The sequence below is a fragment of the Choloepus didactylus genome, chromosome 6 (genome assembly GCF_015220235.1).
Source record: "Choloepus didactylus isolate mChoDid1 chromosome 6, mChoDid1.pri, whole genome shotgun sequence".
Lineage (NCBI taxonomy): Eukaryota > Metazoa > Chordata > Mammalia > Pilosa > Megalonychidae > Choloepus > Choloepus didactylus.
In genome coordinates this window covers 144298351-144369507 of record NC_051312.1, presented here as the reverse complement: position 1 = coordinate 144369507, position 71157 = coordinate 144298351, and the positions used below count along the sequence as shown (strand labels likewise).

Below are 71157 nucleotides of genomic sequence, written 5' to 3'. Positions count from 1 at the left end.
ATTGTCTTATTTGCTTGAGTTATATTTTTTAAAGGAATAAAACATTACATATACACTTGAGATCTTTTGGACCTTCCTCCACAATCCTATTCTCCCTTATTTCCCAACCGTGGTCACTATCATGAATTTAGTTTTTATACTGAGTAGGCATTTATATTCTGGATGCTAATCCTTTGTTAGTTTTATGCATTTTGAATTGCAAATGTCTCCTCTCATTCTGTGCTGTGTTTTTCACTTTGCTTATGGTGTTTTCGATATATGAAAGTTTTACATTTTAATGTGATCATATTTATCAGGCTTTTCTTTTCTGGTTTGTGCTTACTGTGTTGTATTTTTAAAAATCCTTTTCTTATCTATCCTGTACTCTTTGTGACTGTATGTCTTATCTCCTTGGTGAATGTCTATGTTCCTTGAGGAAATGACCATTTATATACTTCTTTCATCCTCTTACAGTATTATTTATAACGACCCTCAACTATCATGTCAAAAAGACCTAATTGTGAACAAACTGTGGCATATCCATACAATGGGATATTATTCCATGATGAAAAGAAATCAAGCCCTGAAAAAACATGGAGGAAACTTAAGAGCATATTGCTAAGTGAAAGAAGCCAGTCTGAAAAGATGACATACTGTATGATTCCAACTAAAAGGCATTGTGGAAAAGGTAGAACTACAGAGACAGAAAAAGATCAATGGTTGCAACAGGCTTGAGGGAAATTGGGTAGAGAGAAAGCATTGAAACTATTCTGTATAATATTGTGTTGGCAGATACATGAATTACACATTTGTCAAAATCCATAGAACTGGGCACACAGTGAACCCCAGTGTAAACTGTGGACTTTTGTTACTAAAAATGTATCAAGATTGATTCATCAGTTGTAACAAACATACCACACTAATGTGTGTGTGTGTGTGTGGGGGGGTGTATAGGAACTCTGACCTTTCTGTGCAATTTTTATGTAAATCTCAAACTGTTCTGAAATAAAGTTTATTGTTAAAAAAACGTAACTGGTGACTGGCAGGGTTTCTTAACCTTAACACTAGTGACATTTGGGTTGGATATTCTTTATGGTGGAGGGCTGTCTTGTGCCTTGTAGGATGTTTAGCAGCATCCCTGGCCCTGCCCATTAGATTCCAGTAGCACTCCTCCCTCCCATCCCGAGTTGTGACAACTAAAACTGTCTCCAATCATCTCTAAATGTTCCCTGGGGGAGCGGGCAAAATCACCCCTGATTGAGAGCTACTGCTCTGATTCAATGGGCTGTAATCACGTGTCTAGTCCTGAAACAGTGAGAGCTGACTGGGACATGGAAGATGCTCATTGGCTTAAGCCTATCTGGAATCATCTCTGGAGCTGAGGGTAGGATAAACTGGTTTGACTTTTGGTGTTAAGGAAGGTTGGAATCTTAAAAGAAAGGCTAGCTAGGTACCAGTAGAAAGGGGTGAGGTATAAGTGATGCTGGAGAGTCAAGAAATGGCCACACCCAGAAGCATCTGATAGGAGAGCTAAAGTGGCAGCTACATGACCATTGTCACTCTCTCCTCTTCAGATATCCAACAATCAATCCTAAGCCCTCACCATCAGCTCTTCCATTTTAATTTTCTCCCTCTTTCTTGATTCAGGAATGGAGATTGTAGCAAAATTAGAAATATGTAACTATGTCAATGACTGAGCAAAGATGACAAACTCTGGCATGGCACTAAGTCCTGCATATATCAGACACTCAGTAATTGTTACTATTTGAGATTTTGCTAATTATAACTCATTCAGGGGCAGAACTGTGTGTTTCTCTGTTATAGATTAGTCCCTGATCAGCAGTATGCCCATTGAGTTCTTATACAAATGACATTAGAGGAGTGAAGGGCTTTTAAAATATACTGGCATGTCAGAGATTTGCAACTTTCCTGCTCTAGGTCAGGTTCCCTGAGAATGGTTTCTGAGACAGAGTCTGAGTACAGGCAGTTCAGTGGAGAGTGCACTCAGGATCAATGCCTGTGAGGATGGGAGGGAAGCAGGACTGGGTAGAGGATGATGTTGAACAGTGATAAAGTTGCAATAGAAGATCAGCCAATGCCATGGCTGGGATGGCCCTACAGAGTTGTCTTAGTTTGAGGCGAGGGGCCAAACTCTTGTACCACTACACTGACTACTCAGCCTACGTGGGATGCACCTAAGGGAAGGTACAACCTGAGGTGAAGGAGCTCTGTAATGCCTAGGGCAATCCCTAAAAAGGGAAGCAGCTGTGAGCCATCAGCTGTCAACACTCCCAAAGGCTGGGGGAATGCATACCTTAGTCCTGAAAGGAGGTGGTGGGGGGTTTGGGCAGCATCCACATTACCCAAGCAATCTAAAAGCAAGTGAACTTGAAACTCATTATTAGGATAGCACTGCAGTGATCATATTTCCCTACCAATTGTTGTTAAGTCTCCAGGCAAGTGAGAAACCTACTGTTTCAGGGATTTCTAAAACAGGCTCTCATATCTTCCAAAATTGGGCTTAATGCCTGGGTTATCAAACTAGGCCCTGCTTCTGAGTAATATAATTTCAATGGAGTAAGACGCTGTGCTGGTTTGGATCTGTTATGTACCCCAGAAAAGGCTATGTTATTTAAGTTCAAACTTGTGGGAGGCAGACCTGTTGTGAGGGGACCTTTTGATTAGGTTGTTTCCTTGGATATATGACCCTGCCCTTTCAAGGCGGGTCTTAATCCCCTTGCTTGAGTCCTCTATGAGAGGATAAAAGGCAGAGCTCCGAGAAGCTAAGAGAGACAGAAGCCCAGAGATATTTTGGAGAAAGCCACTGAAACCAGAAGCTAAACCCAGGAGAGAAGGACCAGCAGAGCCAGCCACATGCCTTCACATGTGACAGAGGAACCCCAGATGCCATCGGCCTTTCTTCAGAGAAGGTATCGCCCTGCTGATGCCTTAACTGGGACATTTTCACGGCCTGTACTGTAAATTTGTGATCTAATAAACCCCCATTGTAAAAACCAATCCATTTCTGGTATATTGAATTCTAGTAGCTTTAGCAAACCGAAATAGATGCCTTCTTAATTCCAGGTAACAAGACTTCTGAGATAGGAGATTGTCTTCAGGGATAGAATGATGGCAGCTTTTCACACGTTCCCCTTTATATCTGACCCTTTTGGGATAGGATATTTATACCCATCCTTTGGTGATCTACTGGTCTTGGAGGGTTGGCAATCCTTTGGCAAGGTGTGTGGTAATAAATGTGGTGGCTCTTGAGATTTTAGTTACAGTAAATCATTATCCAGCACGCTTTTATTTTTTTGGCTCTAGGCAACAGAGGCTGCTTACACCTAAGGACATTTCATTCACAAAAATAATCTCACATTCTGAAGCACTGTAATCTGCATTGCAGTCTCTTCCTAGAACCTCACAGGCATACATCATTGCCAATCCCGTAACTATATTTCTAAGAAGCACTTCAGATTAGAAATGAGTTTTTATTGACATCATAAAGTGATGCAAAAAAAAGGTTTATTTGTTATATGCTCACTATAAACATAAAAGATAGGGAAAACAGGAATAAAAATGAAGAAACAAGAATGTGATGTTTAACCCACTCCTTCAAGCCAAGAGACCTGCAAGTCAGAAATAAACGCCTGACCTCTATCCCCCCCCCCTGCACCCCCCCCCCAAAAAAAAAAAAAACCACACCAAGAACATGAAAATAATTTCATGGGGGAAAACTCAAAGTTTGAAGAAAATATGGTACTGGCTAAAATATTTCTAAATGCTAGAAAACTCAAGTTGTTTGGAGGAAGAGAAGAAAGCCAGGGTTAAAATTAAGCCAGGGCTAATTTTATTGAGAAATTAGAGAAGCCGCTGTTTAGAGTGTTTTAGAACAACAAAAGTGAATGAGGTCTTTTTTTTTTTTTAATATTCATTTTATTGAGATATATTCACACACTACGCAGTCACACAAAACAAATCGTACGTTCGATTGTTCACAGTACCGTTACATAGTTGTACATTCATCACCTAAATCAATCCCTGACACCTTCATTACCACACACACAAAAATAACGAGAATAATAGTTAGAGTGAAAAAGAGCAATTAAAGTAAAAAAGAACACTGGGTGCCTTTGTCTGTTTGTTTCCTTCCCCTATTTTTCTACTTATCCATCCATAAACTAGACAAAGGGGAGTGTGGTTCTTATGGCTTTCCCAACCCCATTGTCACCCCTCATAAGCTACATTTTATACAATTGTCTTCAAGATTCATGGGTTCTGGGTTGCAGTTTGATAGTTTCAGGTATCTACCACCAGCTACCCCAATTTATTAGAACCTAAAAAGGGTTGTCTAAATTGTGCGTAAGAGTGCCCACTAGCGTGACCTCTCGGCTTCTTTTGGAATCTCTCTGCCACTGAAGTTTATTTCATTTCCATTCACATCCCCCCTTTGGTCAAGAAGATGTTCTCCACCTCACGATGCTGGGTCTACATTTCTCCCCGGGAGTCATATTCCACGTTGCCAGGGAGATTCACTTCCCTGGGTGTCTGATCCCACGTAGGGGGGAGGGCAGTGATTTCACCTTTCAAGTTGGCTTAGCTAGAGAGAGAGGGCCACATCTGAGCAACAAAGAGGCAGTGAATGAGGCCTTATGTGTAGAGGCAGAATGACAGCAATAATTCTTGTTCTGTCCTGGGTTCATCTCTGACTCACAGAGACACTGTTTGAGCCCCATATCACAGGTGGAATGCAGCACAAGTGCCTCCAGGTTACTCTGGATTTATATTTATTAACAAGGATTAGTTGATCTGGACAGAAGGCTCCTTTCCTACAGGTACAGTGTTCTTAAGAAGGCTCTATGAAAAAATCATCTTTCAGAAACTTTCACACTTAGCCTCCACCAGAGCAAAACTTGGCATGTATTTAAAAATCAGTTTAAGTCCTCACTCTCTCACACATCATTTTTCATATTCTCCTAGACTTCATTTCTCTTTCTTTTGGGAGAATTTCAACACCAAGGGGAATCATTGACATTGCAATTTATATGGTGGGCTACCCAAATCTCTGCACTCTCTGTCTTGTTGAGCCTTCATATGCTGTTTTAATTTTTTCCTTTCATTCTTGATGCCTCCCTCACCTTTTGTTTTGAAAAATAATTTCATAAACAGTGCAGTGTAGTGAGGAGCCATGTGGTGATTAAAGCATTGTGGTGGATATTTGTTGATGGCCCTGCCCAGCATCCACTATAGCTTCCTCTTGACAACAGTATCCTATTTTCTGTAGGGGAAACTAAACATCCTCTACTGTTCTAGTTTGCTAATGCTGCCGGAATGCAAAACACCAGAAATGGATTGGCTTTTATAAAGGAGGTTTATTTGGTTACACAATTACAGTCTTAAGGCCATAAAGTATCTGACGTAAGGCATCAGCAATCGGGTACCTTCACTGGAGGATGGCCAATGGTGTCTGGAAAACCTCTGTCAGCTGGGAAGGCACGTGGCTGGCATCTGCTCCAAAGTTCTGTTTCAAAATGGCTTTCTCCCAGGACATTCCTCTCTAGGCTGCAGTTCCTCAAAAATGTCACTCTTAGTTGCACTTGGGATGTTTGTCCTCTCTCAGCTTCTCCGGAGCAAGAGTCTGCTTTCAACAGCCGTCTCCAAACTGTCTCTCATCTACAGCTCCTGTGCTTTCTTCAAAGTGTCCCTCTTGGCAGTAGCTCCTCTTTAAAACATCACTCACAGCTGCACTGAGTTCCCTCTGCTCCTCAGCTCATTTATATGGCTCCACTGATCAAGGCCCACCCTAAATGGGTGGGGCCATACCTCCATGGAAATATCCAATCAGAGTCATCACCCACAGCTGGGTGGGGCCCATCTCCAAAGAAACACTCAAAGAAATCTAATCAAAACTAATAACGTCTGCCCACACAAGATCACATCAAAGATAATGATGTTTGGGGGACATAATGCATTCAAACTGGCACATCTACTTTCAGCAAGATTTTTTTGTGCAGAACTGACCTCCAACTCCAGGGGTGGATTCTGATGGTGATGGGCATAAGCCAATTAGCATATTCCATTCCCCTGGCTTCAGTGATTGAGAACAATATACTGGGGAGTAATTCTTAGGGAGCAGAAGCAGGGCCTAATCATGGAACATTCCCTGCACTTCCCTCCCCAGCAGAGGAACCCGACAACTGTCACACAGTGGGAATTCATAACTGTTGTGGGTCTGTGACTGCTAATTGCTTCCATTTCTCTCCTTTTTGACTTAGAGTATTCTTTTGTGGTTACGTTGTTCCTGTTCCATTGTTTGTTGTTTTTGGGTGTGTGAGAAGAAGATACTTGCTCTTTTAGTCCATAGGTCTTGACATTAAGAGGAGCCATATGTGGACCTCTGTGTATCATGAGATCCTGGACTTGAAGTCTGATGCCATGACTTGATGGAACTTTTGGGGGTCTTGAGACAGGAGTGAGTGTCTTTTGTATGTGAGAGGGATATGAATAACTGGGAACAAGAGGGCAGACTCCAGAAGATTGAATTATTGATCCCAATTCTTGCTATGGCCTCATGGTGAGCAGTCTATTTCCTCACCCATTTGATTTGGGGCTTGGTCAATCAACTTTCTTTGGTCAATGGGATGTCAATAGAACTGATGTGAATAAAGGCTTGAAATATTCTTTTTTTTTTTTTAATTTTTTTATCTTCATTTTATTGAGATATATTCACATACCACGCAGTCATACAAAACAAATCGTACTTTCGATTGTTTACAGTACCATTACATAGTTGTACATTCATCACCTAGATCAATCCCTGACACCTTCATTAGCACACACACACAAATAACAAGAATAATAATTAGAGTGAAAAAGAGCAATTGAAGTAAAAAAGAACACTGGGTACCTTTGTCTGTTTGTTTCCTTCCCCTATTTTTCTACTCATCCATCCCTAAACTAGACAAAGTGGAGTGTGGTCCTTATGGCTTTCCCAATCCCATTGTCACCCCTCATAAGCTATGTTTTTATACAACTGTCTTCGAGATTCATGGGTTCTGGGTTGTAGTTTGATAGTTTCAGGTATCCACCACCAGCTACCCCAATTCTTTAGAACCTAAAAAGGGTTGTCTAAAGTGTGCGTAAGAGTGCCCACCAGAGTGACCTCTCGGCTCCTTTTGGATTCTCTCTGCCACTGAAGCTTATTTCATTTCCTTTCACATCCCCCTTTTGGTCAAGAAGATGTTCTTCGTCCCACGATGCCAGGTCTACATTCCTCCCCGGGAGTCATATTCCACGTTGCCAGGGAGATTCACTCCCCTGGGTGTCTGATCCCACGTAGTGGGGAGGGCAGTGATTTCACCTTTCAAGTTGGCTTAGCCAGAGAGAGAGGGCCACATCTGAGCCACAAAGAGGCATTCGGGAGGAGGCTCTTAGGCACAACCATAGGGAGGCCTAGCCTCTCCTTTGCAGCAACCGTCTTCCCAAGGGTAAAACCTGTGGTAGAGGGCTCAACCCATCAAACCACCAGTCCCCTATGTCTGTGGTCATGTTAGCAACCATGGAGGTGGGGTAGGCGAATACCCCTGCATTCTCCACAGGCTCCTCAAGGGGGCACTACATCTTTTTTTCCTTGTTTTTCTTTTTTTTTTTTTTTAACTTTCCCTTCTTTTTTAAATCAATTGTATGAAAAAAAAGTTAAAAAGAAAACAAACATACAATAAAATAACATTTCAAAGAGACCATAACAAAGGAGTAAGAAAAAGACAACTAACCTAAGATAACTGCTTAACTTCCAACATGTTCCTACTTTACCCCAAGAAAGTTACCTAATATAGCAACATTTCTGTGAACTTGTTCCTACTATATCCATCAGAAATTAACAGACCATAGTCATTGAAATATTCTTATATGTTGGATATTCCTGCTTTGTGCTTCTGAGGGACCACTGTGAGAAGAGCTGCCTTGGGTAGTACCCTTTGGTGTGTGCTCTGGATGGGACTCATGAAGCAGAGGCACTGCTGTTGACTCTTGTGTCCACAACCTGAAGCAGAGCTGCCCCAGCCAACCCACAAATTCTCAACTTAGAGCAGACCTCAACCCAACCTTGAACCTGGAGTCCAGCCTAGTTCAGCAAAATTGCAACTGACCCATAGAATCATGAGAACGAAATTTTTGTTTTAATTCACTAATTTTGGGAAGGGTTGTAGAACATTATTGTGACAATGACTGACCAATATTGGAGTTATTGAAATAATTCAGGAGAGTTGATGGGAACTAGGACCAGCATGATAACAATGACAATAGTGAGAAGTGGCCAGATTCTGCGTATATTTGATAGCCAGAGCCCACAGTTTTGCAGATAGATTGTACATGGGGTATGAGAGAAAGAGAGGAGTTAAGGACGTCTTCTAAATTTCTGGACTGACCAACTGGAAGAATGGAGTGGTAATTTTCTGAGGTGGAAAACACTGAGATAATTGCAGATTGGGGGTAAGGGACAATACAGGAGCTCGACTGGGGACATGTTAAGTTTAAGATGCTTAGAGACATTCAAATGGGGATATTAAGCAAGCAGTTGAATATACAAGCTCACAGCTGGAAGGGAGAAAGTTCTAATCTGGAGATATACATTTGGAAGTAATCAGTATGTGGATGGCTTTTAAAGCCTTGATACTGGATTAGGTCTACAAGTGAATGTAGAAAAGGGGTCCAAGGACTGAGACAGAGGGCACTTTAGTGTTTAGTGGTTGGGGATTTAAAGAGTTGCCTGGAAAACAGAAGCCAGAGAGATAAAAGGAAAACCAAATAAGTACTTATAAAGTGTTATTCATGTGTGTTGCTGTAATACCACATCCATTCTTCCCCATATTTTCCTCCTTTATCACAAATCTTACTATCATTAGATTTGTGCATGAGTGTGTGTGTGAGAGAGAACTATATGGAAAGCATTGTGCTAATCATTTATTTGTATTACAGAATTATTGAAAAAGTTAACTGGTATTTTTTTTTGTTATAACTCACTAGGGAAAATATCCTTTTTTTCTTGTGGCCTCCCCTGCTGTACAGGAAAGCTAAGTCCTTGCATTAATTGTGTCCTCTTGAAATCCCTTCAAGCTGGATTGCTCTGTTTGACAAGGCAATGGGTTAGAGGCTGGCGGTTTTAAGCAGCTGGAATCCTGGGGGAGAGTTGATTTTTTTTCCCTTTAAGTCTGGGGAGGGGATGAAAGATGGGGGGATGGGGTTGCATGGATATTAGAGGCTCCTGTTTAGCTGGCATGCAACTCTTTAGTGGCAGAAAGACCTTGGAAGGGGGATGACTGCCTGGATAGTTGCAGAGATTAGAGAATGAATGCACGGCCTTGAAAGCATTGACAGGTCATCTGTGTCTGCATGGAGAGGATCCACTTGGCTACACCTCTGTTGTAGAGCCTGATAAAGACCTGGTAATGAACGGGCAATGAGGTACTTGAAATTGCTTTGCAGAAAGAGTGCATCTGAGCCCAAGGCACCCTAGTTATGGCAAAACATGTAGCTGGTTTTAGAAGCTCCTCAGCATCGAGCCACCTGGGCATGTTATTGAGCTCTGGAGAACAATGGCTGAGTGTGTGACTGAGAACTAAGAGAACTGTAATCTAGAAACAAAGCATGGGGCAAGCACTGTGGTGCAGGCAGGAATTTGAACCAGTTAGGTCTGGTTAGAAAACACCACCACTAATGAAATAAGACCACTTTCTCTCCATTTCATATTCGGAAGGGAACTACACCCTTTGGTCTAAGATGTGAACCCCCAGTTTCTTAGACAATCAAGGGTGAGGAGGCCTCAAAAAAGGAGAGAATGAAGTTTCTAAAAATAAGGCACTGGGGACTTGAATGGTTCATTGAAAATAATAAAAGATGAGGCATTACAATTTGTGAAACAGATATTATCATTTATACATTAAAGAAACTTGGGATGTTTTGCTGAATTTGAGAGTATTTATAGGAGTTATGATAGCTTTTGCTTTTTCAAATATGATATCTTAGTCTTGTTCTGTATGGTTCTGGAGAGCATAATAATAAAAAAGACTGTAAGCTGCACGAGTGTAATAACAAATATTCACTGTTAAGTTCCAGTGCATGAATGGTGCTCAACACACTTTCAATAAGTGACTGAATGCATGCATGACAAATGAAAACCAATGGCTGAAATTTACAGGGAGGCAGATATTTTACTCAGCTTATCATTCTAAATAATTTGAGCTATTCAAAAATTAAATGGACTACCCTTGAAAAGCAGTGCAATTCTCTATTGCTAGGAGTAAAACAGAAGCTGAAGGACCTCACTTTAGGGATGTGATGGATTTATTCATTAGATAATGGTTAGACTACATATTCTCTGAGCTCTCTGAAAACTCAGATACTCCAATTCTATAACTCTAAGTCCAAGGGTCTCCATACATAGGCTTGGGAGAAGTATAAATAAGACTCAATCTTAGAGAAATTTTCAAGTAGCATGTTTCAAGTGGCATGTTTATTAAACAAATGCTCATGACAGATTTTCACAACAGCAACAAATGTTATTTTACTACATCAAATCTCCCTTACTAAAGAAAAAAAATGACAATCACACTCAAGGTTGATGGATTTGGATTATTTTTTCATGTTTCATGGGGTAAAACCAGTCTCCTCACTCGTCTTCCTCTGCTTCCTCTGTTCCATCATGAACTGATTTTACTCTCTTCATCTCCTCTCTGGCTAAGTGTCCCCGGAAGACTGCTTGAATTTTGATAGCAGCATTCTCCTCTTTTTCCTTATCTTCTTCGGAAGACTCCTTCATTGAAAGAAGAAAAAGTACAAGACTTAAACATTCATATTTTTAATGCCATAAAAATAAATGCATAAATTTCATTAATTTAGGGATGCAACAATCCGAGATCTGTCGCTTCCTGAGGAAATTTTATATATTGTCACATTGTATATGCACCAAATGGTAGGTGCCAAAATAGCAGGCATTTTGTTTTGTCACTTTTTAATATGTCTCTGCAATAAAAGATCACTGCCAACTTTTTTTTTTTTTCAAAATAGCTCCTGTTTAACAGTTTCCTGAGCATTAACATTTTTTGAGGGAAATAAGAAAGAATCCTTGAAGCATGGTAAAAATGTCAAGAAGAATAGTAAATGTGCTGTTTCAAAGTAATCTTGGCTACATAAGATTACTTCTTAATTTCTCAATGATTAGCAAATCAAAATCATACATTTTAAAGTGGAGTGCCAAAGAGAAATCCATTTAGTCCAACATCAGTTTTAATATGGTTGGTGTAACTTTGGTATATAGCTTTTCCTTTTTTAAAAAATTTAAGAATGATTTACAGACAGTGAAGTGCACAGATCTTAAATGTAAAATTCAATAGGTACATAGCTTTTAATATCTTTTTAAATTATAAAACTGATACATGCTTACAAAAAACTAAATATCGCTGAAAGTGAAAGATTTCTTCCCCATCCCAAATCTCACTCCTCAGAGATATCCATTATTATGGGTTGAGTATGTATATTCTTCCAGAATTTCTCTCTATGCAAATATATTCATGTGGGTATATATATGCTTTTTATTTTAAAAATGAGCTCATGCTAATCACAGAGTTATGCAACAACGTTTTCCATATAACAATATATCTTGGTTCTCTTTTTCTATGTTATATTCAGTATATAACTCTACCCATATTTTTATGACACCAATGTATTTCATTGTACTGATGTCCTTTGATTTATTTATCCAGTCTCCTATTGATGCACCTTTTGGTTTCTTCTTACAAATCCCTTCCCATTCCCATTACAAACAATGAGGTGAATCTAGCTCTTAAACTTTTAAATTCAAAAATCCTCTGAGATACTCGGCAGGTGAACTCACTGCTCAGTCCCAACGTGGGATCGGACTCCCAGGCGTGTAAATCTCCCTGGCAAAGCAGGATATGACTCCCGGGGAATAATGTGGACCCAACATTGTGGGATTGAGAACATCTTCTTGACCAAAAGGGGGATGCAAAATGAAACAAAATAAAGTTTCAGTGGCTGAGAGATATCAAACGGAGTTGAGAGGTCACTCTGGTGGACATTCTTACGCACTATAGAGATAACACTTTTTAGGTTTTAATGTATTGGAATAACTAGAAGTAAATACCTGAAACTATCAAACTCCAGCCCACTAGCCTTGACTCTTGAAGACGATTGTATAACAATGTAGATTACAAGGGCTGACAGTGTGATTGTGAAAGCCTTGTGGATCGCACTCCCTTTATCCAGTGTATGAATGGATGAGTAGATAAATGGAGACAAAAACTACATGAAAAATAGGGTGGGATGGGGGGGATGATTTGGGTGTTCTTTTTTATTTTTATTTTTTATTCTGATTCTGATACTTTCTGGTATAAGGAAAATGCTCAAAAATAGATTGGGGTGATGAATGCACAACTATATGATGGTACTGTGAACAGCTGATTGTACGCCACAGATGATTGTATGATATGTGAATATAACGCAGTAAAACTGAATTTTAAAAAAATCCTCTGAGATGATGCCCCAATATGGGCAAATGTATTATGCTCAAGTTGGAAATCAATGAGATCCCACCTCAAATTCAAGAAAACCTGTGTCAGGTCACCTATGAAAGATGTAAGGAAATGACACTGCTCCCTCCTTCCTCAACCTCCCACTGCATCCCATTGTAACCATGTCAGTGTTAGGCTTATTGGGTTGTATTGATCTGATTTGGTGTAATTTTTAAAGGTTGTTGGGAAAAGCCATGTACCATTGGTAGGAAGTGAGGTATTCCTTGAGGGAAAAGTCCATTTTGGATGTCAATTATTGATTACTAACTGGGACATTAAAACATGAAAAGGAGATCAGACTTTTGCCCTTCAACATTGTAGGGAGTAAGATCCTCTTTCTCACTAGACCCCGTCCTCTTGAGTCTGGACTACGAAGAATACAGGCAGTGATGTGCTGGCAAGTGTTTAACAACTGGGTCTCCAGGGGGTGGAAAACCCTGATTATAGCATTTGCCATTGTCTTAATACTCTCACTGGGGCTGATTTCAAACTTTCAAGGTGACATCACTGAACATGGAGTTGGGTAGAGATATGAGAACTGGTTCGAGCTCACCACTGAATATAGGTATCTTTAAGGTGGACCCTCCACAAGTCTCTACCACTGGGATGTAGGCTGTCAGGAAGGCATTTTTATTGAGGGTCACAAATGGGAGGTGAGTAGGCTACATTTTGTAAAGTCATTTTATTTGGTTGTTTGTAATTCTCTGTGATTTTCCTTTTGATGTTGCTAAATCTTTGCATTGTAGAGGGGTGGCAACATCAATTAGCGAAAAATTCCCAATGTGGAAGGCAGTTCTGAAGGAACAAGACTGGAGTTATAGGTTCTGTCTGCCCTACTCCATGGGGAGATTTTCCCTCCATAGACAATCTTGGAAAATAAGGTCTGATTTTAAGGGGAAGAATGAGCTTTCTTTTATAAGAAGCATGCATGAAAACGATCTCCCAGTCAGGTTATCACTGATGTTAATTATCTAGAAAGCAAAAATCATAATTTTAACAATAACAGTCTGGTTTCATATTTAGAGTGCAATTTTAAAATTGAACCATATCATTCTTTGTAGGAATCCAAAATTACTTGGAAAATATTACTTACTGAATCTGTGGCTGGTGTCTCGTTTATCAGAGTTGTCTGAGATTTTTCTTTTTCAGTCCCAACTTTCTCAGGTGGTTCTTGCTCCTGGAAGAGGGGAGGGGGTCAGACAGGCAATGTTTCCAAAATAGCAAAGTCTTGAATCAAACTGCTTAAAGATAATTAAATATAAATTTAAGTTATTGAGAATTAGGGGGAATTAAATACATACTGATCTTTGAACAAGGAAAGTAGATTGGAATAAGAAGCAATAAATGAAAACTCTCAAGTTAACAAATATGAAAGACCAAGGAATTGGAAAAATGTCTGATCTTTTGCTTTTGGAATGTGTGTGCCTTGTCCTATCAAGGAAAAGTTTCCTCTTCCTTTACACCATTATCTTATACTAAAAGTTGAGAAGGTGCTGTAATAACTCCTGAATAATATAAAAAAGAGGCACCAATAGTTTCTAAAATAGTAACAAAATAAATGCCATTGTGCTCCATAGTGTGAGGTCAAGTTAACTTTTTTAAAGAGGTTTGTGGATTAAAAACTAAGTCAAAGAAGTAAAATTTTGCTGTGGGGAATGATTTAAACAGAGAAAGAGAAACCAGCTCTGCCTATTTTGAAATGGTTACTGAAGTCATCCTCTAAAATAGAGGCAATGTTAAATTACCAACAATGGGAAGAGCTTCTTTAATTCAGAAAACAGGAAGTTCGGGACATATAAGCTAATCAAATAAAGCATTTAAAATTCAAAAGAGAAGGAACAACAAATTGTGAAACTACAATTTAACACAAGGATTTAATTATTCCTTTGATTTCAGTAGAATGCGGATACAAATCAAACACGAATGCAGCTAATCTAATTAAGTGGAAATAAACAGAACAGCCCCATATCTGACAGGCTCAAACGGATGGAACTTCACCTTTCATGGAACAAGTGACAGCTACTTCCTCAGGAATTTTCCAACTCTACCAAGGGAGTGAAGCCTGAGCTTTGTTAATTCCTTTTAATTCTAATGTCTGTTGGTACTTTTTGACTAATGGCATGGACTCAGTTGTCCAGGACAGTGCTTTTCAAACTTTAATGGACCTACAAATTACTTTGGAGATCTTGTTAAATGCAGCTTCTAATTTGAAGACTTGGGATGGGCCCAAGATTTCCACACTTCTATCAAGCTCCCAGGTGATGTCAATGATTCTTGTTTATCCCATACAGCCTTTCTCAACCAGGGTTCCTCATCTGAGTCACAGAACACAGAAAATGACTTGAGTAACTGTTTTCTCAGTTCTTCCAAGGATGCTACATAGCCAGAACCATTCTAGACACAAAGGAAAGACACTGATTCCTCATATACAATGGTTGCCTTTGGCTTAGGGCATAATTATTTTGAGGAACCCTGGTTGAGAAAGGTTGGCTCTGAAAATGCTGCTAACAGGAAAGACAGGTTCAGTTTCTATAGAGAAAACTCTCTACCATTACCCTCTTTAATTCTGGATAGTCTTTCGAAATATGTCAAAGAGAATGAATTGATTGAACTTTAATACAGTTTTATTTTATGAAATATCATTAATTCAACAAATATTTATTGAATACTTGCTATGTGATAAGCACTGTGATAATTAAATATTTGAAGAATACATGTCTCCTATAACTTTCAAGCACTTTTTTCCAGTGAATCACTTTTAAACTTGTGCTAAGTTTCTGAAAACATGATTCAGAGAATTTAGAAAAAAATTTATGAGAAAAACAGCACATTTAAAAGGTTTAATAAAATATTTTGATGCATATTGCAATTCTCATGATTCTGGGGAGATCATAATCATCTCTGGTTTGGTGACAGGGAAAAGAAACAGCCAAACCCAGTAGATCAAAGGACCATACCTTGAATGCATGGTTGTTATAGAAGCGGTCGTCTACCTTAGCCCCCCATTCCGCTGGATCAAAGTTGGTTTCTAAATAATAAAAACACAATAATTTCAGACTTATTTTGAGTTTGTTAAAATAAATCTAGAATAGTAACACAACGTTTTTTTTTCTTTTTCAAAGCAGTTTCTTTATTTCCAGTTGAAAATCTTATTGATATTTTATATACCATACAGCTGCAGACATAACCAATGATCGTTAAATATATGATAATGAATTAAACATTGAATAAGCCCTTGTGGATATTTAGAAAAGCAGTAAAAATATAATTTCTGCCTTCATAGAATTTATAATAAAATTGGAGACAGAGAACAAATAACAATATTTAAATGTAAGTATAGACACTTGCAAATATGTATCAGTAAACAGGAAAATATATACAAACAAAAGCTAAGGAAATCAGGAAGTTTGGAAAAGTTAAGGATGGAAGAGGTAGGTTTTTTTATGAGGTATATTATATAGTCAGCTGACATAGGAAGGAAGAAGTATTTCTGTTTAAACAGAATTAAAAAAAATTATTATGGAAAATTTCAAACTTGTTAACAAGTGGTGAGAATAATGAATCCCCATGTATTCATTACCAGGTTCAACAACTATCAACTCATTATTTATTTTGTTTCATCTGTAACCCCACTCACTTTCCCACCCTTTCCTTGGATAAAATGTCAAGTCATCCCCAGACATCATACAATTTTTTCCATAAATGTTAATTTCAGTATGCATCTCTAAATTATAACAGACTTTAAAAATATAAATCACATCATTATCACATCTAAAAATACCAACAATAATTCCTTTATATCAACTATCTAGTCAACCATCCAAATTCTCCCCATTGCCTAATATATTTAAATTTTCTTTCTTTCTTTCTTTCTTCTTTCCTCTTTCCCCACCTTTTTCTTCTTTCTTTTTTTACTGTTGGTTTGTTCGAATCAGAATCCAATCAGGGCAAACACAAGCTTTTGGTATATTGAAATCCTTGTAATTTATCTGTTGAGGAAATTGGGTCATTTTTTCCCTTTGAAGTTTTCCACAGCTTAGATTTTTATTATTCTATCTCCTGAATTTCCTATATACTGGCAGTTAAATCTATAGGTTTGATCTGATTCAGATTTGATTTTTTTTGATAGTGCTGTTTAATTCCATCAGGAGGAGATACATAATGTCTGGTTGTTTCTCCTTTTATGATTTTTACAGGGCCATTGATGATTATTGCCAGATCATTATTTTTTAGGGGTTGCAAAATATTGATGTTTTAACTTGATTGTTACTTTTTTATCTTCTGGAGTAATCAAGAAACTTTCCCTTATCAACTATTTGGTTACTCTGAGGTATAGTTCTTACAGAAAAGACATTAAAGGTTTGATTCTTTCCCATTATTAACCAGTTGTCAGAATGAGTGGTTCCCTAAGATCCTTTGAAGGTGACTAATGAATTTTTTTAAAACTATCATTATGAACTCATGAACATTTAACAAATTGGATGAGTTTCAATCCAAGGCACTTATTCTTACTGATGCTCTCATTGCCCAGATTTGGTCAGTGGGAGCTTATTCAAGTGCTCAGGTGTTCCTAAATCCTTTAGAAACAACCCTAGTTATCTTTGACAATGTCCTTGTTTTCTGGTATGGCAAGATGTTCAGGATCATCTTGTATATTTCCTGCCCAGTTTATGGAATTAGCTAGTAATCCAAGAAACCCTAGTTCCTGGGAAATGGTATACAGAGGGACATTCTAGGGTTAGCTGCTCACTGCTACTGGGATGATCATTGTTTCGAGGCCTTTTGACGGATAGAGCTAGAAAAGACTTCTATTTTTTAAAGAGAAAACAAATCATGAGGTCATACTGGTATTTTCCTATTCAAGGTTAGGATTGCAGGATTTTATTAACTTCTTTCATTTTTATATTTGTTCACTTTTTCTTACAGTAAATGGCACTAGCATGGTTACTTATTTGCTTTGTCCTACAATACATAAAAAATTTCAGAATAACCATACTTACAATTATTGAATAATCATACTTAATATTTCAGAATAAGCATACTTGTGATTACTGAAAATAGTTTAAGTTTTTTTAGTTCACTTTGCTTTTAGGATATACCCACCAGGAATGTACAGTTAAATTACTGTGTTATAAAGTCACTTGGTTAATTCCTTTCTTTGTGGTTATGCCACCCATTCAATACTAGTTAGGTTCATTTCTTTGAATTCTCACATAATTCTTAGAAACTGTTTTAAATTTACTTTTATACACTATGTTAAACATTTATATGATTTCAAATTCAAAATATATTCAGATATATTCAGAGAAGTCTAGCTTCTTCTATCCTGTCCCTTTCATCTGTCCCTCTCCCCCTAGAGTAACCCTTAGTTTTTTAATGATTTATCCTTCCATTTAAACAATATAAAGTTATGTATTCATATCAACCCCTCTTTGTTAGACAAATGGTAGCCTACAAAACACACTTTCCATACCTTGCTTTTTTTCATTTAATATATCCTTAAGATCACTCTGTAGCATCATATAGAGATCTTCCTGACTCTTTTATACAGCTGCACATTATTCCATTTCGTGGATGTAGTCTAGCTTAATTAATCCCTTATGATGGACATTTGGGTTATTCCCACAAATAATGATGCAATAATAGCCTAGAAGTGGAACTTCTGGGTCAAAAGTTAAATACACATATAATTTTGGTAGATACTGCCAAGTTCCCATCTAGAGGCGTTGAACCATTTTGTATTTCCTCCAGCAATATACATGAGTGCTTGTTTCCCCCACAGCCCTGCCTTCAGAGTATGTTGAAAAATTTTTGGATTTTTGCCGATCTGATGGAAAGGCTGGGATGGTATCTCAGTGTATCTCTGTTTTGGATTTATGTTATTAGTTCGAGTATGGTTTCACATGTTAAGGGCCATATGCATTTATTGTAAGTTGTTTTCTCCTATCTCTTGCCCATTTTTTCCTATAAGGCTGCGACTTTTTTCTTCACTGTTTACAAGCTCTCTATTTATTAGGTTTATTAATCCATTGTGATATAAATTGCAAATATTTTCTCAGTTTCTAATTTGTAGTTTTATTTTCATTTTGGTGATTTTTACCATGTATAGTTGACTTTTACGTTGTCAGTTTATCAGCTATTACTCTAATTGTTTCTGGAGTTTTGGATCATAGCTAGCAAAGTTTTCTCCTCTTTAAAGCTATAGAAAAATTCACTCATATTTTCTTCTAGTATTTGTATGGATTCTTTTTGTAGCATTTAAATCTCTGATCAATCTGGAATTTATCCCAGTGTATGGTATAAAGATTTGATCCAATTTTATCTTTTTCCATCTTTATCCCACCATCATTTATTAAAAAGTCCATCTTTTCCCTACTGATTTGAGGTATCACTTATATACTAACATGCTTCCTGTCACAAAAATCAAAGTTAAGACTAGGAATTCTGAGAAGGGAATTCTTACACTGTGTGGGAGAATTGTTTAGAGGACCTGATTTTTCTCACTTTTTTTTGGAGAGACTAAATTCTGATACTTTGCATTAATCTGATAACTCACCTTTGGTTGACATTGGTGGAAGTGCTTAATATTTTTTAAATGGTTTTACCCATTGTTTATCAGTTAGAGAGCTAGTATCCTGAGACCATTAATCACCAGTGCTTTAATTACCATGATCCAATGACTCAAATGTTTTTGTAATGGGATGTTCCTGAGTTCTAAAATTAAATAAATGACTAAAGCCTTTTTATTGCATGAATTTATAAAATTGATGTTATAATAAAAAATTAAATTAGTGCTCTTTACAGTTTACCTCTTACCCCAAAGGATTTCTCTTAATAACTTTTCCACCTATGGACAATTTATTAAAGTGTTTTTAGTGGCATTTAAGTTTCAAAGAGTGCAACAAATATTCACGCTGACTGGGTATGGAAAAGACCAGCAATGTTCAGGAAATTGGCAGAGATTCTGAGCCCTGTGAGGGTAGGTCAAACCAGACAAGGGGGTGTAGCTGTATAGTGTGTTTGGGAGAAATTCTTTGACTTCAAACCTTGGGTAGATTTCCTTCCTCTATAAAATGATTTAAAATGGAATGTTCATCTGCTTGTAGCCATTCTAGTCAACTTTACCATTCTTTTGTAATAATGTAATCAAAAGTAATGATGACAACAGTTTATAAAGAAAGGATGTTGTAGGCAAGAATAGGTTTTTAGGATAAACTTGTAGATGTAATAATTCCTATCTTGACCACTGGGTCAGATCCTAATAGTAATGAACCTTCAAGGCTGGGGATTTGGAAATTTTAGTTATGGATATGAAGGAACTCTGTTTTTTCTCTCAATCAAAGAATCACTGTTAGCATGGATCTCAGTGTCTGGGCTGGATGGGACCTTGGGACTACAGAGGAGGAATATAAACTATCTTCCCAAACTGGGCAGTTCACTTCCAAAGCATTTGCCTGTGTGCCTTTCGTTGCAGAATGGTTTCATGTACCCCCAGTGAATACCAATTTATTTAATCTAAAGAGCACAGAATGATTTTTTTACAACACTTATAACACTTTAAAAGAAGAATCAAAATTCAAAGAAAACCACAAACACTCCTCCCAGGAAGGATAAACGGCCAACTGCCTGGGATGCAGAGGGAACAGTCTGTCGAAAAGTAGAGGGTAGACTACGTACTTCTGGAAGACCCCTTCCACCCAGTGTGTCCATAAGAAATACAATGAAGAGGTCTGAATAATAAGGTGGCAAACTTCAATTATGTGAAACTTATTTAAGAGAAACTGTCAAAAGGGCAAATGTTTCACATAGCAAGAACTGTTATTTGAAGCCACGTGTTTCAGAAAGGTTTTCTGTGAAATGGGGAAGATCCTAAGCAAGTTTCATCATAACCAAATGCTTAGTCTCTGAAATTAAAACAAATATTGCCTATTTTTAAAAAGCTTACTCTCTCTTTTCTCTAGAAGATTCTCAAAATATGCTGCTGCAAATGCTGGTATATTGTCCGGTTGCTCCCTCAGTATCTCGCGTGTCAGCCCTTCAAGAAGATTCCCAAATCCTTGTGGAATTCGGTAGTGGGTGTTGGAGAATGGAATCGACATTTCTTTGGAAGGAACTGCCTATTGTACCTAGAGATTCATTAAAGAGTACTGTCTTTAAATTTGTCTGGTTTTACTTTACATAATCACAACTATGACAACAAATTATTTCTGACAACCAAATTTTCTGGACTTTCAATCTTTTTTCCCCAACACAACCCTAGTCAATCCATTCTTCCAAAGAGTTTTGAATCTCCCATTATTAATTGTAATGTTACAAATACAGATCCATCTAAAAGGTCATCTAATTTAAAAAATTACAAAACTCAGAGGTTTTTCACTATGAGACTAAGGAATTTTTGTCTCTATTCCTTAGTGTTTCTGTCCTTAAAAGGTGAGGATAACTTTTACTATCCCATAGGAATTTAGAGAGAATGGCTTTTAAAAAGCTAGTTCAATTGAATTCATTATAAGTTACTGAGAAGATCCTGTTTAGGAAATTATAACTATGTCTAAAATAATAAAACATTTCTTTTAAAAAGTAGGAACTAATCCTGGTTCTAGAATTCCTCTAATTTTGAATGAAGTTTCATGCTTAATCTTTCCCTTAGCTGCCTCTCCTGAAGCATGACCTATAACCTCTAAGCACCTACATGCTCTGGAATGGGACAGGAGGACAAGGCCACGACTTTGAAATCCCAGCCTCCAGATTCCTGTATATTTTCTGTTTTTGTAGTGACGAGGCCTTCTCTTCCTGTCTTGGAATACAAGGGCTAGCTACATAAAGGGTAGTTGCCAAGCAGCGGCTGAGTTACTGAGCATGAAACGACACTCAGGGATCTGGTCAGATTGTAAGAGCTTGTGTCCATGCGGAGTTAAGGCGGAGGCCGTGGGTAGGTTGGTGGATTAGGCAGTTTAATGAGGCTCCATCTGTGGAGAAATTTTTCTTTTTTTGAGAGGTCAGGAGATGAGGTATTCAATCAGTCTAGGGTTGTGAAAAGAAGGACTGGCGAGACTCGGACCGAATATGGGGCGTGAGGGGTGGGCGGAGAGGAAGACCTGGTCTTGGGGGCATAACGTCGAGGATCTGGGATATCAGACTCTCGCAGAATGGGCTGTCTCGGCTCCTAACCAGCCCCAGGTTCCCGGAATATGTAGGGGGTCCTGAGGGAATACGAGAAACGAGAGGGAAAAAGCAAGGTCTCGGTATTGGAGAAGTGGGGGAAACCGCCTCACCTCTTCTCTAAAGGCTGGTGCGGGTGGTTCCAGTTGTTTTTGCTCGTTGCTGGGTAACCGTTTTTTTTTTTTTTAACTACGGCGGCCGAGAAGGGGGGGGCACGGCCTCGCCCTGCGGCCTCAGGCAGCTGCGCGGACTGACTGGCCTGAATGGCCTGGTAAGGGTGGAGTCAGGTCGCCCCGCCCTGCCCACGCCCCGCCCACCTTTGCCCCGCCCCCGCCTAGCGTCCGCTTCCGGGGTCCTGCGCACCCGTGGTGACTGATCCTCGCGAGCATGATCGCGCCGGAATTTGTTCTTGGGTTGGTGCTGCCATTAATCCCGTGGGCCGGCAGCAGTGCAGGTGAGGCGGCCGGGCTCGTCCCGACCCCTGCCCCTCCGCCTGTGCCGGCTGCGAGGTCTGGCGTCTTTTGCAGGATGGCGACCGGTGTCCCTTCTTAAGGTCGGGACAGGAACCTTGCCAGGAGCCGGCCCTTCCGCTTTTTCCGCTCCCTTTCCCGGTCGTTATGGGACAACTTCCTTTCGCTGCAGCTTGAGGGGAGGCCCAGAGATGCCCAGACTGAGGCCTTCAGGGTCTTTGAATCACTTCAGGGAAGCTCGGAGTGGAGGGGGCGAAGCTAGTTAGATAATATTTGGAAACAGGTGACTGAGTCATCCAAAACATTTCAATGCTGCCCCCTCACTGGTACCTTTGGGGAGGGTTTGCTTCAGACTGGGTTCTGTGGGGGAATTAAATTTTACTAGTTTAAGTGGTGATTAGGGCTAAGAAATACAACCCCCTCACTGGCTCAGAATATTTAAGGCTCAGCTTTGATTTTGGCGCAGCTACAGATATTGGTGGTGGGGTGATATGCATGGCATTGGGTAGGAGGGTGACTGGAATTGGGCTATTGTCCAGACCAGATCCTATTATTTGAATACCCCTCTCCTCGCAGTAGGCAGGCTGGACGCTGAGTCACAAGAATGGAGAAACCAGAACATGGAATTTGTCTGCTTCATATGAAGTAGTGATAATGCTGGAGCTATTATTTTTTTCTTCAAACACTCAGAGAGTGAACCCCAAAGATTGCCTATTAAGAAATGAAAATGGAGGTGGGAGAAAGGGGTCCAGAAAATAGCCACTGCTCTACATAAGAACTGGAAAAACTACCCAGATTCAGACAAATTAGTCTGTAAAATGACTTTTCTGAGTTTAGCAAAAGCGAAAACGTGTGGCAGTCCCTAACTCCTCTCTCCATCAATGACCTCTGAGTTCTGTTATATGAGGTGGGAGAAAGTAAAGAGCAGAGGTGCACCATTCTTTTAATAGTTTTTCAGTTAAAGACTGCTAATTTTAACACCAGGATTATATCTTCTCTTTTGTTTCATGTCCTTATATCACCTTCCTTAACACTGGCTGTATTTTTCATTCATTAGTGCTCTAAATTTTCCTACTAACTTGATTTCATTTCCTATCATCATTCCTTTACATGTAATTACATTTTATCATGTAATACTTGAGTCCTACAAAAACATATGCAAGGGTGAAACAATAAGATGAACACCCAGGAACGCACCACCCAATTTAAGAACTAGATCATTGTCAGTATATATTGAGACACCTGAGTGTTCTTTGCCAACCCCATTCTACCAGCTCTCCATCAGAAGTTGCCATGGTCCTATTTTTGTCAGTCCACTTTTAGTGATGGCCTATTCCTCACAACACTAACTCCTATTTTTCTACTCCAACCTCCAGATGAAGAAAAAAATTGTAGGCCTGAAAAAAAAAAAAAAGTTAACTGTGTCCAAAAGCCATTACTAGCCCTTAGCCCTGCCCCTCCCCTTCCCAGTCTCTACTTGGTCCTTTGCTCAATTCCTTGCCAATGTTCTATTATATATCCTTATTAGCTTGGAATTTTGAGCTTTACCAGGACAGGGAATATGAGTTTGATTTCCCATCAGTATCAGACTGTGGCAGAGTGGGAATTGCAGTAACTTTGGAATCAGGTGGCTGCTAGCCTTGTCACTAACTAGCTATGTGAATAAGTTTAATGTTTGCAATGTGTTTAGCATTGTGCCTGCCACATGTAAGTTTCCCAATAGAATGTAAGCTCCCTGCTGGCAAAGATTTTGTCTTTTTCTCTTTTCTTCCCACTGTTATATCCCCAGTGCTTAAAATAATGCCTGGCATATAGGCACACACATATAAAACAGATACACTAGCTATCTAGCAATTTTTAAAAATTGCTTAATCTTCTCAAATCTGTCTCTTTTTTTATTAGAGAAATTGTGGGTTTACAGAAAAATCATGCATAAAATATAGGATTCCCATATACCACCCTATTATTATTACCTTGCATGTTACAACTGATGAATGATGTACATTTTTATAATTGTACTGTTATCTATAGTTCACGGTTTAATTTAGGGTTCACTGTATTGTGCAGTTCTGTGGATTATTTTAAAAATTTTTTGTTCTAGTAACATATATATGGCCTAAAATTTCCCCTTTAACAATTCTCAAATATATAATTCAGTGCTGTTAAGTCCATTCACATTGTTGTGCTGTCATCATCACCATCTGTTACCAAAACTTTTCCATTGTCCCAAATGGAAACTCTGTACATTTAAAGCCTTATCTTCCTATTCCTTATCCCCACCCGGTCCCCTTGTGATCTGTGTTCTATATTCTGACACTAGGAGTTTGCTTATTCTAATTATTTCGTATCAGTGAGATCACACAATATTTGTCCTTTTGTGTCTGGCAAATGAGGGTCTCAGTTTCTTGATCACTAAGTAACATGAGAGTTGTGTTTTAGGGTGTGTAAGATCCTTTTCACCTCTAAAGTTCTTTAAGTGAGAATAGGAACCCAGAAAGGTTCAGTAAATGTGATAGCAGACTGACTTGGAAAGGTATTTGCTCCTGGCCTGTGTGCCCCTAGCTGCACACCCGTAGAGCCCTTCGTTTGTACTGGTTCTAGGTTCATATAAGTGGCAGCCAATTTTCCTCACTCCACTCCCCAACCCCCGCCCTCTCTCTGCTTAGCTCTTATGCCTTTGGTTTTAGTTTTTTGTTCCATATGAAGCACCTACCCAAGACAAGGCCTTCCCACACACGTGTCTCCCTGATTCCCCCCAGCAGGCCGCCAACGTGCTTATGCAATTCTGGGCTGTTGTCGGTTCTTCTTGGAGCTATTTGCTCATGGTAGCTGTTCATCTCCAGCTAGGCCTGCTGGGCAATCTTTGAGTGTCATGTAGCTTTCATGATTGAACTAGTTCATAAGAAAGAGTTGAGGATTTTGGGGGACTAGGCTGTTACTCAAAGGTTAGGATAAATAGGCCACCGAGAATATGTAGCTGTTCTGAGCTATTCAGTACAGCCTAAGGGGCCGTCATCAATTGTCATCATTTGTAGCTTCCAGGGAGGACAATGTCAACCTTGTTAATTCTGATTCTCATTCCTGTCTATCTTTTAAACAAATTTTTTTTAAAAAATCTTTATTAATGATTTTCTTCTAGGGATTTTTTTCTGTTTTTTGTTCGTACAAATTGGGATGCAATTTATTAAGTTTTCTTTTTTCTTCCTTGTTAGGTTTTGATGAGGAACTCACTGAGATAATTTGGATCAATGCTTGTTAAAATAATTTGATATAGGTTGGATGTTAAAAATAGGAATGCTCTCATTAAAGTGAATTCTTATTCATTCTTGCTAGTGAATCTCTAGAATAGAATCCACAATTTCAAATGTGCTTTCTGTAGTTCTTTTTGTATAATTTAGCTTGTGAATTGGGTAAAATTGGGATGAAAGAGCTGTGGTCAGGCGTTTTGACCTTTGATCTCTCTCTGACCTTATTTTTGTATCTTTTTTCATCTGAATTTACCTCAGAAGGAAGCAGATTTGTCGCAGATATTCATAAATGCTTATTTAGAGTTTTCCGTGCAGTGCACTGGGTTGTCAAGAAACCAGAACAAGGGGAATTATTTGAGGGAAATTAACACTGGTAGGATGGAGAAGGGGGAGATAAAGAGTGGGTAAAAAGATTAGAGAAGGCTGTATTGGAGAGAGGCATGCTTCTTTATTCCCAGCTATTTGGAGTGGGAGTGATAATGGAAAGTAGGGGAAGGAAGTGGTTTATTTTTCTCATAAACACCATCTGTGGGGTGCATAAAAGGAGCATTTTTGTGATTTGGGGCAGGGGGAGAGTCAAGCATTTGGGGCCTAGCCTAAGAGTAAGGAAGATCGAGAACTCTGAGGGGAGGAGGCTTGTGGTATGTTAGTTGCCCTATGTTCACTGAGTTTTCATCATTGGTCACCTTGTTCTGTGATGCATATTATTGGAAATTGTTCATGTTATGCTGCTTACCTAATTAGGAGGAATAGGATCTAGTTTTGAATGATTAAAAGGACTAAGAATATTCAAATTCTCTTGTATAAATACTGTATGCTCTTTGCTGTTTCACCTGATTCAGTTGGTGAGGAATCTCTCAGCGATGCCTTTCAAAGTGTTTGCTGAATATTTTAGGTGTTGGTTTTCGCTTTGCTTCATACATCGATAATTACATGGTGCTGCAGAAGGAGCCTGCTGGGGCAGTGATCTGGGGCTATGGGATACCTGGAGCGACAGTGACCGTGATCCTGTGCCAAGAAGAGGAAACCATCATGAAGAAGTCGACCAGTGTGAAAGGTAAGGCATCTCATCCTTGTTCAGCTCTTGTCCTCTTCTGCCACCTGCTGGACTATCTGAGAATGAATGCTTATGCTTGCATCCATCCATCCATCCATCCATCCATCCATCCCCAAACGCCACTGGTATTATTTACCATTTGCTACACATCAAGGATACAAAGAAAAATAAGACCCACTCAAAGTCCCTGTCCTTAAGGGGCTCATGGAATAATGGGAATAGACAGACAGTAGGTCATATGGTCCAATGTGATAGAAAGGGTGTCATGGGATACCAAAGAGAGACAGCTGACTCACATTGGGTGGTCAGGGAAGGTTTTCACAGAAGGTGACGCTTGAGCTGAGTCATTTGTACCATAGAGGTGGTATGGAGAAGTGGTTAAGAACTGAGGCTTTGGAATTCACTGTCTGGGTTCAGGTCCTGACTCTGTCGTTTAGTGACTGGCTGTGCAGCCTTGGGCATGCTGTTTAATCTCTCTGCACCACAGTTTATTTGTAGAGTGGAGATAATATTTTTAGGATTATGGTATTTTGAGGAATGAAAAAATTAACACATGTAAAGTACTTAAAATAGTGTTTAGAATGTTAGCTGCTTTTATTGTTGCTATTCCTTGTTCTATCATCACTATTACTACAACTATCACTACTTCTGTTATTTAGAAGTATTTGTTGAATGCCTACTATGTGTCAGGCACCATGCTAGATCCTGGAGATACAGTGATGGGTGAAACAGATATGGTCTCTCCCCTAATGAAGCTTATAGTTAGGGGAGGACACAGAAAAATAATAAGCATTTGCAACTGCATGTGGTAAGTATGGGGAAGTGAAGGATGCTATGGGAGTGCCTCACAGGAATAATTAACTTAGTCGAAGGCTTACCTTGAAAGATGAGTAAGGCAAAACCAGGTAGCCTGGGAAAGGCACGAGGGAGCATAGGTCATTGGAGAAATGGCAAGAGGTTGGTTTGTCTGGAACACCTGAGTTAGGTTACTTATGGTGGGTGACAGGAGGTGAGGTTGGAAGGTCGAGAGGCTTGTCTGTCAATGCTAAGGAGAGTATACTTTATTCTGGATGAATGGATTTCAGCAGCAAAATAACACGATCAGATTTGTATTTCAGAAAGGTCACTCTGGCAGCACTGTGGAAGAAGGATTGGTGGTAGGACCGCTAGCAGGCTATTAGGATATCCACACAATGGATGATGAGGGCTTGACTCAAGAAAGTAGCTGTGAAGGTATTCAAGAAGGATAGAATTAGCAGCCTTCGTGAGCAGGGAGATCCTACAAAGGGGTCTCTGTTTAGAAGAGATACGCATGTAGAAATAGTACATGGAGGAGGCAAAGCTAGAAGTAAGTGGTGCACGGAGACATGCTTGGTGCCGGTTCAGGTGGAGACCTGATTATACTTTGGTTAGAGGTAGCTATTTAGTTATGGGATGTAGAGGTGAGGGTCCGACTGGTGAGGAGGCAGCTCTGAGTGGAGGTGGAGTTAGTGTGGGAGTTGGTGGTTTCAACAGTGACTTGAATATATACATGACAAGGAAGCTTATGGAAATTGGCCCTGAAAAAAAAGATTGCCTCATTAGTTCTGTCAATATACAATCCCGGTATCCAACCCTGAGTGATCTAAAATCTGGTACAGTCTTTTTGTATTTCATTTGCGTTCAGCAAACATTTAAAAATACTACGTAGTAGACATAAGGTAAGCTCTTCCAGTTCTTGGATTTTAAGACTTTTTAAAAGGCAAGAATGTTGTTGGGTAAAGCTAAAAGATCTTCTTTAGATTTAAATGCTATTGGTGAGTTGCAGGACGAACTGAAAGTGAACAGTTCAAAGGGACTAGCAGTGCTTTCTGCCTGTGTTGTGTCCCTCTTATAAATCAGCAACATGGTGTACAGATAGTGGTAATCTCGGTAAATGACAGTGATTTAGAAACCCAAAGAAACACTGTCTTTAAAAATAAGAAATGTAGTTTCCTTGGTGCTAATAATTAATGTTATCAGTAAATTTTTGGGAGGCAGAAACGACAAAGTACTCTAGAGACACAGAAAACACATAGTATCATGTAACATTTAATCTAAAAAGATGTTTGTATGCATTATTTTTAGAACTTTTCCCCCCTTCATGGCTGTTTCAGGACTAACATTTGGCAGGGTGGGCAGAGCTGAGGCAGAAGGGTTAGGTGGTGACAAGAGGAATAAAAGGTAATGATTACAGGATGAGCCTCCGTTTTCCTTTATACTGGTTGTGAATCTGCTCACTCATTTTGAGTTCAATTCTATAAGTATTTACTGAGGGCTAACTGTGTATGAAACGCTGATTTGGAAACCTTGGGAAATACAAAGAAGATACAAAGAAGAAGAAATACTCCTTGACACTGTCCTTCTGCATTTACTAGTTTAGGTTCAAGTAATGCCCTAATTGCTTCACTGCCCCGTGATGCATGATTTGGAGTTCATGATTCAGCTGGCACCAGGTTAAGGGAATTAAGTGATTCACAGACTGTTGATGATAATTTCACAGAATAAGGAGCTGGTGGTGGTGGTGGTGGCGGTAGTTCTATTTACCGTGCTTTCCACATTTGCTTGGTAGAGAAGAAAGGTATTTTTGTTTATGGAGATCCATAAAACTGCTTCCATGGGCATCTTGCCCTGTCTCACCCATGAAGCAAAATGGATGAAATGTTAGTTGGAACAAAGGTGGTAGACGTATAGGGGATTTCATAGGACAGAAAAGACAATGCTGCTCCAAGGAGACACTACGGAGTGGGGGGAGGATATTGAAGGGTTGGTTTCTCTTTTAGATTTTAAAAAATAATTAATTTATTTTAAATTGTAGTACAACATACATAACCTAAAAATCATTTAACCCTTTTAAGTGGACAGTTCTTTGACATTAAGTATATTGACAGTACTGGGTAACTTTCACCACTATCTATTTCCAGACTATTTTCATCATCCCAAACCAAAACTCATACTCATTTAGCAATAACTTCACATTGCCCTCCTCCCCTCACCCCTGCTTTCCGTCTCTATAAATTTGCTTATTCTAAGAATTTTGTATAAGAGAAATCATACAATGTTTGTCTTTTTGTGTCTGGCTTATTTCACTCAATATGATGTCTTCAAGGTTCATCCATGTTGAAGCATGTACCAGGACTTCACTTCTTTTTATGGCTAAGTAATATTCCAGTGTATGAATATACCATATTTTGTTTATCCATTCATTTGTTGATGGACCTTTGGGTTGCTTATGCCTTTTGGCTATTGTGAATAATGCTGCATGAACACTGGTATACCGATACCTGTCTGAGTCCCTGCTTTCAGTTGTTTTGGATGTATACTTAGGGGTGGAATTCCCGGGTCATATGGTAATTCTATGTTTAACTTTCTGAGGAACTAAAAGTTTTCTACAGTGGCCGCACCATTTTACATTACTATCAACAATATATGTAGGTTCTTATTTCTCCACATCCTCACCAACACTTGTTATTTTCAGTTTTTAAAATAATAGCCATCTTAGTGGGTATGAAGTGGTATCTTATAGTTTTAATTTGCATTTTTTAATAGCTAATGATGTTGAACACCTTTTCATATACTTACTGGCCATTTGAATATCATTTTTGGGGAAATGTCTACTCAAATCCTTGGCCCATTTTTAAATTGGGTTGTCTCTTTGTTGTTGAGTTATAGGAGTTCTTTATATATTTTGGCTATTAAACTGTCTTAGTTTGCTAATGCTGGAGAATGCAAAACACCAGAGATGGATTGGCTTTTATAAAACCGGGGTTTATTTCGCTACACAGTTACAGTCTTAAGGCCACAAAACATCCAAGGTAACACCTCAGCAATCAGGTACTTTCACCGGAGGATGGCCAATGGCGTCCGGAAAACCTCTGCTAGCTAGGAAGGCAGCTGGCGTCTGCTTCAAAGCTCCGGCCTCAAAACGGCTTTCTCCCAGGATGTTCCTCTTTAGCAAGCTTGCTCCTCTTCAAAACATCACTCCCAGAATGGCATTTGGGGGACACAATACACTCAAACCGGCACATAAACCCTTATCAGGTATATACTTTTCAAATATTTTCTCCCATTCTGTAGGTTTTTTCACTTTCTTGATAATGTCCTTTGATGCATAAAAGTTTTTAATTTTGATGAAGTCCATTTAATCTATTTTTTCTTTTGTCTCTTGTGCTTTTGGTTTAAAATCTAAAAATCCATTGCAAATACTCCGTAAGTGCTCCCTTTTTTTGTATTTAGTTTTTTTTTTTGTTTTTAACCATTCATTTTGATTTTGATCTTCTTTCCTTTTCCCTGTATTTTTTAGTTGTTTTCTTAGTGATTACCTTTGTAATTACCATCTTAAACTAATAACAACCTAGTTCGACTAGTACCAACTGTGTTTCAGTATTATACAAACTCTCTACTGATATATCTCCTTCTCTCCCCCCTTTATATTGTTACTGTCTCAGATTTCATCTTTATACATTGTATGCCCATTAACATAGATTTTAAATGCTATTTTATGCATTTTCCTGTCATACAGCAGGGAGTGGGGGTGGGGGTGGGGAGAGGGAAAGCACTTACAAATCAGAAGTACAATAATACAGGATTTTATATTTACCTATGTAATTACCTTCACTAATGTTATTTATGTCTTCTTTTGGCTTTGAGTTGCTGTCTAGTATCTTTTCATTTCAAACTGAAGGACCCCCTTTAGCATTTCTTGTAGGGCAGTCTTCTGGTAATGAACTCTTTCAGCTTTTATCTGTAAATGTCTTAATTTCTCCTTCATTCCTGAAAGATAATTTTGCCAGATATGGGATTTTTGGTTGGCAGTGTTTTTTTCCTTTAAGGACTTTAAATATGTCATCCCACTGTCTTCTGGCCTCCATGGTTTTTAAATAAGAAATCCACTGTTAATCTTAATTGGGGATCCCTTGTATGTGATGAGTTTTTCTTTCTTGCTGCTTTCAAAATTCTGTCTTTGTATTTGCTATAATGTGTCTTGGTGTAGACATCTTAGAGTCTATTCTGCTTGGAGTTTTTGAGCTTCCTGGATGTGTGTATATGTGTGTCTTTCATCAGGTTGGGGAAGTTTTTGGCTATTTATCTGTATTCAAATACTTTTTATGCCCCTTTCTGTCTGTCTTGTCCTTCTGGGTCTCCAGTGATGTGTATACTGGTATACTTGATGGTGTCACACAGATCCCCTGGGCTCTGTTCATTTCTCATCATTATTTTTTCTTTCTGTTCTTCACACTAGATAATTTCAGTTGTCTTCAAATTCACCAATCCTTTCTTCTGCCTGTTCAAATCTGCTGTTGAGTCTGTCTAATGAGTTTTTCATTTCAATTGCTATACTTTGTAGCTTCAAAATTTCTATATGGTTCTTTTTTTTGTAATTTCCATCTCTCTATTTTGTATATGGATTCCTTTAGCTCATTGAACATATTTAGAACAGTTGATTAAAGTCTTTGACAAAAAGTTCCGAAGTGTGAGCTTCCTCAGGGATGGTTTCTGGCAAATTCTTTTTTTCCTGTGACTGGGCCATATGTTATTATTTCTTTGTGTGTTTTGTATTTTTTGTTGTTGTTGTTGAGAACAGGACAGTCTGAGTATTATCTTGTTATAATTCTGGAATTCTATTTCTCCCACTGCTTTGGGATTGCTGTTTTTGTTGTTGTTGTTGTCTGTTTGTTTTTGCTTTGTTTTTGTTGTTGAGGGTTGGAGCCATTAATTTGTGATTTGTTTCTCAAACTATTTGCTACCAAGTGAGGAATGGAAAGAGGAAAGAGGGTAACAGGGTACTGTCTCTTTAAGACTCCTCTGCTGCTTTTGTCTGAGGGGGGTTGGAACCATGGCCACCCTCAGATCTGGTCCCCTGGTAATCTGAAGTAGCTGATCAAAAGCAGTGATCAGCGATCAGACCAAACATCCCAGGATTTGGAGGTCCTTATATCCCACCCTGGCACCAGCAAGCTGCGCCAGGAGCCTGGGCTGTAGTCTCCACTGTTGCCTGCCATGAGGCTGGTGGTTAGAGGATGGTAGCCACTGCAGGGAGGGTAAAATTCATAGATAATTACCCACAATTTACCAGCCTCTTCCTCCAGCTCTTCCCTGGATGCTGCAAGTTTTCCACTAGACTCCAGAGTTTCAAAAGATTTGATTCAGACAGTTCCTGACAGTTCAATAGATGCTTTGGTGGAGGGACTGACTCCTGGAGCTTCCTACTCTACCATTTTTCTACAATCCTCCAGCCTCTTTTAGATTTTGATAAGGACTCTGGGATTTTCAGCCAGACTAATTCAATTTGCCACTCTGGCTACCTCTGTTAATATTTAATTTACTACTATAATCCCCTTGGTGCCCAAAACAAAGAGGGACTTACAACATAAAGGTTTCTGCCGAGCAGACTGACATTTAAGCATTGGGAGTATTAAAAGCCCAGAGGAGAATGGGAATATGCTCAAGTACTGGGTCTGTTCATACTATGCTGTCAAATAATGCGTGATGATTTTCTCAGACATAAATAAAATCAGGGAAAATAGGTTATATCCTCTCACTTTGACATATGTGGGTGTGTGTGATTAGGTGATAAAATGAGTGTGTGTCGGTCTGTCATTGTGCTTGAGGTAAATAGGTACATTTTCTCTAATTTAGAAAAATACAAAAAGCCTTAGCCCCCCCTCCCTGGTTGCACTGTTAGCATGTTTACTAATTTTCTGTGCTACATAAACAAATTATGACAAAGTTAGTGGCTTAAAAACATACATTTAGTATCTCAGAATTTCTGTAGGTCTGAAGTCCAGCCTTGGCTTGGCTGTGTTGTCTGCTCAAAATCAAGCACAAGGCCAAAATCAGAGTGTCAGCTGGGCTGCATTTTCATCTGGAGGCTCCACAAGGAAAGGATCTGCTTCCATGCCCCCTCAGGTTGTTAGCTGAATTCACTTCCTCGCAGCTGTATAAGTCATGGCAGAGTCTCTGCTGCTTCTAGTGTCTGACCTCTAGACCCTCTTTTAAAGGTGAGCCCTTTAAAAGAGGGTCAGGCCACTCGGGATAATCTGTCTACCTTTTGATTAATTTAAAGTCAACTGATAAGGGATTTTAATCACATCTGCAAAATTCCTTCCCCTTTGCCATACAACATAACCTAATTACCAGAGTGACATCCTATCTCCTTTACCGTTTTCTGCTGGTTAGAAGCAAGTCACAGATTCTGCCACACTGGAAGGGAAGGGAATTATACAAGGGTGAGAGTCATTGGGAGCCACTTTAGGATGTGGCTACCACAGCATGCTATAGCTTAAGTCATTTGCCTGAGCGGTTTTATTGAAATAAAGACATTTAAGTTTTTCTTCCATACATATTTGGTGGTGATGGAGATGAACTTTAGGTTACAGAATAAATGTAGACTGGTAGGTGCAACTAGAGAAATAAGGCCTTCTTAACTTCCAAGCCACTTCTGCAAACCTCCGAACCAATTTACAGCTGTCAAAGTGCCAGGATTCTGTGGGGGAGAGGGAAGAAGGCTGCTTCTTCCAGCTCTGAGTTTTTCTTCTCGGGAAGGGAAAGGTCATGGATAATTTTCCTTTTTCTCTTCTTGGCATCTGTGATGTTGGCACTCTAACCTGAAAAATAATTAACAGCTGATGTGAATACCAAAAAGAAAAAGTAAGAAAGCACTTTATGACTAATCATGTCCCTAGACAAATTGTTTTAATTTTTTTCTTTGTTCTTCACATTTTGAAGGGGAAGGGGGTTGGTCAGGAGATGGAGTGAAAATGGAGGTAAAGAGTTCTTTACTTTTTCCCTTGGCTGAAATATGAAGAGAAGAGGAACAGTGAGAAATGGGCCACCAGTTACACTAACCATTATACATGAAGACTCAAGGCCCTAGTCTGCTCTGTGGCTTTCTTGTCACCTTAACCCAAGGTTGGGGTTTATGTTCTGCCATTTATGTGATGGAGTCCCTGGCTCACGGTAAGCACTCTAAGTAGCTGTATAATGAAGGAAGGAAATGAATGTTCCCAGGTGGCAGAGGAAAGAATGTGAGGAAGCAGAACTTTCAATGCCAGGAAAATGAGAATTTATAGAAACCTGGGCGTGTACTAGTAGAAGAGGTTACAAGATAGTAAGTGATTAGGGACCAGAAAAAGGAACCAGAGTAACTGTTGCTCAGAAAACCGATCAGGATCAGCAGAAAATCTGCTAGATGGTGCAATTCTTTGTGGTTGGTGACTCAGTTTTACCTCTTGGACTCAACCTAATGGACTTGATGGGTCAACATGGTCTCTCAGTACTGCGCCCGGACTTATTTGGTCCCTGGTGATCTCCACTTCAACCAGCTAGTCCTGAGCTGACAAGCCAAGGACATCACTTCTTATTCTGGCCTTTGCCTTAGAATCCTATCCCTGCCTCTGGTCTGAGAAACAGTCCTCACTGGGCTGCTCTCCTTTGTCTGTTCTTACAGGGGAATAAATTTGCCTTGTACACTAGTTGTCTCCGAGGTAGTTTAACAGTTAGTGACCTCTCTGTAGTGGACCAGGTTTTCTCTGCCTTGCTTGGCAGTTAACTTCACTTAACACTCATTGTTGTGTCAGAGTTTGTTTTTTCATTTATCAAATGGGAGAAGAAGAAAAACTAGCAATGAAAAGAACTTGAGGCCTAGCACAGAAGGAAGTTCTGCAAGTTCTCTGAGGAAGGAGGTTTCTCTTGGGAATAAGGTCTTGATGCCTAGTTCTCTTCAGCTCTTTAGGCTCTTGGAGAGGGTGCTCATCTTCTGAGTGGTAATACCACATTTTGCCCAAATATTTCACCCCCTTATTGTTTTTTTATTGCTTTGCAGCAAAATTTGTCAGACGCTCTGGTGACGGTAGTTTTCTTCTCCAATCATGTTGCCTGAATTGGGGCTAAGTGTAAATACTAATTAATAGCCGTCACTAAGAAGAGATTGTAGAGTAGTAGAAGGCTGAGACACTGTCCTGCCCTAGGTTTTCTGAGGTTTGACCTCTTCATAATAAATGAATAATGTTGGTGGCAGGACAGAGCTCCAGTAAGATATGTCAGTGCAGGAAGCCTGGAAAGACCTTGGCAAGACTGTAGTCGGCACAGATTGGAATGTCTGCCTGCTCAGAAGTGTGAGCCATACGGAGCACATCACACCTGGGCGACACAATCTGTACTAGCTGCCCACTGTTTCCCAAACAGTGATTTTTCTGCTTTTTATTTTATTTTAATACGCTGTTGTCTGCCTGTTGGTCATATAAAAACAATAGCAAACATATGGTCCTGGGGCTTAGTTGACCTCTTAGGGATGGGAATAGCAAGCTCAATTGGTTATGCTTTTAAGAGGAGCAAATATGCACCCTTCACCCTTTCTCTGACATCTTGGGAATCCTGGAGCTTTCTCCCAGGAATCGGAGCAATCCTTTATGGCTTGAGCCTTTACTAGTCTCCCCTTGTGCATTCAGACCTCTCATGCTTCTGCTTAGCTCTTTCTGATTGAAAAGAATTTAGCACAGTGCCTAGCACTCAAGACTTGTTGGATGGTAATTTTATTATTATTATTTCTTACAGGTCAGGTATAATAATGTTATGATGATCCATTTCCAGTTCTTGCCCCTTTTCTCCTTTGAGCTTACATTAATCCAAGGGGCACAAATTAGAAATCAGTTTGTATTCTTTGGCATTTTGCCAAAAATGTTTATTTTAAAATGTTCATTTCCCTCTCTCTCTCTCTCTTCTATTTTCATACTTATTTCTTCAAGTTCATTCATGTTGTTTGGTTGTCTGAGGCAAAGTTTTACCATTTTGAAGGTGTTTTCTTTGAGTTTCTGAATATGTTGGCAGCCATGGTAGGGTGAGTGGGTGAGAGGTGGGAAGGTGGTAGGGGGGTGGTGCCTAAGGGATATGCCATAAACTTCTGAAATAGGGTCTTGGATAGCTCTTCATCTCCACAGTTGAGTCCGAAAACTCTAAGTGCTATAAATAATCCCGGGAAAACAATTAATTAGGCAAATTCTAAATACTTCTTCACAGAGAGATTAATTTATATACCTCCCACTACTTCTTTGTGTCAGTTTCTCCACTCACCTCTAACTGTTGATGGGAAAATTCGGAGCCACTGGTAGTATTAATCTTTGTTAGCATCATGGAGAGGAGGTGGGGGTGGATACCATAAGTAAGGAGACGTTTCAGATAATAAATGACGATAGGAGGATACCACCAAGTAAAGGGAGGTTTTAGACTAGAAATGATTTTCTCTAAACTGTGCTCACATTTGATCAGATAATTACAAGTTAGCTTGGGGCATGATGTAAATCTAAAAGATTAAGATTATGTTAATAGTGACAGCTGGGTAGTATAACAATAATTTCTATTTTGTATTGTTTATTAAATGCTCTTGAATGTTAATCTGTGTGTATTTTTGTTTATCATTTAAGATTATAACTGGGCAATGTATTTGTCTTGTAAACACTTAAGTTAAAAGTAAGGAGGGGTTGGCACAAATTAAAGATGGAAGTGCTGCTCCTCTTGTTAGTTTTATCACCTGATCTGAAATTTGGCCAATCTTCATAGCTTTAAGTCCCATTTATCACAGTCTGGGGATAGCCACAAATGAGTATGGCACATGACCAGAATGGGCTTTAATTTCTTTTTAAGTAGCTGATTGATTAACACCTTGGAGCCCTGTTATTATTTCAGCAGACTCTGATATCTGGATGGTGGTACTGGATCCTATGAAGCCTGGTGGGCCTTTTGAAGTGGTGGCAGAACAGACCATTGGGAGGATAAAGCACACCCTGAGCGTGCAGAATGTCTTATTTGGCGATGTCTGGCTTTGCAGTGGGCAGAGTAACATGCAGATGACTGTTTCTCAGGTAATTTGCAGAGTCACAGCAGTAAATAGTGTTGTTGATGACCATGATGAAGGAAAAAGGAGGAGGGAGGGTGAAGAAGGAGGCAAGTTGCTACTTATTGAGTTCTTATCATGTGCCAAGATCTATTCTAAGTACTTTGTATGTATTAATTTGATTTGACAGGCTCCTGAGGTAAGTACTGTATTACTCACTTCTCGCAAATGAGGAAACTGTGGTGCCCTCAGATAAAATTATCCACTTTTAAGGTCACACAGTGAATAGTGGAGCCAGGATTTGAACTGGCCACTTGATTCCAGAATCTGTGTTCTTAGCCACAGCAGTATACTGCCAGCCTGCCGCACGCTGCTTCTAGACTTCCTTACCTAAAGACAGATGCCTGAGAATATTTGGTGGCAATGGAGATTTCATTTCAGATTGAAGACAAAGTAGATTACTCTTTTTGATTGCTCTTGGAAGATCAGCATCTGGAGAGAGCCTAGGAAATCAAAACAGTTAGATTTTGTTTTAACTCTCAGCAACGAATATACTATAAGAATTTTGTTGGCATGGAGATTCAAAAAAAATTGAGACTGAGTGTTGGCTTTGTCTTTTACTATGACTTGGAGCAAATCATTTGGTTATTTTAAGGCTTAGTCTTTATAACCATACTACAACAGTGATTATATATGACCTATTTAATCAACAGTGCCATTGTGAAGATTAAATTATTTTGTCCCGGAAAGTCCCTTATAAATTGAAAAGTGCTCTCTAAATATAAGATGCCATTTTTTTTCAACTTTTTATTATAAAAAATTTCAACCACAAAGAAGTTAAGAAATTTATACAGTGAACGCCTATATACTGGTCACCTAGATTGACCATTGTTAATATTTTTCTGCATTAGGTTCATCTTTTTTTGTGTGTGAATCATTTCAAAGTAACCTGCAGACATCTTGATATTTCCATTAGGCTTCATATATCAAATTGATATATCTATATCTATATGTATTATTTTTATTTTATTTTTCTTCTTAACACAGTGTCTTAGTTTGCCAGGCTGCTGTAACAAAATACCACAGACTATTTGGCTTAACCAACAGGAATTTATTTGCTGTCTCACATTCTGGAGCCTAGAAGTCCGTCCAGGTATAGGCAGGGCCACGTTTTCTCTAAAGTCTGTAGGGTGTTGGCGGTGGATTGCTGGCAGTCCGTGATATAACTCAATCTCTGCCTACAGGGTTGCCCCACCACCCCTCTGGATTAGTTGTCTGCCTCGCTGTCCAAGTTTCTTCCCCTTATAAAGACACTAGTTATATTGTTTTGGGGCCCATCCTGATCCAGTTTGACATCTCCTTCCTTCCTTCTTTCCTTCCTTCCTTCATCTTAACTAATAACCTCTTCAAAGATCCTATTTCCAGATAAGCTCACATTCACAGGACGAGGGGTAAGGCCTCGAACATGACTTTTTAAGGGATACAATTCAACCCTTAATACACAGAAAGAAGAAATAATAGGCCAGTGATTACTTTTTTGCACAACTTTTTCATAGTCTAAGATTTCTTTTGTTAGTGTCAGTTTTTCTTTTTATATTTCAGTCATGGCCTTTCAGGGTTAATTGTTCTTGCATTTTGAGGCCTAGCCTTTTTTATTTCCTTTATTATAACTAGACAGGGGATTCATTGGGCTCTAAGTACCTGCTAGAGCAGCTGCCAGGAAGGGCACCCAGCACTGGGCTCCAAAAGAGAGCTGGGGCATTTACAGTATGTGGAGGATCAAATGGGGAAGAAATGGGGAATGCTGATTCACAGGTATGTTGGTCAGTGATGAACTTCACCTGGAAGAGTGCCTGTCCTGACTGCTACTAGAGATTAGGGCCCCCATGATAGATCGTGAGAGTGGGCTCTTAGGTGAATCTGGATAGAAAGAACTTTGAAATAGTTATCAAGGGAAACAAACCTCTTAATAGTTTGATTTGTGTGCTGCCAAGAAAACAATGGTAGAATGAAAACCTTGGTACTATATGTCCTTAGCACTCAAATTTCTTTCTGAGATCAACTCTGCTTTCTAATTAAAAAAAGAACTCCAACAGTTTAGAATAAGAGGAGAGACCAATTCTGGACAGGCTCTGGGCCTCAGAACTGTCATGACTTCATTTGTTTAGTGTAAGCTGTCTGATTAAAACATAAAAGTAGGGGAGACCGTTGTTGCCTGATTTAAATTAGGATCAGACATATTGAAAATATATAAACTGAAAATGCTGTTGAAAGATTGTTAAATACTGTTTTACTTGGTATCAGATCTCCAGAGAAATTAGTATGAGTTAAATTCTTTGGCACATTTGAGATCGCGATTGATTTTCTTTGCTTATCTGTATTTTCTGGGTTTTCTGTAATGAGCGGTAATAATTGTATAATTTTCAAAAGAAAGGAATCAAACAAGAAAGTGACACTGGCTTAACCAAATCTGTTAAATGTTCATCAAGGGCTCAGCTCCCAATAAAGAGGTGTACATTATATAAATAAGAATCTTAGAAATAAATTCTCTAGTTTAAGTTAATGACTGGCACTAATATATTCTATATATTTTGATTTGTTTCCTTTAATAGAGTAAGAATATGGAAAGATTATTGTTTTTTTCTAGCTCTTTCTCCAAAAGTCAGTTTCTTCTCAAGGGAATTTTAATTTTCCTGCCTTTCTTTCATTATCTCCTTCTCTACCTCTCAAATTTAAAAGTCTCTACAACTAGGCCATGACTTCAAGCTATTCCTTCATTTGAAAATTTATAAAATGGGACCCTTTCACATACTTTGTGTTTTTTTTTTTTTTTTTTTTTTTTGGCTTTTCTATAGCTTCTACCTCTAATAATTTTTTTTCCTTTCTATTAATTTAATCTTTAGATTCCTAATTCAAAATCAAAATCATAATCCAAAAACCAATATTTTATTTATTCTTGCTTCCTGCCTTACTTAATATATGGAAGCATTTTGAATTTAAATGCTTATTACACTGAACCTTAACCGGGCTCTCTCTCTCTTTTTTTTAATTATTAAATTCTGTTTTATTGAAATACATTCACACACCATACAATCATCCATGGTATACAATCCACTGTTCACAGTATGATAACATAGTTATGCGTTCATCATCCGGGCTCTCTTTTAACATAAGTGAATGGAAGCAAAACTGAAATTGTACCTCTTGATAGAAAGCCTGGTTTTGTGTGGAAGTGGAATTGCTGTTAACTCACTAAGGAAAACAGTACTTTCCTAATGCTTTAATTGCAGTTTCCTGTTTGCACAGAATGGCAGGCACCAGATCTGTTTGTATCTATATAGTCACATTCTCAACAACAGTCTGTGCCAGGGAATCCTGTTCCATTTTGTTTCCAGTTAAATCAGATTTTGATCATTATGAGTAAATACATTCTTTCTGCCTAGAAGTTACTCTTAAACATCTTCTGTATTAAGCTAAGGCTGCACGCTCTGAGATATAGTGGAATAGAAAAAAGTGTTAATTTTTAATTTTTTTGTTTTGTATCAAGCACTTTGCAAGACAACATTTTTGGTGCTGACAGGACGAAAGGCCAAGTTTTCTAGTCTCTTAGTCTGTAAAACTTTATTTTTTTATCAAAAGGATGTGCTACATGACTCACTCTTTATTCCTTTTTCTCTTTTCCCGTGAAGTCCCCTGCACACGCACCACACACACACACACACACACACACACACACACACACACACACACAGAGTCTGTCTCTTTTTCTCCTTCCCACCCTCCCTTCAAATGACTTTTCTGAGGAGGTAAGGTTCCTACCATAACCTTCTACTCTACACATTCAAATGAAGGAAATGGCAGATTGTATGCCCATCTTGTTGTTAGGGTAAAGTGGAATTTTTAAATTGAGTGTTATTTATAACACTGAGTGAGAGGTTTATAAATGGAGAGAAGTCTAAATGTTCATCTGTTGCCTTCTAAGTCAGGGTAGGTCTTAAGACTTGGATATTTCCAGTTAGGTTCAGAAAAAAGAAGACCAATGTCAGGGAACCCATCTTTCAATATCTTGGCCATCTCCACATTCCTACTTTACAACTGGAAAAATGAAAATCCAGAAGAGAGGGACTGGTACCATATTACAATGAAAGATTCACAGAAGTTATGATGGCTGGTTTATTTATAGTTCCTAACTCGATTTTAGAACTGCTATATTATCCTGGAGTAAAAGATAAAACAACTTATAGATCCAAGTTCTATTAAGTAATAAAGTTTCCCCATGTCCTTCAACACACACACACTCACACCCATGCCTCGCTCCCCCATGCAGACTCAATGCCAAAATTCCCTGAGGAAATAGATTCTTGATGTTTCTTCATTAATTCAAGAATGTGGCATAAAGGTTACAAAATGAACACAGGCGAGCAGCTGCTTTGATGGTGAGCGGGTCCCATCCCTAGAGAGGCAGTGGTGCGCTCTCTCAGCCGCCACCACGTTAATGACTTCAAATACCTCGGTATTCATTTACATCCTCATTTAAATACTTGGTAGAAAAATAATTACGCTGAGGTGTTTGATGAGATGAAATCTGATCTCAGCAGATGGAGTAGGCTTCCCCTTTCATCAGCTGCGAAACCAAGTGTCATTTAAATGAAAATCTTCCTGAAATCTCTTTATTCCTAAGTTTGCTGCCAATATCCCTGAGGAAATGCTTCCATCAAAAGGACCTGGTGATCTTGGGAAAGGAAACCAATTTCAGAAGTAATTGTCATCAGTACAGCAAGAATTCTCCCCCACACCCATTTTTTTTTTGTTGTTGTTGTTGTTAACACTTCCTGTGGCTTTCAAGGTTTGGCCTGGAATATTACACACATGTGAGTTTGGCATGGACATTTTCCCAGCCAGTGTTTTGGACCGAGTTCCATGGACTGGTAGCAATATGGGAGGACGCCAGCCACTCTAACTCTCTTGGCCTTGCTGTACTCCACAGTGTTAATGGGTCCGAAAGACAAGTGGCAGCTCTTGCAGCCTGCCTCTCCAAGCTGCCATCTCATGGCCATGAGGCACTTGAGTTCCGAGTCACTGCGGAAGCTAGTGTGGGTGGAAAGAATGAAAGCAGTTTCATCCACTGTTTCCATGGAAGCAACTTACGATCCTCAGTGCAGAACTGAATTTCAAGGGAGGTGACTTTTTACAGGTACTGCTGACAAATAATTTCCCTGCCAGAATATATTGCGGGTGCATTATCCTGTCCTTACTCTTTAATGTTTATTTTACTTGTGCCAGGCAGGATCCTGAACAAACAGATCTGGATTGCCTCTGGAATTTTCCTGAGTCTATAAGCAATCTCTCTCCTGCTAGTGGGAAGGCCAGTAACCCTCGGACAGGCTAGAGAGTTGCTGCCACCTAGGCGGCGTTTCAGGCTGTGGCTCCCATTGCGACCAAAAGAGCCATTTCGTTTGCATCTGGCTGTGGTCAAATTGGCCACAGCAGGCTCAGTGGCAAGTCAGAAGGCGATTCAAGGGGCAGCATATTTCAGTGAAATGCTCTGTGGGGCCCCCCTGGCTGCTCCATCGTTTCGCTTCCACTGTGGGCTGGAGGGCCAGCTGTATCCTCTGTGGTGGGTGGGAGGGAAAGCGAGCCAGCTGCACACTCCGTGGCTGGCGGCCAATGGAAAGTATCCCAGCCTCCTGTGCTGATCACTGTGCCAGCCCTATCTCAGCTGGAGCTCTTGTTCCCTGAGGCCAGTGATAACTGGGCTTCCTAATGCTCCTGGTAGCCCTTTGTTTTGGGAGAACCTGGACTAGTCCTAGAGGGGTGGAGAAGAGGCCTCACCCAAAAACAAACACATAAATTAAAAAAAAAAAAAAAAAAAAAAGGCAGAACAATGGATGCAGTTTACATTCTTTCTAAAATAAAAGAAACATAATTTAAAAATCAGGACTAAGGGGAAGAGTGATTGTGTATAAGCTCTTGGGAGAATGATGCTTCATAGGTCTAATAAAGAAACTGTTCAGTATAGCATGCACGTTCTTACCCAGGAAAACCCTAAGCCATCTCTGCCATACTCTTAGCAACTGATGAAGTTTCATAACGTGATTTGGGAAAATGTGATGTTTCTTTGGATGGGCCCTTTTCTTTGTCTGATTTCTTTGGGACTGTACCAAGCAGCCATATCAAATGCCACTTTTTAAGTCTCCATGCCTTCCATGCTTTTCTCTGGTAAGATAGGGGGACCGAGATGAGAATATAAGTATTTTGAGACTTATTTCAATATGTTCCAGTAGTTCAACGATCATTTCTAGGTGTGTTTCTTTTGAATACAGTTCTCTTGTGTGGCATGGACTACACAATAGTCTACTGCCCCCAACCCACCCCATCCCCATGGCCTGTTTGGCTCCACACGGGCTCTCTAAGCCCCTTCTTTTAAGAAGTTGATTGCTATGGCTTTGTGTTGTCAGATACTTTTTCTGAGTAAGAATATTTTAGTTGCAAGATATCAAAGTGGCCTAATTGACAATTTTCTTTAGCCTAAATCACTCCATTGTCTAGTGCCGACATTCTCTTTAAGATCCCAGTCTCATTATATTCCTGCCCTCTTTGGGGACATGACTCACCAAGGTCTCTGCTGGTCAGGGGTGGATCACATGGATAGAGGTGATTCAGTCAGGCCTGTTCGTCTTGGTTCATGTTAGGTTTTTTGACTGGGAAGAGAAGAGATTAAAGCTTAATTGGAGAAAGTTTTATTGTAGCCATGCACAGGTGGGCTGAAGCCTGAGTGGCAACAGCCCCGAACAAAGGTGGGAGTACAGTTTTATAGTTTTGGGAGGGGGCTTGGGGGAATAATTGTTAGTGGGTAAGATAGAGAAGTAAGGAGTTGATGTTGGGGGATTGGTTTGCTCAGGGTGGGATGACGAGTTGACATCAGGGTAAAATAAGGAGTTGATGTCAGGGGTGTTCAGGGTAAGATAAGGGGTTGTCAGGGGTTTATTAGGGAGTTTTGCCTAACAGTTTATTCTTGTGATCTTGGAATGTCGAGGGCTCAAAGAGAGCCCAGAGGGGTGGTATTATATACCAAGAGGAGGCCATTGGCCACCCACGAGGTCATGTAAGAAATGACAGTCCTCTTTTTCTTCTAGATATTTAATGCTACCAGTGAGATGTCCAAAACTGCTGCCTATCAGTCTGTTCGCATCCTCTCAGTTTCCCTCGTTCAGGCACAGCAGGAGCTGGAGGACCTTCCTGGGGTTGATCTGCCGTGGTCTAAGCCCACCGCACGTAAGTGATGGCTTAAAAATGCGCCATCTTTGTTAATGGAAAAGTTTGGGTGGTGGATGGTGGTGATGGTAACACAACTTTGTGAACATAATTAACAACACTGAATTATATATTTGATTGTGGTTAAAAGGGGAAATTTTAGGTTGTATATATGGTACTAGAATAAAAATTAAAAAAAAAATACAGTGAGTCCTATGTTAAAGCATGGACTATTTAGTTAATAGTACAATTATAAAAATGTTCTTTTATGAATTGAAACAAATGTACCACACTAATGCACTATTAATAATAGTGTAGTATATGGGAATGCTGAATTTTATGCATGATTTTTCTATAAATCTACAACTTCTCTAATAAAACAAAAAAGTGTCATCTTTGTATAATGGGTCAGTGCCTTAAGTGGAGTCTTTAGTCCCAAATTTGGTTCTTATTTGTCTATTTCATTCATTTCTTATTGACTTTCCATCCCGTTTCTGGCTATGACCATTTCACATGGTTTCTTCCCATCTGCCCCCTTGCTGTGGACAATGACCCTTCCTTTAACTTCACTGAAAGTGCTGAGGCAATTCAGCATGAGCTTGGCCAGCCTCTCTCTCCACTGCCTTTCCCTGCATTCACTCCTTCACCCTTTGTAATCTGGCTTCTGCTTCCACCTCAACAGTTTGTTCATCTCAAGGTTTACTAATGTTCTTCTAATTATGTATTCTGGATATCTTTGTTTTCAAGTCTCCACCTTTCTGCAGCATTTGCTGCTGTTATCTAATCTCTTTTTTGGAACTGCACCTTCCTTCTAGCTTCGATGGTGCTTCCTTTTCCTAGTTTTCTTTCTCTGACTTCTTCCCTTTGCTTTCTTTGATCCCTTCCTCCAAATTTGTCCCTTGGGATCTTTCTAGGCCCTTTTCTTTTTTGTCTGTACATGCTTTACCTTGGTGATCTCAACTGCGCCTGCATTTTCAACTATTCATTCATTCAGCAAACAGTTGAGTATCTTCTCTGTGCTAGACATTGTTCTAAGTGCTGAGGATGTCTCAGTGAGGAAAACAGGCGAGAAAACTTGACTTCAAGAGCTTACATTCTAGAATGAGGGAATGCAGAAAATGAATCTCAAAATTAGTAGATTATATGCAATATATCTGATGCTATCTAAACTCTCCCTATAGGAACTCAGGAACTGAATAGATTTAGATCAATTTTTCAATGAATCCTTTGCTGTAGGAACTCTTACTGCTTGTTACCTAAAACTCAGGAATCAATTAGATTTGGATAATGTATTATACTTTATCTATCAAAGCTCCCTTTCCAAGAGGATGACTCTCAGAAACTGAATAGATTTGGATATCAGAGGGATAGGTTAGATGGTAATGTGTGCTAATGAGACAAAAGTAAATAAGTGGAGTACATCCAGGAAGGGGGATAGGGAGTGTTTTGGTTGGGGTTTGCAATTTAAAGGAGCCAGGGAAATCCCACTGAGGAGGTGCCATTTCAGTAGCAACCTGGAAGAGGTGAGGCAGTGCAGATATCTGGGGAAGTGCATTCCTGACTGTCCCAAGGCAGCAGTGTGCCTAGAACATTTGAGGAAAAACAAGGGGGCTAGTGAGGCTAAACAGAGAGGTAGTGCAGGAGGGGCAGAGAGGATAGATTTAACTTTTGCTCTAAGTAAGATGGGAGCCATTGAAGGTCATTGGGCAGTGAGAACTAAAGAGGGACAAAGATGGAAGCAGGGAGACTATTGTTACAATACAGGTAAGGGGTGGTGGTGGTTTGGACCAGGGTGACAGCAGAGGAGTTTGTAAGAATGGGCTGGACTCTGCATTCATTTTTTTTTTTTTTGGGTTTTTTTTTAATTAAATTCAGTTTTATTGAAATACATTCACACACCATACAATCATCCATGGTATACAATCCACTGTCCACAGTATGATAACATAGTTATGTGTTCATCACCACAATCTATCTCTGAACATTTTCCTTACATCAGAAAGAACCAGAACAAGAATAAAAAATAAAAGTGAAAAAAGAACACCCAAATCATCCCCGCATCCCACCCCATTTGTCCTTTAGTTTTTATCCCCATTTTTCTACTCATCCATACACTAGATAAAGGGGGTGTGATCCACAAGGTCTTCACAATCACATGGTCACCCCTTGTAATCTACATTATTATATAGTTGTCTTCAGGACTCCAGACTGCTGGGTTGGAGTTTGGTAGTTTCAGGTATTTACTCTAGCTATTCCAATACATTAAAACCTAAGAGGTGTTATCTATATAGTGCATAAGGATGTCCACCAGAGTCACCTCTCGACTCCATTTGAAATCTCTCATCTGCATTCATTTTGAAGGTAGAACTAACATGGCCTCAGGGCCTCTCAATCTTACCTTACTTTTGAAGTCTAAGAAAGGAACACAAGGGATGATCCATACCCTTCTTCTCATGCAGACCTATCTAGTAGCTGCAGTGTGTATCCACCTACTTTTTCCCTGGTTATTTCTCTGAACAGAAAACTTAGGCCACGGAAATTTCACGTACATGTCGGCAGTGTGCTGGCTGTTTGGGCGTAATCTGTATGACACCCTGCATTATCCCATTGGGCTGATTTCCTCCAGCTGGGGTGGGACCCCCATTGAAGCCTGGTCATCTGGAAGGTCACTGAAAGCCTGTGGGGTCCCTAAGCAAAGGTAAGTAGGCATCCTCCAGAAACATCCCAGTTGAGTGGATTCCCCGGGCTGGGAGGAAACTACCAGGGAATTAGGAAAGAGAAGGAGCATGGTCTCCTCTGGGGAGTCAGTAAATCGAGTATGTATTGAATGTCCAAATATGGATTGAATGTATGAAGCTTACTCCATGCACAGGTAGAGTATTATTTTCACTGTTGTGACTACCACAAGTCATCTGAGAATATATCAAGAAGTGATTATGATCCTTTTCCTTAATGGTAATAGCTAATACTTACTGGAAGCTTTGTATATGCCAGGTATTGTTCTAGGCACTCTATGTGAATTAGTTCATTTAATACAACAACCCCATGAAGTGTAGATACTGTTAACAGACTGTGGATAAAGATACTAAGTCTCAGAGAGATTAAAGAACTTGCCCATAGACACGACAAATTAGTGACAAAGCCCAGCCTCACTGCCAGTGATTCTGACCACTGTGTCAGAAGGCCTATGGGAATAACAATCCAATAGAAAGGGCAAATGTAGAAGATGCAATCAAAGGAATATATGAGTATACTGACTGTGAAAGCATGCTTGTGAAAAGCTCAGTCAGGAATAATACTCAGGAATAATACTCAGGTGGAGAAAGGGTTATTTAATGAAGATTCTGGTGCTAATATTAACGTAGAGGTGAGAACATGTGAACTGCTGTCACACACATTATCTCCCATTTACTCTGGGAAGGCCTCTGGGAAGAGGATGGATTTGAACTCTGTGATATAGTTTAGCTAACGGCTTGCCTGTGGGTGAAGACAGTCAACTCTGGAACAGAAGGAATGGCCTGCAGTAGAGCAGGAGGAAGTGTTAGCTCCAGTCCAGGTTGGAGGAGCTAAACCCTGATCTCTCAGATCCATGGGGGTGGGAGGGATAATGCCCAGTTAGGAAGGGCGTGGGGGAGTGGACATTCTTACACATGGCTGCTAAGAGTATACCTTCATTTAACCATTTTACAGAGAAATTTGGGAACATGATCAAAGCCTTAAAAAAATGTGTTTTTTGACCCAGCAATTTCATTTCTGGGCACTTATCTTCAGGAAATAATAAGCATATATGCAAAGATTCAGCTACAAGGAAGATAATCATGGCATTGCTTATAAAAACAAAAACTTTAAAATACCTAAGTGTCCATCCACTGAGCACTAACAAAATAAATGTATTGCCTGCATGAATGACTCATAGTAAAACACTCCTCCTCTCTGGCTTTAATGACCTTATCTGGAAGCTGGGATGGCTGACTCTGAAGTCCCAGAAAGCTGACTGATACACTTATCCTAGAAAGCATCAGGAGGTGAAATTCAGAGACTGTTACGTCTTTTCAAGTGAAACACAGTGGTTCAATTTCATTCTGTGTTGCTTTCACCAGAAGTTCACCCCCCAGTGAAAGGTGGATAGAAGCCCAGCTTAGGGATCATCATATGATCAGTTAGGTCTCTGGTGACGCTCGTCCATCTTATTTATTCCAGGTTCATTCCTCTTCGTCCTGTAAGTGGCCCCAGTAATAACTCTGTTCTCTGGAATGCTATGATCCATCCTCTACGTAATATGACTCTGAAAGGGGTGATATGGTACCAGGGTGAGTGTTCAATTTACTGTTTCTTCACTGTATCTGTTAGCTTCTGCTGCATAACAAACCACCCCAGAATTTAGTGGCTTAAAACAATGATAATTTTATTTGGCTCATGATTCTGTGGGTTAGCAGGATAGTTTCTCTGGTCTGGGCTGGCTCGGCTAATTTCTGCTAGGATCCCTTTTGTGTCTTTGGTCACCTGGCAGGCTGTCTGGTGGCTGGATGATTTAGGATGGCCTCTTTCTCACATCTGTTGACTGCTGGCTGTCTATCTCTTGGGGTTCTCACTCAGCCTCTCATCCTTCAGCAAGCTACTTGAGACTCGATTACCTGGTAATCTCAGGTTTCCAAGTGCATTAAGAGAGAGCAAGTCCCAAAGCTGACGTGGTTTTAAAGTTCTGTTTGCATCATGTTTGCTAAGGTCCTGGTAGCCAGAGCAAGTCACACGCCAGTCCAGAGAGATTGTGGGAAGGCCTACTATTATCGGCACGGAAAGAGGGATAGAATAATGTGTGGCTATTTTTTGCAGTCTACTGTAACCTCTCTCACAGTTTTGATTGTTTTTAGGAGAGAACAATGTGAACTATAACACAGACCTGTACAACTGCACCTTCCCTGCACTCATTGAAGACTGGCGCCAAGTCTTCCACTATAGCTCCCAGGGGCAGACAGAGCGCCTTTTCCCATTTGGGTTTGTCCAGGTATGTGTTGGCAGGAAGAGGTTTTATGGGCATTGGTGTTAGGATTAGCTAGTTAGATCTCTTGCCCGGGAATTCATACTTCTTCTTTGCCCTCATGGCCTGCTGGTTATGAACTGAATGTAAGACTTAATTCATCTCAATTCCTTGATAGTACAATAAAATCTTTAGAAATATTTAATAAGTAACTCAAATGTCTTCTTCTTAAAGAAAGCATTACATGTTCATTGAAGAAATACTGAAAAGTAAGATAAGCAAAAGAAAAAAAGACATGAAAAACATTTATAGTTCTATAATCTACAAATAAGCAGACCTTTTCTGCTCTTATATTTTTGAAATAGGATCCATACTATAATACTGCATTAAATCTTGCTTTTTCTCTTAATGTCATGTTGTGAGCATTTTTTTCATGCCAATAAATATTAAAATTCAACACAGTTTATTATGATTGCAGAGTATTCCAAAATATGGTTTTGCTATAATATATTTACCTAGACCTCAAAAGATGGACACTTACATTGTTTTAAACTTGTTGTTTTTATCAGCAGTGGTATGTTTATTTTCCTTGTAGCTAAATCATTGAATGCATGCTTAATTATTTCCATAAGATAAAACCCAGAAAGGAAATTGCTAGCTCAAAGGTACCTTTTTAAGGCTTTGAACATTTCCCCAGATTCCTCTGTAGAACAGAGGATGAATGTATACTCTTAGCAGCCATGTGTGAGAATGCCCACTTCCCACATCCTCCCTAATTTGGCATTATCCCTCCCACTCCCTAGAATGAACCATGCTCTCTCACTCCCAGGCCTTGCATGTGCTCTTTGCCTGGAACAATCTTGCTCTCTGAAGCTTTCCTCACTAACTTTTTTTTGTTAACTTTTTATTTTGAAATACTTTCAAACTTATAGGACAGTTGCAAAAATAACGCAAGTCCCATACAGAGAACTCCAGTGTACCCCCTCCATACCCAGATCCACCAATTTTAACATTTTGACACATTTGAGTATTGTTCTAGCTCTCTCTCCATCTCTCCATCTATCTGTCTATATTTATTAATCTGTTTTCGGAATCCTTGAGTGTAGGTTGCATACAGCATGCTCCATGAACACTTAATACTGCTATGTACATTTCCTAAGAACAAGGATATTCACTTATGTAACCATCTTAAGTACAATTATCAAGTTCAAGAAATTTAACATTGATAAAAAGCTAACAGTCTATATTCCAATATTTTCATCTGTCCCAGTAATATCCTTTTTTTTTAAATCTTCATTTTATTGAGATATATTCACATACCACGCAGTCATACAAAACAAATCGTACTTTCGATTGTTCACAGTACCATTACATAGTTGTACATTCATCACCTAAATCAATCCCTGACACCTTCATTAGCACACACACAAAAATAACTGCTTAACTTCCAACATGTTCCTACTTTACCCCAAGAAAGTTACCTAATATAGCAACATTTCTGTGAACTTGTTCCTACTATATCCATCAGAAATTAACAGACCATAGTCATTCCTGGGCATCCCCAGAACATTAAATAGCTTATCTGTTCTTCTTGGATTATTGTTCCCCCTTCCTTAATTGCTCTCTATTGCTAGTTCCCCTACATTCTACATTATAAACCATTTGTTTTACATTTTTCAAAGTTCACATTAGTGGTAGCATATAATATTTCTCTTTTTGTGCCTGGCTTATTTCGCTCAGCATTATGTCTTCAAGGTTCATCCATGTTGTCATATGTTTCACAAGATCGTTCCTTCTTACTGCCGCGTAGTATTCCATCGTGTGTATATACCACATTTTATTTATCCACTCATCTGTTGAAGGACATTTGGGTTGTTTCCATCTCTTGGCAATTGTGAATAATGCTGCTATGAACATTGGCGTGCAGATATCTGTTCTTGTCACTGCTTTCCGATCTTCCGGGTATATACCGAGAAGTGCAATCGCTGGATCGAATGATACCTCTATATCTAGTTTTCTAAGGAACTGCCAGACTGACTTCTAGAGTGGCTGAACCATTATACACTCCCACCAACAATGAATAAGAGTTCCAATTTCTCCACATCCCCTCCAGCATTTGTAGTTTCCTGTTTGTTTAATGGCAGCCATTCTAACTGGTGTTAGATGGTATCTCATTGTGGTCTTAATTTGCATCTCTCTAATAGCTAGTGAAGCTGAACATTTTTTCATGTGTTTCTTGGCCATTTGTATTTCCTCTTCAGAGAACTGTCTTTTCATATCTTTTGCCCATTTTATAATTGGGCTGTCTGTACTATTGTCATTGAGTTGTAGGATTTCTTTATATATGCAAGATATCAGTCTTTTGTCAGATACATGGTTTCCAAAAATTTTTTCCCATTGAGTTGGCTGCCTCTTTACCTTTTTGAGAAATTCCTTTGAGGTGCAGAAACTTCTAAGCTTGAGGAGTTCCCATTTATCTATTTTCTCTTTTGTTGCTTGTGCTTTGGGTGTAAAGTCTAGGAAGTGGCCGCCTAATACAAGGTCTTGAAGATGTTTTCCTACATTATCTTCTAGGAGTTTTATGGTACTTTCTTTTATATTGAGATCTTTGGTCCATTTTGAGTTAATTTTTGTGTAGGGGGTGAGGTAGGGGTCCTCTTTCATTCTTTTGGATATGGATATCCAACTCTCCCAGCCCCATTTGTTGAAAAGACCATTATGACTCAGTTCAGTGACTTTGGGGGCCTTATCAAAGATCAGTCGGCAATAGATCTGAGGGTCTATCTCTGAATTCTCAATTCGATTCCATTGATCTATATGTCTATCTTTGTGCCAGTACCATGCTGTTTTGGAAACTGTGGCTTTATAATAAGCTTCAAAGTCAGGGAGTGTAAGTCCTCCCACTTCGTTTTTCTTTTTTAGATTGTCTTTAGCAATTCAAGGCATCTTCCCTTTCCAAATAAATTTGATAACTAGCTTTTCCAAGTCTGCAAAGTAGGTTGTTGGAATTTTGATTGGGATTGCATTGAATCTGTAGATGAGTTTGGGTAGAATTGACATCTTAATGACATTTAGCCTTCCTATCCATGAACATGGAATATTTTTCCATCTTTTAAGGTCCCCTTCTATTGTAGTTTTCTTTGTATAGGTCTTTTACATCTTTGGTTAAGTTTATTCCTAGGTACTTGATCTTTTTAGTTGCTATTGAAAATGGTATCTTTTTCTTGAGTGTCTCTTCAGTTTGTTCATTTCTAGCATATAGAAACATTACTGACTTATGTGCATTAACCTTGTATCCCGCTACTTTGCTAAATTTGTTGATTAGCTCTAGTAGCTGTATCGTCGATTTCTCAGGGTTTTCTAGATATAAGATCATATCATCTGCAAACAATGACAGTTTTACTTCTTCTTTTCCAATTTGGATGCCTTTTATTTCTTTGTCTTGCCGGACTGCCCTGGCTAGCACTTCCAGCACAATGTTGAATAACAGTGGTGATAGCGGGCATCCTTGTCTTGTTCCTGATCTTAGAGGGAAGGCTTTCAGTCTCTCACCATTGAGTACTATGCTGGCTGTGGGTTTTTCATATATGCTCTTTATCATGTTGAGGAAGTTTCCTTCAATTCCTACCTTTTGAAGTGTTTTTATCAAAAAGGGATGTTGGATTTTGTCAAATGCTTTTTCAGCATCTATTGAGATGATCACTTGATTTTTCCCTTTTGACTTGTTAATGTGTTGTAATACATTGATTGTTTTTCTTATGTTGAACCATCCTTGCATGCCCGGAATGAACCCCACTTGGTCATGGTGTATGATTTTTTTAATGTGTCTTTGGATTTGATTTGCAAGTATTTTGTTGAGGATTTTTGCATCTATATTCATTAGGGAGATTGGCCGGTAGTTTTCCTTTTTTGTAGCATCTTTGCCTGGTTTTGGTATTAGATTGATGTTAGCTTCATACAATGAGTTAGGTAGTGTTCCATTTTCTTCAATGTTTTGAAAGAGTTTGAGTAAGATTGGTGTCAGTTCTTTCTGGAAAGTTTGGTAGAATTCCCCTGTGAAGCCATCTGGCCCTGGGCATTTATTTGTGGGAAGATTTTTGATGACTGATTGGATCTCTTTGCTTGTGATGGGTTGGTTGAGGTCTTCTATTTCTTCTCTGGTCAGTCTAGGTTGTTCATATGTTTCCAGGAAATTGTCCATTTCTTCTACATTATCCAGTTTGTTGCCATACAGTTGTTCATAATATCCTCTTACAATTTTTTTAATTTCTTCAGGATCTGCAGTTATGTCACCTTTTTCATTCATTATTTTGTTTATATGGGTCTTCTCTCTTTTGATTTTGTCAGTCTAGCTAGGGGCTTGTCAATCTTGTTGATCTTCTCAAAGAACCAACTTTTGGTGATATTTATCCTCTCTATTGTTTTTTGTTCTCTATGTCATTTATTTCTGCTTTAATCCTTGTTATTTCTTTTCTTCTACTTGGTTTAGGATTGGTTTGCTGTTCATTTTCTAGCTTCTTCAGTTGATCCATTAGTTCTTTGATTTTGGCTCTTTCTTCCTTTTTAATATATGCGTTTAGTGCTATAAATTTCCCCCTCAGCACTGCTTTTGCTGCATCCCATAGGTTTTGGTATGTTGTGTTCTCATTTTCATTCGTCTCTATATATTTAGCAATTTCTCTTGCTATTTCTTCTTTAACCCACTGATTGTTTAGGAGTGTGTTGTTTAACCTCCAGGTATTTGTGAATTTTCTAAGTCTCTGATGGTTATTGACTTCTAATTGTATTCCACTGTGATCAGAGAATGTGCTTTGAATAATTTCAATCTTTTTAAATTTATTGAGGCTTGTTTTATGTCCCAGCATATGATCTTTTCTGGAGAAAGTTCCATGAGCACTAGAAAAGTATGTGTATCCTGGTGATTTGGGATGTAATGTCCTGTATATGTCTGTTAAATCTAATTCATTTATCAGATTGTTTAGGTTTCAATTTCCTTATTGGTCTTCTGTCTGGTTGATCTATCTATAGGAGAGAGTGATGTGTTGAAGTCTCCCACAATTATTGTGGAAACATCAATTGCTTCCTTTAGTTTTGCCAGTGTTTCTCTCATGTATTTTGTGGTACCTTGATTGGATGCATAGACATTTATGATTGTTATTTCTTCTTGTTGAATTGCCAGTAATATCCTTTTGAGCCTTTTCTCTTCTCTTGCTGAATGCCGTCCTGACTCATGTATTACATTTGTCATTGTCTCTTTGGTTGCCCTCCCTCTCTCTCTTTTCTCTTCTCTCTTCTCTCCCTCTCCCTCTACTTCTCCCTCTCCCTCTCCCTTTCCCTCCCTCCCTCCTTTCCTTTGCCCATCTGTCTGTCTGTCTGTCTTTTGGGAACATATATACAATGTAAACTTTCCCATCTCAACTATTCCCAAGCATGTCATTCAATGGGATTGTCATATCCACAGTGCTGTGGTGCCCTTACCTCCTCCCATTACTAAATCAATCCCATCTCCCTAAGCAGAAACCCTGCAGCCATTATGCAGTAACTCCCCATTCTCCCTGCCCTCTGCTTCTGGCAACCTGTCCTCTATTTTCTGTCTCCATGAGCTTGCATATTCTCTGATATTTTTCTTATAGTTACCTTGGGGCTTAAATATAACATCCTAAATCTATAAAAATCTCATTTGCTTTGATACCAACTTAACTTTAATAATATACACAAACCATATTTCTGTATCCCTTTGTCCACCCAGCTTTATGTAGTTCTTGACACAAATTACAAGTTTTTGTAATTTTGAGTCCCAAGCCACTGATTTCTCATTACATTTTATGCATTTACCTTTTAGATCTTGTAGGAAGTAAAAAGTGGAATTACAAACGAAAGTAGTGACATTTTCATTTACCCGTATAATCTCCTTACTGGAGATCTTTTATTTCCTCATGTGGCTTCAATCTATTGTCTATTGTCCTTTGCTTTCAACCTGCAGAACTACCATTAGCATCTCCTGTGGGCCTGGTCTAGTGGTGATGAACTCCCTCAGCTTTTGTTTATCTAGAAATCTTAATCTCTCCCTCATTTTTGAAAGACAGTTTTGTTGGAGATATAATTTTTGGTTGTCATTGTTTTTCTCCCAGCATTTAAAAATATGTCTTCCCACTGCCTTCTTGCCCACATGATTTCTGATGAGAAGTTGGCACTTGATCTTTTTGAGACTTCCTTGTATGTGGCATGTTGCTTGTCTTTTGCAGCTTTTAGAATTCTCCCTTTATCTTTGGTGCTTAGTCTGATTATAACATGCCACAGTGTGGGTCTATTTGAGTTTATCCTGTTTGGAGTTCATTGAACATCTTGGATGTGTATATTCATGTCTTTCATTAAATTTGGGAAGTTTTCAGCCATTATTACCTTGAATATTCTCTCTGCTCCTTTCTCTCTTCTCCTTCTGGGGCTTCCACAGTGCATATATTGGTATCCACAGGTTTCTCAGTCTTTGTTCACTTTTCTTCATTCTTGGTTCTTTCTGCTCCTCAGACTAAACGATTTCAACTGTCTTATCTTTGAGTTCACTAATTCTTTCTTCTTCCACTTGCCATCTGCTGTTGAACCCCTCTAGTGAATTTTAAATTTCTGATGCTGTTCAGCTCTGTTTGGTTCTTTTTAATAATTTCCATCTCTCTATTGATATTGTCTTTGTGTTCATTTGTGATTTTCCTGATATCCTTTAGTTCTTTGTCCATGTTTTCCTTTAGCTATTTGAGCATATTTAGGACCATTTAAAAAAGTCTTTGGGTGGTGTGTCCCAGGTCTGCTCGTCCTTACTGATGGTCTCTAATGCTTTAACCATCTCCTTTGCCTGGGCCATCGCCTTTTGTTGAAACCTGGATGCTTTGATATTTTAATGTGTTATTGGTAGACTTAGACTCTGGGCATCTGTTCATTAAGCTTGTCCAGCTAGTGTGTGATGGAGCTTTCCTTCAATGCCAGGAACTAACAATAACAAAAAGAAGATGGGAAAAAAAAAAAGAAAAAATGGTATTCCCAGTCTTTGCAGACCTGTGCAGGTGCTCTCCTTCAGGGGTTATCCATACAGTGAGTTTAGAGAATAGCTCCAGGCCAAAGCATAGGGGCCACCCTGGTCCTTTCTGCACAAGTGTCTTGTCTTGGGCATGCATAGGTAGCCCTAAGAATTCTCCATTTACACAGATACAAATGTCCCCTCTTCCCTAGGAAACCATTTCCTCGTGTTTCTGAGCACTGCTTGGTATGTCCTCTAGTCAGCAATCCCTTACCCCTAGGCAGCATGATTTGACTGCTCTCTGACAGTGTCCTATAGGAGAGCTCAGTGAGCTGCCTTGTATGTGCAGGGCAAGTTCTTGGACAGCAAGTCCCTCAGGCCACCACCAGACAGATTGGGTCAGGTATATATGTCCCCAGTACCAGCATTTACATGAGGGTTACTCTGTTCCCTCTGGAAACAGTGCCAGAGATCTGCCATGGGAGTACGGGCTGGCTCCATGCTGAGCTCGGGAGGGGTTGGGGAGAGGTCAGCCAGGGTGTCATGAGATCCTACTGCTTCCAAGTAGCCTTTTTCTTGATTCAGTACTCTCCCTGTTACTGCAGTCCTTTAACTGTTTTCTGGAGCTTTGAGGAAGATGTTTCTATCAGTTCTTGCTGGTTGTTCAAAGCTTCCTGGGGGAGAGGCCAGGCAGAGCCTGGAAGCACCTCACTCCACCATCTTCCCTAGATAACTTTTGGTCTCAGCCTGGAGATCAGTGGGGAAGTCTGCTGTGACCACCCAAAGTTTGGCTTCAATGTCTGCCTTCCCCAGACATGTACTTCTCAGTTAGCACCCTTTAGCTGTCTTTTTACTTGCATGCAGGTTGCACATCTGACCATATTTTCCTGGATCATATTTGCATCCCCAGTAATGAGTTGTATCCCCAGTACCGAGTTGGTCACTCATTAAATAATGGCTTAACACATGCATGAAAAAACACAGCACAGAAAAGCCATATTTTTAATTAAGGTAATTAGTCAGAAAGATTCTGCTGTCATCTTTGCATAGAGGGAATATATTTGACAAATTCACATTTGCCTTGTCTCACCTGTTCATATGACCCCTCTGATCCCTAGATTTTTTTAGCAGGGTGGTAGTTCTGGCTTCCCTGGAACATAGAGAGTTAAACAAGTAAGGTGTTATAAGAAGGCCCACATCACAACATATTGGAATAGCTCTAATATTTGAATTAGGCATACATAGTTCCAGACTTCTGCCTCTGTATAATCCCACAAGAACATTCTTCTCACCATCCTCCCATCTCCTCTACCTTGTCCTACTTCACCAAACTCTTTTTTTGGGTGAAGATTTTTATAGACCTTCTTTCCACTTAAAATTTACTTGTGATCATTTTCTTTCTTCTTTTCTACATGTGTTTTGACTTTGAAACAAGATTATTCTGCTCATTATTTTCAAAATAGCAGCTCCTGCCACCAGTTCTGTATTACTCTTGGTGAAAACTACATTTGGACTTTTGAGGTACATTTCTCTACTCTTAGCTTGTGTCATTTGAATGTGACTTCAGCCAGTTCAAACCAAAAGTGCGTGCTGATGCTTACTGTCTGCCACGAACTGCACAAGGCGCTGGAAATATAGGATGAATCAGAGAGACCCGGTCCTGGCACTCAATATCTTTACAGTTCAGTAGAAGTTACTTAGCCTCTGTGCTTTAACTTTATCATCATCACCAAAAATATGTTGGTTACTGATGGGCAACTGGGAATATAAACATGGTTCCTGCCTTCAAAGAGAAGCAGCAGATATGACATCATAATGGTTCAGAGCCTGGGATCTAGAGATCATCTACCTGGATTCAAATCCAGCTCTAACACTCCTCTACCATGTGATCTCGAACAAGATATTGAACCTCTTTGTTACTTTATGTATTAAATGAGTTAATCCATAAAAGCCTGGTACATGAAAAGTGCTGGATAATGTTAGTGCTTATTATTATTACTGAGAGAAATCAGAAAATCTGGAGGGACAGCTGACCTGTAAGGAAAGGTGAATTAGCTTTATAGACATGTTGAGTTTGAGATGATGGCTGAAATAACTAGAGCAGTTGGAGACGAGGACCTGAGGGCAGCAGATTAACCGGGGCTAGACCCGTGTAGGTCTGGAGGTGATCTGAAGCAGGGAGAGAAAGCAGAGCAGAAGGCTAGGGCCTGGAGCTTTGGGGTATTCTTTTTCAAAGGAGTTTGGAAGTGCTGTGGAACAGACTGCATACTGCAGCACGTTATTTATAAAATCCTCTGAATGTGGCCACTTTTATATTCTTCTGTTGGCGCATGCCTTCCTTAGCAGCACCTCTACTAATCAGGGTGAGAGACTGAGCAGTGCCTGACAGCCTCTCGTTAGGAAAAACACAGGAATTTAATTTGCGGTGGAGTACGCTGGTGCCCCCTCGTGGCCAATATGCAGCAGTGCATGCAATGATATTGCGTGAAGAATTGCGACAGGGGAAAAACTGCCATTTTGAGACAACACCCTTGGCTTGAGTGGCTGTTATTGCATTTCTCCCTGTGGGGCTCCAGGCAGACCCGTCCTTACCACAGACTCTTGCTGGCAGTTTTGTTGCACTCATTGCCATCATGGCACTGGCTGGAGAACATGGGTCCACTCTCAGTCTTTTGGGTGTCATGTGGAAGAAGTAGGGTTACACACTTCTTTTTATTCCTATTTTCTAATTCTCATGAGATTCTACTGTGACACTTTAGGCTTCACTTTTTATAATTTTATCATTTCATATATTAAAACCGATTTGCAACTATCTCTTTTAATAAGAGGGCTGGCAATGTCCCCTTAGTTCCAGGTCATATCCAAGGTGCCTTTCTGGCGAGGTTTCAGCCTCTCCAGTGTTTTTCAGCCTCTCGAGTGGTTTTCTGTTTTTTTTTTTTTTTTTTTGGAGTAGCTCAAGCAGAGAACTTCCTCTCTTGAAAGCCTCCTTTGGTCACATTTGTAGGAATGCTCTCCTGGTATTTCCTGGGCTATGTGAGGAATAAGATAGAGTGGAGCAGTCTACTTATCAGCCAGCCCCTGTGATGGGATCTGAAATCTTGAAACAGGGTCAAAAGACAATGTGGTTGCTGGCCCAGACTGTTTCCCACATTGTGGTTTGAGTTACTGTGTTGTTAGATCATGGCTTGTAAAAGAGAGATAAGAGTTTGATGCCTTTCATTGGCTGAGAGTAAGATGCTACCTAAATGGAAGAACAGGGAGATGAGAACATTAGAGAAGGGAGGGAGGAAGAAAGAGTGGTTCCACTTGCATCATAGTAATATTAAAGTGTTTTCCTGAGAATCTCTTCGTTTCCTGGAGTAGGTGTATATCATCTTTCAGTCTAGATGAAAGCAAATCCTGCTGATTCATAGTACAGTGAGTCCCACACTTTTCACTTGTTTATTTCTCCTACATTGGTTTAAGCCACCATCATCTCTACCTTGAAGTACTGCAGTAACCTCCTAACTGGTCTTCTGGCTTCCATCTTTTCTCCTCCTTTAGGATACTGTCCTTAAATCAATCAAAGTGATCCTTTGAAATGTAAGTCAAATCAAAAGTCTCCATGGGCTCGACAAGGCCGTAGATGATCTGCCCCCCACTCCCATTACCTCTCTCACCTCATTTCCTAATTCTCTCCTCCTGGTGTTCTCCACTTAGCCACACTGGCTTCCTGTCTTACTTTTTCTTTAAACAAACCAGGCATACTCCTGCCTGGTCTTTCATTTTCTTTCCCCTCTTTCCCCAATGTATTCATTTTCTATTACTGCTCAAGAAATTATCAAATATTTAATGGCTTAAAACAGCACAACCCACAGTTTCTATGAGTCAGGAGCCTGGGCTTGGCTTATCTGGGCCCTCTGTTCAGGGATGCGATCGAGGCGTTGGCCAGGGCTGAGGTTTCATCTAAGGCACAGGGTTCTTTTCTATGCACACGTGGTTGTTGGCAGAATTCCTTTTCTTGTGCCTCTGCAACTCATGGTGACTGGAAGGCCAGCAGGAGAGAGAGTCTCTGGCTTCTATACCCTCTTTCAAAGGCTCACCTGCTTTGGCCAGGCCCACCACACTACTTTCCCTTTTGATTATCTTGAAATCAACTGGTTAGGGACCTTACTTACATCTGCAGAATCCCTTCATCTTAGCCATATAACATAATGTGGCATCACATCACATCACATCACATCACAGGAATGAGACCCATTACCTTTGCCATATTCTATCAATTAGAAGCACGTCACAGGTCCCACCACACTCAAGGGGGAGGGTTTTTTATAAGGGTGTGGGTCATTGGTGGCAATTAGAGAATTCTGCCTCCCATACCTAGCAATCTGCATGGCTTCCTTTCTTTGTTCCAGTCTTTGTTCAACCCTGGTACTCCCAGCCCTCTTCCTTGCTATAATTTTCTCCAGTGCGTTTACAATAAGTACCTAGTTTACTTATTGATGTTGTTTATAGTTATCTCTCCCCACAAGAATGTAAGAATTCAATACTGGTGCCTGGCACAGAGTAGGTGCTCAGTTTATATTTGTGAAATGAATGAATGACTTGATGAGCTGACTGAGATTACATGAGCTGTTGATCCTTACCACAGGCTCTTGAGAACACTACTTTTCTCCCAGTATTCTGTTGCTATTTGGCAAGATGCCCTAGGCTTCAAGCAGATCATTCAGATGTCAGTCTGAGTGACAGATATCATCCTTTTCTCTCATGCCCTATATCCAATTGATGGCCTGGTTCTGTCAGTTTGTCTTTCAGATTGTCTTATCTCCCACTACTATCCTTTTAGGTTGGACCTTTCTAGTTTTAATTTAGTTTCTTAACTAATTAGGCTCTCTGTTTTCGGTCCTTTTTTCTCCGCAGATCCATTTGTGTGACCACTAGACTGATCTTTTATATAGTCTTTTACTCCTATAGCTGCAGGGGCTCCCTATTTATTTTTTTCTTGAGGTGAAATTCACATAACATAAAATTAGCCATTTTAGTGTACAGTTCAGTGGCAATTAGTACATTCCCAGTGTTATGCTACTACCACTTCTCCAGTAGCTTCCTCTACAGTAGCTTAAAGAGTAAAGTACAAACTCTGTCTTTCAACCTTCTTTCCTACATGAATCCTCTCTTCTAGCCAGACTACTCTCCTAAAACTGCCTTTCTCTTTCCTATCTTTGTACCTTATGAATTTTTAACCTGTAAGATATGAACAGTCCTACTTGTAGTGACTTTTCATATTGTCTTTGCCCATCCAAATGATTTCATATTTTGAGGCCATGTTTTCCTATAATAATCTCTATTTGTTGTAAGTATATAGCACTTACTGCTTATGCCACCATTTTAGCATTTAGTCCATTCTATTTTATGCTGTTGTTTATTACCATTACTTAGGTGCAGGTCAGTCCTCCCAACAAAGCTGTAAAGTACTTACACCACTTAGCTATGGCTATATAACAAACTACCTTAAAACTCAATGGCTTAAATTATTAGTATTTGTAGTTTACTTGTCTGAGTAGCTGGGGGTTGGCTGTTCTCCACGAGCTCTTTCATATCTTTGTGGGTCAGCTGGGGGCTCTGCTCCAGGCTGAGCCTGGCTAGAGTGGATTAGACAAGGCAGCTCTGTTCCACAGCTCTCGTCCTTCTCTAGAGACTAGTGGGCTGGCCCAGGCATGTCCTTTTCTTGGTGATAGGAGAAGGGCAAAAGAGCAAGTGGAACCATGTGAGGTCTCTTGAGGCGTGAATTAGGAACTGACACACTATCATTTCTGTCTTAATCTATGGCTAATCATATGTTGAGCTCAGATTCAAGGGGTGGGAAATATACTCTTCCTCTTAATGGGAGGAACTGCAAAGCCACAAGGCAAGAGGGTGTGGATATAGGGAAGGGTGAAGAATTGGGGTCTTTGATGCAATTTGCCACATGCTCAAGGGGATGCTCTTCTCTGCCTCCCTACAGTGCCTAGCCCTGTGTTGTATATAGTTTTATCAGTTAGCTATTGCTATGTAACAAACTACCCCCAAACTTAGGACTTAATGGCTTAAAACATCAGCGTTTATTTTCGCTCATGATTCTATGGGTTGGCCAGGGAGGGTTCAACTGGGATGGCTCAGCTCTGCTCTGTGTGACATTGGCTGGGCTTGTTTATGTGGCTGCAGTTTGAACTCAAGGATCTAAAATGGCCTCATTCATATGAGTGGTTCTTCAGCTGCGATTGCTGGAATACTCGAGTTTCTTATTTCCTCATGATCTCTCAATTTCTAAGGCCTCTCTCTTCACATAGTCTTTCCAGCAGGGTAGTTGGATTTCTTTATGTGGACAGCGTGGGGTCCTAAGAGAATGAAATCAGAAGGCAAGGCCTTTTAAGGCATTGACTTGGAAGCTGCACAAGATGACTTCTCTAACATTCTCTTGGTCTAAGCAAATCACAGGGGTAGTTCAGATTCAGTGGGAGGGGAAAGAGACTCTGCCACTTGATGAGTGTGAAAAAAAGTTACATTGTAAAAGGGCATGTGGGGTGAGAGGAATTGTTGCACCCATCTTTGGAAAGACTGTGGCACAACGGAGCAGCTCAGTAAATACCTGTTGAATGAACATTTGAACAAATGAGTGAAGCAGGAGTGGGGATGTCTCTGTCAATGGAAAAGACTCCAGTTTAGGATTCCTATCCAACAAAAGCAACAATGTCTTTCCTTTCTAGTTATCTTCAGATTTGCCTATGGCATCCTCACAGGATGGATTTCCCCAAATCCGTTGGCATCAAACGGCAGACTTTGGCTATGTCCCTAACCAAAGGATGCCCAATACTTTCATGGCTGTGGCTATGGATCTTGGTGATAAGAACTCACCTTTTAAAAGGTATGGTTGCTTCTTGGGCGTTCCTTGAACAATGCATGTTCTTTGTCTTTAGTCCTTCATGTTGATGTTCGTTTGTGAGGAGGCAGACCAACGAATGGTGTGTGACCGTTGTTTATGCTGAGATGTGCTACAGTATCAAAAACCCCTCAATATCTCAGTGGCTTGATGCAAAAAAGTTTATTTCTTGCTCACACTACATGCCCAAAGAAGTTCAACAGCAAGATTTTGCCCATTTTCATCATTCATAGACCCAGAGTGACAGAGGCTCCCAGTTGTCTGTACTTCCACAGTCACCTTAAAGTCTCACACCAGCAATTAAATGTTTCCACCTGGAAGCAACACAAGTCACAACCGTTCACATTGCATTGGCCAGAGCAAGTCACATGGCCATGCCTAGCTTCAGCGAGAGCAGGAAGTGGAAGTCTACCATGTGCTCAGAAGGAGTAATGAAATATTTGTGAACAGCCCTGATGAATATCACACAAGTTGTAACCTAAGAGGGGATTTCAGATGTGAAATAGAGCCCAACACACAGGTGTGGATTGTAGTAGGCGCTTGATAAATTGATTGAATGAATGAATAAAACCTTGAGGGGATCAAATAATGAACAGCTGATTCAGGTAAATCACATGCGTTTCAGTGGTTGGAATAGTTTAATGAGGTAGCTCTCCTAGGTGAGTTCCAATGCCTTTTTTCCATCATTTTTTCCTCCCTTCTTCCTTCTCTCTTTCCCTCCCTTCTGAGTCATCTATTATTTCAAGGTTTCCAACCCATAGACTGCCCAGAGCTCCAATTACGGTTACTTTTTGTCACTGATCACTGGCTATTAAGTTCAATTAACTCTTCTCATGTTAAAGGGTGCTCTTGTGTAATTTCTTTTTTTTAAAAAGATGAAATGTTATCGATAGGCTCAAACTCAAAGTTGTCTACTTGTTCTTCATCCGGTAGCATCCACCCTCGAGATAAACAGACTGTGGCCTATAGGCTGCACTTGGGGGCCCGTGCTGTGGCTTACGGTGAGAAGAATTTGATCTTTCAAGGACCACTGCCTGAGAAGATAGAACTCATGGTTGGCAAGGGGCTGCTCAACCTCACATATTCCCAGAAAATCCAGGTGCAGAGGCTGGACAACAAGATATTTGAGGTGAGAATGGCAGAAAAAATGGGGTCCAGCCTGTGTTGGGATCAGGACTTCCTTCAAACTGAGGCCTGTCTCTTCCATTGTAACATTATTACGATTCAGATCTTGTTTGGTGGAAGGCTGGGCTTATCTCAGAGGCCCGAATAAGCAACTGTTAATTCATTAGCTTAGAGGTAATTTTGATAGGGCAATCAAGGAAGGGAAAATGGGTATTAAATAATCTCAGATTAAAATAATATTCCTCTTGTATTTTCCCTCCCAGAGCAACCATCTCTGCTCAGAAGAGCCTACAGCTTTATTTGTAGGTTATCTATAGAAAGGATCCTTGCTCCAGGATATTTCCCTCATCCTTGAGGGTCTTACTATCCTAAATTCTGTTATCCTTTTGAGTTTAATGTCTTCTTTGAGAAGCTTAAGCTTGGTGATTTGTAAGTTGGTATGAATTGATGTATTCAGACTATATTCTTCTAATGTCTGGCAAGGACCATTCCTTTGTGGGACTGGGGATATTGATCAAAGAGGCTGTTTAGGAGTCTTCTAGATGGAGGCATTTCCAAATGGAACATTTAAATGAATGGCTTTGGGTATCATGAGGCCATTAGGCTAGAGGGTGACAAGAGGGTATTGGAGGAGATGACAGAATCTTAAAGACAAATTTTAATTACTATTAGGGCTGCTGCGGCTCTGGAATCCTAACTACAACTTCCATTTGCCTCTGGTGCAGAGTCAGCACTTAGCTTCTTTTGATGGTTGGTGTGAAGTGAATGTCAGCTCCCAAGTGGACTCTGCACGCAGAGTCCTCCGCAGTCAGTCTTTGGCGGCCTGTCAATCACCTGGACCAGGACTCATAATTGGGGTTGGCAGAATTTAGCCTTCTGATCTGTGTCTCCTCTGGATTGCTTTCTGATTTATCCAAGGTTCACTTATGCCTTGTCTTCCTTCCTCAGCTCCTTCGGGAGTGCCAGTGTATTAGCAGCAGCTGGGCTGCTTTGCCGTTTGGCTGGAGAGATCATGGGAAGGATGTTCAGGGGAGCCCTCCATAAATGCTTTATGATTATGCTTCTATGTCTTCCTAAGTTTGATTGAAGTTATTTGTTTAATGACATGACCATTCATTATCAACTGTGGCTGTGCTGACCAGACCCAGTCTAGACTCAGGTTTGTTCTGGACACTGTGGGAAATGGTTCCATGGCTAAGAGAGGCTCCTTCTCTCCTTCTCAAAGAGCAGCCCAGTCTCTTGGATGCCCTTCAGCCCAACCTGATTGTTCCTATTCTCTCTGCTTAGATCTCCTGTTGCAGTGGCCGTCAATGCAAGTGGCTCCCAGCTCCTATGGACGCTTTCTCCATCCACACCCTGGCCCTGGATGTAAATCCTTGTCATGGCACTGTAGTGGCCCTCCGCTATGCCTGGACCACATGGCCCTGTGGATACAAACAGTGTCCCCTCTACCACCCCAGCAGTACCCTGCCAGCTCCTCCCTTCATTGCTTTCAATACAAACCAGGTTCCTGGTCGTCACGTGAGGTTGCCAATGAGTTAGTTGCAATATGATCAGATCCTAGACATGTGGGTCCTTTAGATTTGGGCATTTAGGAGTTTAAATGATGACCATTGTTGCTTTTAAAGAAAATTAACCAAAAAGGCTCACTGGACAGCTCCCAGTCCGAGGCAGCACATGGCCATCTCTATTTTCTGAGATGAGTCAGGGCTCATAGGCATGTGAAATGCTTTCCGGTGGTCTATATCGGACTAATTCTGAACTATAAACAAATTGGACCTTGATGTCATTCACTTCCCTCCTATTTTGGGAGTGAAATATGTAACACTTTTGCTCTCTTTCATCGAGAATGGTGGAACCTCAGGGTCGGAAGAGATTTTAAAGGCCATCTGGTCTTTGTGTTCTTTACAAAATCTCTGACAAGCGGTATTGAATTCTAAACCTCCAAACAGTTTTTCCTTATGTGGAACTGAAATCTTTCTTCCTTAAAACGTTACCAGTGCCTACCGTTCATTTAGATGATTGAAGCCAGCCCTATCTGTGTCTTCTCTGAGCCCAACATGATCCCATTCAGTTTAAAAAAGGATAATTTGAGTGTTTAAAACCAACCAACCAACCAACCAGAACCGTGTGTAGGGAGACTGGGGGATGCTAAGGACTGCCTTGGGAAGGAAGAGAAAGGTGGGGTGGAAGTAGTCCAGCGAAGGTTGGCAGGCTGCTGGGGGGAGGAGGAATGGGAGACCTTTGGCCTAGGGAAAAGGGGAGAGTAGAGGCCAGTTGGAAGCAAGCAGGTTGTTAGAGGCAAATATAAATCTCAGGCTCTTCAAAGGTAAGAGGTTTAACTAGAAATGCATCATAATCCAGACGGAAGAAAGTGAGGCTGAATGTAAAACTACATAAGCATTTAGAAAAAATAATGCTGATGAGACATATGTGGAGAGCTTCTGTGTGTACAATTAAGACTCATGCTTGTTTATTGGTTGACTGAAAAAAACAGGTAATGTCACTTGATAATTGTTATGTATTAGAAATTGGAAATAAAAATAGAAACATTAATGATGTGTATGTATTTCTATCTAATGAAAATTGGGTTAGGAATGGGCTTGTGAATTGTACTTTGGAGCACAAGAAAGGAGGAAGAATGTTATCTATGGGTAGCTTTCATTCCCTTAATGAGACAAATGACAACTAAAGCACTAAGCATCACTCTTTCCACATTTGTCTTCCAAGGGTTCTTTGTAATGCTCCTCAGTACCAAGATTTTATTTAGTTAAAAGAAAACCTGTAAATCTGTGCAGCCCACAAGCAACTTTGGCTCCACTGACGACTTTCTAATGTACAGTTAACTCCTAACACCCACACTTTGACCTCTTCTGCATCTGGCCTCGTGGGAACCAGCAGCCTAATAACTGATAGAGGCTCCTGGGAAAGGGTAAACCTGCCTGTCCACTCACACCCCTGCTCCACTTCCCAATACACATATACCCACAGGCTGGTCAAACATGGAGGCAGCTAGAGGTAGCTAGACACTCCAAGCCAGGTTCCTTTCACCTCCAGTCTAGTGCACACAGTGTAAAAAATTTGGTTTATGTAGTAGATATGTAACAGAAAAGTCATGTGAAAGTTAATTTTTTTAATGGTTGAAGGATTTAAAGTGTTCTGCAGGAATTCAGTTTATTTTCTCAAATGAGAATCACTTTTTTCCCTCTTGGTTGAACAATAAAAATCATTGTAGAAAATCTGGACACTGAAGAAAAGTAAAAATCAAGTAAAGCATCACTCCAAAGTTTGTCATGGGAGAGAAACACTTAATATTTTGGTGAATATTCACTTGATTTGTTTGCATAATATACTCTTACACACTATGTAGTATATTTTGTAATCTGTTTTTGACTTATTCTAGCAAAACAATTTTCCTCATAAATGGAATATAGGTTCAGTGTTCCGGTCTGTGGAAGCCCATACTTTATTCAACCAATTACCTATTAATGGACATATAGGTTTATTTCCAGCTTGTCACTGTTAAACCTGTACTGTGACGAGTGTTACATGTCACCATTTCACTGTGTCCAACTATTTTATTAGGGCCCTTAGCATGGAATAATAGATTAAATTATAAATGTGTTTTCAAATTTGACACCTTTGGTAACTATCGTCCCAAAGGGTTAAACAATTGTACATTTCCATGGTACAGACAGTCTCTTTTTTATTAACATTGGATGTTGTCAAATTTTAAAACCTTTAACAATATGGAGGAAAAAGATATTTTGTATCTATTAGGGAAGCATTTTTTAAAAAACCACGATCCACAGTAAAAAACTTGACATTATTCCATGTATCCCCACATCTATATGCTTATGTGATATTTATGTAAATATATATACCCACTATAGCTGAAACCAAAGTTTCATGAAACAATATCTATGCTACATGTGATGCACTCCAATATGTTCTAATTGTTTTACTTAAAAGATGTAGGTCTTGAGTTCCTAACCTAAGTTTATGACCTATTAAAGTGTTGAGTAGTTTGAAAAAACATTGTTCTAGGAAATCTACAAAATTAAATAGCATGCAAATATACTTAAAAATTTTTATGTCTTCTTAAAAGCATCCCCTCTTTTAAGTGTTTTACTAAGGCTCTAAACAGAATGGAAAGATATTTGTTACAGGGATGAAAGCGCATATATCATTGCTGAAGTGCAAACATGTTCAAGCAACTAATGCAGAGAACAGACACAAAAGACAAACATTAATATGTTAACAGCTTTGAGTAATCCCATCCCCATCCCTGACTTTCTATTATCCAAAATTTTTTAGATTTTGTATTGTAAAAGCTATACAAACTTATTAAAGGATTATAACTAAGAATCATCAAATTAATACCAATTACTTTAGTTTCTCATAGTTTATAGTGACTTGTGTGATGTGATCTAAAAGCTGCTCAGCCTGATTCTCTCCCTCTGCTGGTCAGATCTGTTACCATAAAATGCAGTTGGCAGTTATAAACTGTAGCACAATCTCCCCACTCCGTCCCTACTCTTCTACTTCTGGGGTCCTGGGTACCTGGTGGATGGGTAGGGACTGGGTGACAAAGTAAACCTCCACCTTAATGCTGTAAGTAGGGTTCAAAAAATTCAGTTGCATAGAATGTGGATTTTGTTATTGCACGGTTAATGAAATAATGGGTGAGCTCTGTTATGGAGGATGGAACATGGTGATCCCTAATCACATATCTGAGTTTGTGTTATTAATGGTTTCACTGTGTACTGAACACAAAAGCACATTCTCCAATAAGGAGCCTCAGAGGGGATGTAGAAAGGGTTAGAGGAGACTCTAGAAACTGACTGATCCCCTTGAAGGATGTGCAACATCTGAAGGAAAAGATGAAAAAAACACCTTGGACTGGATTTTCCAGCTTGGGTATAAAGCAGAGGATTTGATTTTCATATCAACATGCAAATAAAGCAGCAGCTTGGGTTGGAGGGGGCCTGGGACTCACTATTCATTGAATGGGATCAGAGTCAAGGGTAGGAGGTTGTCAGAACCCTTACATCTCCCTCATGAGTCAGGAGACATTTCCTACTTTGGCTTATGAAGGGTTAAGTTTATTCTCCCTCAAGCAGAGCTAAGCTAAAAAGTTTATATCCTGAGTACAACAAGATGAAAATAAGCAGAATTGTCAAGAGAAATTTATTACTAAAAATAAAGCAGCTGAAGTTTTTCCCAGGGAAAACTGTCACCACGGGAACCTCCATGATAAAATGTGTTAATTTGATATTTCTTCACTCCTGAATTGCTGCCTTCTTCCATATATTTTAAGTTTCAATTTAAGTTAAAAAAAATCTATCATGATGAAAACCATGTGGTATCTGATCCCTTCTTGTTCATTCTGAAGACTGAGTTGGGCTGCACTGTGATGGAGACTTCAAATGCTGCAGGTGAGTGTCTACCAAGGGTTCGTGTGTCAGGAACATGGGCTGGTAAGAAGACACAAAGGCTGCAGGCTGAAGCTCTGGGAGGTCCAAGGATCCTGGAGGAAAAAATCGTTTAATTCCACCGCAGCCTGGTAATCTCAGGAGAGACATGTTTTGATCAGACACAGATAATGCCCTTTCAATTTCTTAACACCATTGCCATCTGTCAGCCCAATTTTATCCTTGTTTGGTAAGACAGGACAGATAATTACTTTTACAGTAGAGAAAAAAATGTGGCCATAAAGGTGACTTGCCTAGGATTAGACAGTATATTAGGTAAAGAATGAGAAATTCAATTACATTTTCTTATTTCCAGCTCAGAGCTCCTCCAATTTGGCCCCAAAGCCTGAAGCCCTGATCCCTCTACCCACTGCACCATGGAATATAGGTAGGTAGGACCAACGTCAAGACCTAACTGCTTTAGTTCACTTGAAATTTTAGTCCCTGCGCAGCCAACTTGACCCTGGCGTTCGGTTCTGATCTAACTTAGGCTAGAGAATGACAAACTTGAGAGTCTCAGTGGGCCCTGCCTTGCTAGGATCCAGGCACCCGTGACTTCTGGGATAGCACAGGGAAACGAGGCAGGGCAGCAGATCCTCCTGACCTGGGACTCTAAGCTGGAGCAGTGAAAGCCTTCCCCACACACTGCCCAGACATTTGGGGTCCTTAGTTAAGAGTAAAGAAGGAAGGGTCACTTTCTAAACCAGAAAGGTAAAGTTAAAAGATACCTGGCAGAATGGGATCATTCTGATCGTCATCAAAGGTCTGTCTCTGAAAGGCCTCAAAGCTCATAGTTGCATCATTCTCTGGAAGTCCCTCAGGGAGCTGCCCATCTCCAGGTCTGCAGACGTCAAACTTCACCCACTGGTAACTGCAGGGTCAAAGCGAATCATTCTCAAGATCTGTTTGCTAGCCACAATAACACACTTCTACCTCCAAAACGATCAGGTATTTTTAATTTAGCTTGCTCTCATATATATCTAAATAACATATTAACTAATAAACTAGAAGAAAACAGGATGGCCTATTTAGTGACAGTGCAGGACTCCCCAAACATTTTGCTGTCA

The 71157-nt window shown here is 39.8% G+C and overlaps 3 protein-coding genes across 4 annotated transcripts in view; 1 reads left to right on the top strand and 2 right to left on the bottom strand.

Annotated features, from left to right (window-relative positions):
• Positions 1-10459: 10459 nt before the first annotated feature.
• Positions 10460-21892, bottom strand: SPA17 (sperm autoantigenic protein 17). Its single transcript, XM_037840344.1, has 5 exons — positions 21839-21892; positions 20512-20692; positions 15524-15594; positions 13660-13743; positions 10460-10789 (listed from the first exon to the last, which is right to left on the bottom strand). Exons 2-5 carry the CDS (start codon positions 20663-20665, stop codon positions 10646-10648), a joined length of 453 nt encoding a protein of 150 aa, XP_037696272.1. The 5' UTR covers positions 20666-20692; positions 21839-21892; the 3' UTR covers positions 10460-10645.
• Positions 21893-22053: 161 nt separating this feature from the next.
• Positions 22054-67193, top strand: SIAE (sialic acid acetylesterase). Of its 2 annotated transcripts, none has more exons than XM_037841845.1 (10): positions 22054-22179; positions 26339-26500; positions 37205-37377; positions 44486-44624; positions 47124-47301; positions 48804-48913; positions 49475-49608; positions 63319-63476; positions 64425-64620; positions 65904-67193. In XM_037841845.1, exons 1-10 carry the CDS (start codon positions 22113-22115, stop codon positions 66156-66158), a joined length of 1572 nt encoding a protein of 523 aa, XP_037697773.1. In that variant the 5' UTR covers positions 22054-22112; the 3' UTR covers positions 66159-67193. The 2 variants fall into 2 exon arrangements, with proteins under 2 accessions (XP_037697773.1, XP_037697771.1); XM_037841843.1 differs by having other exon boundaries at positions 37202-37377.
• An 854-nt stretch (positions 67194-68047) lies between these two features.
• TBRG1 (transforming growth factor beta regulator 1) overlaps positions 68048-71157 on the bottom strand; it is an 11707-nt gene continuing 8597 nt past the window's right edge. The window contains exons 8-9 of the mRNA XM_037841837.1: positions 70819-70961; positions 68048-70146 (exon numbers count right to left, since the gene is read on the bottom strand). Coding sequence (XP_037697765.1) covers positions 70001-70146; positions 70819-70961 — 289 coding nt within the window. The 3' untranslated portion in view covers positions 68048-70000. The remainder of the gene's footprint in view (positions 70147-70818; positions 70962-71157) is intronic.

Bases quoted from the DNA above. Each gene is read 5' to 3' on its own strand.
- SIAE (XM_037841843.1), top strand. From the start codon at position 22,113: ATGATCGCGCCGGAATTTGTTCTTGGGTTGGTGCTGCCATTAATCCCG. The intron at 49,609-63,318 runs GTATGTGTTGGC...TTTCCTTTCTAG, and splicing joins TCCCATTTGGGTTTGTCCAG to TTATCTTCAGATTTGCCTAT. The intron at 63,477-64,424 runs GTATGGTTGCTT...TTCATCCGGTAG, and splicing joins AAGAACTCACCTTTTAAAAG to CATCCACCCTCGAGATAAAC.
- SPA17 (XM_037840344.1), bottom strand. From the start codon at position 20,665: ATGTCGATTCCATTCTCCAACACCCACTACCGAATTCCACAAGGATTT. The intron at 15,595-20,511 runs GTAAGCTTTTTA...TTTATTATTTAG, and splicing joins TCTTCTAGAGAAAAGAGAGA to AAACCAACTTTGATCCAGCG. The intron at 10,790-13,659 runs GTAAGTAATATT...CTTTCAATGAAG, and splicing joins AGACACCAGCCACAGATTCA to GAGTCTTCCGAAGAAGATAA.